This window comes from Coenobita brevimanus, chromosome 98 (genome assembly GCF_032717465.1).
Source record: "Coenobita brevimanus isolate Jiangsu-jjx chromosome 98, ASM3271746v2, whole genome shotgun sequence".
Lineage (NCBI taxonomy): Eukaryota > Metazoa > Arthropoda > Malacostraca > Decapoda > Coenobitidae > Coenobita > Coenobita brevimanus.
The window spans coordinates 39,499,388-39,571,476 of NC_137051.1; the positions used below are offsets into that span (position 1 = coordinate 39,499,388).

At 42.0% G+C, this 72,089-nt stretch overlaps 1 protein-coding gene and 1 non-coding gene across 3 annotated transcripts; one reads left to right on the forward strand and one right to left on the reverse strand.

Annotated features, from left to right (window-relative positions):
• Nucleotides 1–4,086: 4,086 nt before the first annotated feature.
• Nucleotides 4,087–4,205, reverse strand: LOC145414316 (5S ribosomal RNA). Its single transcript, XR_013899854.1, has one exon. It is a non-coding gene; the product is annotated as a 5S ribosomal RNA (ribosomal RNA).
• A 27,084-nt stretch (nucleotides 4,206–31,289) lies between these two features.
• Nucleotides 31,290–59,367, forward strand: LOC145414231 (U6 snRNA-associated Sm-like protein LSm3). Of its 2 annotated transcripts, XM_080283810.1 has the most exons (3): nucleotides 31,290–31,352; nucleotides 48,238–48,439; nucleotides 57,974–59,367. In XM_080283810.1, exons 2-3 carry the CDS (start codon nucleotides 48,245–48,247, stop codon nucleotides 58,091–58,093), a joined length of 315 nt encoding a protein of 104 aa, XP_080139936.1. In that variant the 5' UTR covers nucleotides 31,290–31,352; nucleotides 48,238–48,244; the 3' UTR covers nucleotides 58,094–59,367. The 2 variants fall into 2 exon arrangements, with proteins under 2 accessions (XP_080139936.1, XP_080139935.1); XM_080283809.1 differs by lacking the exons at nucleotides 48,238–48,439; nucleotides 57,974–59,367 and adding an exon at nucleotides 44,276–45,349 and having other exon boundaries at nucleotides 31,315–31,352.
• The last annotated feature ends 12,722 nt before the right edge of the window (nucleotides 59,368–72,089 follow it).

Genomic DNA, 72,089 nt, shown 5'->3' on the forward strand with positions numbered 1-72,089 from the left:
AGGAGGTGATCAGCACTGTGGGGAAAAAAAAAAAAATCTTCATAAGGGGTGATCAGTACTGTGTAGAAAAATTGACCCCTTTAACCCGCTGCATGCCAGTGCCATTTTAAAACAGTATGAGATAATTTCGCGGTCAGTGCCGGTGCCGTTTTAAAACGGTTTAAAATTTAAAAAATTCACTGTGACCGCATTTTTCAAGATTCACGGGTAAAAATTAGCAGGCATGTATGGTAACTGTTCCTCTACCATCCCCCAGGCTGTCAAGGCCATACATTCACTCGCTCCCCCCCCTCACGCTCACTCTGCCTGTGTGCCTCACCCAGCGCTATACATAGTGAAGGCATTTTGTAAATATTTTTACGTAAGGGGGTCTGGTTAGTACTTGGATGGGTGACCGCCTGGGAACACCAGATGCTGTTGGCATCCCTACGTGTCAAGTGGGGTTGGTGGAGGATTAGTGCCCCTCCCTGTAAAACAATTAACTCTAAGCCATTGGCCACCCTGTCTGGGATACATGGCGTCTGGCATTGAATGAATTGAAAAATGTAACTTGTAAATATTTTCTTGTAAGTGTAAGGACTATATAGTGATGTCAAGTTGTAAATACCTTTTTGTAAGTGCCAGAACTGTACATAATGAAGTCAGGTTGTACCTATCTTCAAGTAAGTGTAAGATAATGCATTCACAGTGAGAAAGACAAGCAAATTGAGACAGATGTTGAAGTAGTAAGTAATCAGAAAAAGTGTACTGAACACTGCTATACCTTCCCAGCATAAATACGCGAGTATACCTTACACAGAAAACGGCTTTCTTTCACCTACGTGGTGAGCGCGAGAGAGCGGGTATACCTGTATACGAGTATGCAGGACTCAATAAAACCCATTTCCGAGCTTCAGTGAGCATTTTAATGGTGAAATACATTGTTTCCCCATCAAAATCTATCATTTTAGCCAGTAAAAAAAAAGGTCAAAAAATGGCTGGCATGGAGGCGACCCATAGGGCTAAAAATAGCTGGCACGTGGCGGTTAACATGGAAGAGCCAGAAGCCAGGCTAACACTATCCAAAACATATAAGCGATGAGCCTGAGCCAGCACTCAAAATATGCAGTAATACACTTATACTACTACTACTACTAATAACTATTCCCATTTCTTTCCCATTAAAGGAGAGAGTGAGAGAGGATCCAAAAAGCAAACAATACACAATGAAGAGAGAAGAGCATGTCTAGTGAAATGGGCTGCTCAATTATTCGCTCACCATTCATGTCCCCAAAATCCTGGCTTGCTTTCACAGGCCTAAACATGTGCACATGTTTTTGGGGAGGTTATATTCCATTATATATGCACTTCACAATACCTACCAGACAGTGTTAATCAATTATCAAGTTTACAAATGGGTGTCAAACCCTTAAGATATGATGCTCTATGCTTCAGTGACTTCCATGCTTCACTTTCTTACTCTCGGTTATCACATCCTTCCATTTTCCTACCATACGTTCCATCCACTGGCCAACACACATTCCTAATAATGTGGGGACTAATGAAAACTATACACTACCCCTCCAGTTAGTCTTTGTCCATATAAAGCTATCTTTAAAAAAAAAAAAAAAAAAAAAAAAAAAAAAAAAAAGTCACCAGACTGAAGAGGAAATTAGTCCTGGTAGCATAACAGCCAAGGTCACTACCATCAAAGAGCAAACACAAGTAAAAGGATCTATCTTCACACAGGGGCGTCATCTGGGGGGGGGGGGCAGCGAGGGGTGCTCACCCCCCCCAAGCTTTCTGAGGGGGGCTTCCAAATCAACTACAATTAATGAAAAAAAATATATATACGGTTAACACCACGAATTTAAAAATAATTTGTATTTAGCCTCAATACGTTTTGAGTGAAAAATATCTTTGTGTGTGTGTGTGTGTGTGTGTGTGTGTAATGATCACAATAATTTACTATGTATATTAAAGGATGTCAATGTAAATATGTTCCTAGCCCCCTGTGAAGTTAACTTCAGTATCAAGCTGCCTTTTTTATTGTATTCTGGCTATCATTAAAAGCTTTTATTCATCTTTTGAAGAACATACCTGTAGGTAGGAGTCTTAAGAGTTCATTTAAATCAGTGGGTGGAAAGATCCAGAGGGGAGGTGAGGTACCATGGGGCCGTGAGGAAAAAAGGGACGGTAGGCAGGCGGCAGGGTGGCATCAGAACCAAGTGGGCATTTTTTTTTTTTTTAAAATAGAATCTATACGACAAAATCTAAGTCATAAATACTCGAGTGACGTATGCCTTACAAAAAAAAATAAATAAATAAAAAAATAAAAATAAACATGGAATTATACACGAAAGCATGATTTTATTTTGTTCTGTGGTTCAACATCGGAGTTAAACGTTCGAATGTTTTCTTTATCTTGGTAACGTGGTCTGGACACGATAGGCACCACAAGCCAGCAGCCAGCCAGTCAGACAACAGACACCATGGAGAGTTCATTCTGTAAGGGCTGGTAAAGTACGTATGAACACAGTTCTATCTACCTATCTATTGCCAGACGCCTTAATCCCATAAGGAGTGGCCACAAATCGCCTCCATGTCGCCCTGTCCCCCTCCATTTCACTGCCCTGCTCCCAGCTCACACCCCCCTCTCATATACCTCTCCACTCCATCCCTCCATCTTGTCCTTGGCCTCCCCCCTCCCTCTCCCCCCCCCACGTCACTCACATACACTCTCTTCGTCAGTCTCTCACCCTCGATCCTCTCCACATGGCCAAACCACCTCAGTGTTTTTCTCCTAAAGCTTCCTATCACATCCACATCCACATCCACACCACAATGATCGTTCACTTCCTCATTTGTCAGTCTCTCCATGTGACTCCACATGCTTCTCTCAAATAACTCATTTCCACTGCTCTCACTCTTGACTTCTGTCCCTCCAACAAGGTCCAAGCTTCACTTCCATTTGTTCAAGTTGGTATCACAATACTGTCATGTATAGTCTTTCTCAGGAAACATGAGGGAGAGAATTTTACAAAGCCTTTGCCAAAATCGGAACACGAGTGACCGTGTGAAGGATTAAGAGGTCCCCTCGGGATTCTGGACCTTCCTCCTTCCGTTTTCTTTCCTCTACACACACACACGACGCTTAAATAATAAATCAATGTGTAGCCTCTGTTTATCTATCAGTGCCCAGTTATCGGTCCATATGAGGAGGGATGGAGGATGGGAGTGGCCCGGGTCGGAATGTGGGGAGGGTTAGGGTAAGGAAGCCAATGAAATAGTTATCAAAGATGAAGAAAAATTATTTTATTTTATTGTTTTATTACTATTCTTTATGAAAAAACATTAACTGATTTACAATAGTTTTACTGATCAAAGGATCAACAGTAGCATTTCCTTTACAAATATTCATTATATATATTCTAAAATTTACACTGAAAATACAATCTCTCTCTCTCTATCTATCACTCGATATTCATGTCTCCCTTATCTAAACCTTCTTCTTCACTGGTGGAATCATTTGCCACGTTAATGGCGAATTCTTCGACCATGTGATTGCGCACAATGTCATTTCTGATATATTCCTGTTCTAGCTTTCTCGTATGCTCCATACATTTTTGCCAGTTTTCTTGTGTCACTTTCCTCCACCACACGCATTGTCTGATTATTATTGGAATTCTTTTTTCTTACTTCATCTTTCGCTTGAGCCCGTATAAGTTCTATTGGATTTAAATCGCAGTGGTAGGGCGTAAGTCATAAAACCTTACGTCCTTGGTCTTTTGCGATTGTGTCTATTTCATACTCTTGCCTGTCTTTGTTTCTTTCCACCAGATCTAGCAGCTCTAGCTTGGAGTGTCGTGGGTTGTGTTGAATGTTGTTCTCCCTCAGCAATATTATGTTGTTCCATCAGAATTTTTCGTCCTTTATCTGATTTCTTGAAAGTATATCCATTCTTTCTCAGGAGTCTGTGAAGGCTTGCTCTTCATTCATTCATTGCCAGACGCCATGTATCCCACACGGGGTGGCCAAGGGCTTAGAGTTAATTGTTTTACAGGGAGGGGCACTAATCCTCCACCAACCCCACTTGACACGTAGGGATGCCAACAGCATCTGGTGTTCCCAGGCGGTCACCCATCCAAGTACTAACCAGACCCAACGTTGCTTAACTTCGCTGATCGGACGGGAAGCGGTGTACTCAACGTGGTATTGCTCTTGATCACTTAAAATTAATCTCCTCCGTTACCTTCGCTAAAATTTGATCCAAATTCGGAACTTCACCTCTCTCATAAAATGATGCGACAATTCTGCAAAGATATGCCATATCAAACGCGTCCATGCTGTCCACCACTGGAGATATCCTGGGTCTCTTCAACGGGGGCGAGGAAACGCTGCCTTCTCTTGCTTCCCTTTTGAATCTTTGTATAGAGCTCACAGATATTCCTGTCACTTCCGATGTTTCTCAAGAGCGGTCTCATTTAATGAAGAGTGGATCCTCCGATGGTGCTCGTGCACACGAAGCACCGAAAGCTTTCCCCGCCTGTTGAGTGGCTGCCGACAATCCTCACGCTCCAGGTTTTCAGTCATTATTGAGTCTTGCAACATAAAAGAAAAATTGTAAATGATAAAGAAAACACATCTCACCACATCACAACACAACACAACATGTGACACCACAACACAACACAACGTGCGACACCACAACACAACACAACGTGCGACACCACAACACAACACAACGTGCGACACCACAACACAACACAACATGCGACACCACAACAAAACACAACACAATGTGCGACACAACAACACAACACAACGCAACGTGCGACACCACAAAACAATGTGCGACACCACAACTGAACACAACACAACGTGCGACACCACGACACAACACAACGTGTGACATCACAATACAACACAACACAACGTGTGACACCACACCACAACATAACACAACACAACATGCGACACCACAACACAACACAATACAATGTGCGACACCACAACACAACACAACACAACGTGCGACACCACATCACAACACAACACTACGTGCGACACCACAACACAACACAACACAACGTGCAACATCACAACACAACACCACACCACACCAACACATAACATGAATGCACCAAGCTATATTACTTATAAAGGTATCTATATTTTGATGACATGTATAATAAGTACAGTCATGGACAGAGAAACCTGGACAGGTGAGTTAAGGCAAATGTCCTATTTTCTCTTTTCCCTCAGGTTGTCCGTCACTCTTCGTTCACGACTCCTTTCCCCCATCCCGTTAATCCCATCCCTCCTCTTCCCTAGGCTACTCAGCTATCACTATGAAAAAACATACACACACACACACACACACACACACCTGAAAAGCTCATCTTCATTCTTCATTAACGCAGCTGCTCTCTCTCTCTCTCTCTCAAGGTTCTGTTGGAGTGAATAGTGTCAGTGCAAAGTATGCGTTTACTGTGAAATAAGTATTATATACAAAAAAATAAAACACTGGAACATATTTAAAGAGAACAACTGCTGTAGGCCGGTTGGCCTATGCTGGGCAACTCCTTTTAAGTTTGGGTCTGCATGCTAGAGAGAGAGAGAGAGGTGAGGAGTGACCACTTGTCCCCTGGGAATGACCAGCCCCCCCCCCCTCTCTCTCTCTCAAGGTTCTGTAGTAGTGAATAATAATGTCTATGCAAGGTATAACTTAGCTGTGATATAAGTACTATAAAATAAATAAAACATTGGAATATATTTATAGAGAACAACTACAAGAAGTCCCCTCGAGACGTCAGCATGTGGAACTGTCATTAATTCCCTGTGGGCCAATTAACGTTCACCTTCATACATGTCTACACCCTTCTGCCACAATTTTCGTCATAGATTCCACAATATTTCTCCTCATCTTTACTTTCCAATACAAAGCATACCATTAGTCATGATAATGATTGCACACACACACACACACACACACACACACACACACACACACGAGAGAGAGAGAGAGAGAGAGGGTAGATGGGGGAGGGAGGAGGGAGAAAAGAAAGGACGGAAACAGAGGTTTAGAGAGAGAGAGAGAGAGAGAGAGAGAGAGAGAGATGCTAAATGGGGCAGGGAGGAGGGAGAGAAGAAAGGAGGGAAGCAGGGGTTTAGAGAGAGAGAGAGAGAGAGAGAGAGAGAGGGTAAGTCCGTTGATGAAATGCGAATATGGATATCCAGCTCTGATTGAAGCAAGGGGAAAACGGCAGACAACTCTGTCTTGTCATCTCCCAGGAGTCAGTCAGGAGGTGCTGTGACCTGAGATGCCAACTTACAAATTCTTGATGACAGGCGAATCAAGCTCAAAAAAAAAGTAAAATAAAAGGAATAATATGCTATTAAATCTAAATATACAACGAATAACTGGTCCAATATTTTTCGTTTATTTTTAGCACTTTGTAAAAAAAAAAAAAAAAAAAAAAAAAAAAAAAAAAAGTTGCATCCAAATACAGGAACCACAGTTCATACTGACCTGTGAGCATAGCGGGTCACTTATACCCATTCATTCATTGGCTGTGTGTGTATTTACCTATTTGTATTTACCTATTTGTAGTATACAGGAATTGAGCAATGCTCGTGTTGCCCTGTCTCCATATCCACATTTATCAAATCTACCTTTACACACATGAATGTTTTTCTCATGCACCACCTCTTTGTCTAAGTCGTTCCAAATATTTAAGTATTTACCTAATATACCTAATTGTGATATACACGGAATGTACTATGCTCATGGGTTTCCTTCGCTGTTTCTCAATAAGTCGAATTTAGCTTTAAACTCGTTTAAGTTTTTAGACTGGACGATCTCTTTGTCCAGGCTATTCCATAAGTCTATACTTCTGTAAGGAAAGCTATATTTCTTGATATCCTTCAAGCAGCTTGACTTTTTCAATTTCATTCCGTGTCCTCTTGTTGCTCTCTTATCCCATACAAACAGATCTTCTTTGTCAATTTTACCTACTCCCACCATGGTCCTGAACACCGCAATCATGTCTCCCCTCTTTCTCCTTTCCTCTAACGAAGGCAAATCCAGTTTTTCCAGCCTCTCTCTGTATGACAGGTCTGTCAGACTGGGGACCATTTTGGATGCTGTTCTTTGTATTCTCTCAATCTTGTTTATATCTTTCTTTTTGTGTGGGGACCACACTACCGCTGCATATTCTAACCTGGGGCGGATCATGGCCACTATCAATTTTTTCATCATTTCCTCATCCATATAATGAAATGCTACTCTTATGTTAGTCAAGAGTTTATAAGTCTCTCCAACTATCTTGTTAATGTGCTTTTCTGGTGACAAACTATCTTGGACCAGCACTCCCAAATCTTTCTCTTCTCTCCTTTTTGTGATTAATTCATTACCCAAAAAATAATTCAGTGATGGTCTCCTGGTACTTTTACCCATTTCCAATATTTTACATTTCTTTACATTAAATTTCATTTCCCACGTCCGGCTCCAATTGTGTATCCTATCCAAATCCTCCTGCAGTATTTTACAATCCTCCTCAACCTCTATCTTCCTCAAGATCTTTACATCATCAGCAAACAGACTTGCATAACTGTTCACTCCAACTACCATATCATTTACGTAGATCAGGAACATTACTGGCGCCAACACTGAGCCTTGAGGGACTCCACTTGTTACTTCCCTCCATCCAGACATCTTTTCCTTTATTACTGTCCTCATTTGTCTGTCTCTCAAAAAGTCTCTCATCCATTCCAGAAGTTTCCCCTTTAGTCCTCCTATATATTCTAGTTTCCACATTAGTCTCTTATGAGGTACCTTGTCAAAGGCCTTCTCTAAGTCTAAGTACACACAATCCACCCAACCATCTCTCTCCTGTACCACATCAATCGCTCTTGAGTAAAAGCTCAACAAGTTAGAAACACATGACCTTCCACTTCTGAATCCAAACTGACATTCAGCCAAAATATTCATCTCTTCCAGATATTTTATCCATCTGTCTTTCAGGATTCTCTCACACAATTTTGCGACCATGCTGGTTAGAGACACTGGTCTATAATTCAGGGGTTCTTCCCTGTTTCCTCCCTTGTAAATTGGTACCACATTTGCCCTCTTCCATTCTTTTGGCACTTTCCCCTCTTCCAGTGAGCATACAATTAAGCTGTGAATTTTATCCCCCAGTTGTTCTCTGCATTCCTTCAGTACCCAATTAGAAATTCCATCAGGTCCTGGGGCTTTCCTTACATCTTGAGTTTCCAGTAATTTATACACTTCCTGTACCTCCACTTTTATATCTTTCATCACCGGAACATTTCTAATCACTCCCTCCCCTTCCACAAGCTCCTTTTCTTTAGTGAAAACTGACTGGAAACGTTTGTTCATTATTTCTGCTTGCATTGCCGCATCCTTAAAGACCTCTCCTTCTACTTTCAGAGTGGTGATTCCTTCCTTTTGTTTCAGTTTGCCATTAACAAATCTATAAAACAGTTTGGGTTCATCCTTGCATTAGTCAATTATACCTTTTTCAAAATTCCTTTCTTCTTCTCTACGTATTCTTGTGTATTCATTTCTTGTTCTTTTATATTCTTCCTTTGTTCTGTTGTTACCTCTCTTTCTCCAATTGTTCCACGCCTTATCTCTCTTTTTTTGCTATCATACACCTTCTATTAAACCACTCCTTTTTCCTGTTTTCTTTCCCTCTTACTCTTGGTACAAATTTTTCCACTCCCAAATTATAGAGGTCTAGAAAGATAACCCACTTCCTCTGTATCTCTCTTGTTCCTCTGAATTTTCTCCAATCTGCATTTTCAAAAAAGTTTCTCAATCCTGTAAAATTTGCTTTCCCAAAGTTGTATCTTCCCTGTCTATGAAGCTCATCTCTTGGCTCGACGTTTCCTATTAACATCTGGAACTCAATGACCACGTGATCACTTTTTCCCAAAGGACAGAGATATTCCAAAAACTCTATTACATCAGGTTCTTTGGTGAACAGTAAATCTAACCTTGCTGGTGTGTCCTCACCTTGAAACCGTGTCTCTTCTTTGACCCATAACGTCATCACATTATTCATTATTATATTTAATAACATAGTGCCCCACGAATCCTCGCCGCCTCCCGAGTACCATTCTTCCCAGTTCACCTCTTTACAATTAAAGTCACCCACCAAAATTATATTATTGCTTTTCTCAATTATTTTTTGCAAGTAGTTAGCCATATCTAACAACATCTCATGGTATTCATCATCCTTCCATGCTCTCGTCTTTGGGGGAACATACACTACCGCCATATCTCTCTTAACATTCTCTCCAGTTTCTAATTTCATTTATATCACTTCAGCCCTGCCTTCTCCCATTTCCACAGTATCTACATTTATGTTGTTCTTCACTGCTATCATCACTCCTCCTCCCTATTTTTCTTTTCTGTCTTTTCTCCACAGTTTGTATTTACCATCTCCCAAATGAACATCAATATCTTCTCTTAATTTGGTCTCTACAAAGCACACGACATCAGGTTCATGTTCTCTCAAGAAATCATTAATTTCGATCCTTGTCGATATGAAACCATCAACATTAGTATATATCACCTTCAAATTATTTTTGACATTATTAATACCCTCTTCTCTCCTACTCTCTGTCCATACCACTTCCTCAACTTCTGATCTTTTACAACCATCCCCCTTAGTTTCCTTCACTTCTATTTCCTTAAATACCATTTCCTTACTTTCATATCCAATACTCTCCAAAAAAAAAGTATTACGTTCTTCCTCTGTCCTCTTATCATTTTTTTCCTTTACTTCTTCCTTTAATGATTTTAAAACTTCTCTTTCTTCTTCATTCAGATCTTTTCTTATTATAATATTTTCCATCCCCGCCTCTTTGCTTAATTTCCAGGTCACTTTAAGTATCTCATTTATTACACTTTCTGATGAAAACTTGACTCTCATTGGTCTTATTTCCCCTTCCTTGTAAGGCCCTATCCTCCTTACTTCCTCAGTTTCTTTTACCCACTTGTCTCCTTCGGGGTCAATCTTGCCTAATATTCCTCTCACCTGGTTCGTGTCTCTCTCGAGTCTTACGAACCTAACCTTTTCTTCCTCTTCCCTGTTTCCAAATACTACCACACATCTGTTCCTTTCTACAGTTTCTCTCACTATTTTCTCTTTTTTCTTCAGTATTTTCACTACATTTTCTTCCATTTCTTTCTTGTTCATTTCCCTTTCTTCCTGGATGATCTCTCTTAAGCTGACCACTTCTTTCTGTTCTTCTTCTACGTGTGCCCACTTTGCCTTATGTTCTTCTAATACATTACTCACCTTCTCCGTTTTATTAGTACTCTCTTCTAGTTTCCTCCTTAGTTCAACATTTTCCCGCTTCAAATTCCTAATCTCTTCATTGGCTGTTTCACTGGACTGGATCAGACTCTGTATGGTAGTTTCCGTATTTACTGACACATCCTTTATCACTAGATTCTCTACTTTCTTTTCGAGTTCACTAATCCTCATAATTAATGTTTTAACCAGGTCCATGACATTGGTATTAGCATCAAATCCTTGAAATTCTAGACCCTCATTGTTTATATTTTTGGCCATGTTTGATGTTGGTTAAATACCAAAACAGCTGTTACCGAAAAAAAAACTACAAACATTCATGTACAATCTAGTCAATAAATCTTTACATTTTTGGTAGTCTATTAACTTTCATTATTTTGAATTTAAATCAAGACCTTAGGCGACAGGACAGACAAAATTCCTGAAACTACTTAAGGTTAGCAGTGATGGCTGGGACGTCTGCTCTCTCCGGCTGTGTGTGTGTGTGTGTGTGTGTGTGTGTGTGTGTGTGTGTGTGTGTGTGTGCGCCTCTTGCCCTCAGGCCTTGTCCCTGGCCAGCCTGTATTCCCACAGGGTGTTAAGTCAGGTGCGTTCGGCCTTTGACAGTGACTCTGGAGTAAAATAGACGATATTCTACCCTCGTCTTTCCTGAGACAGACTATAGTAACTTTTTCACTTACATGCTCACTTCCCTATTTCTTATCACTTCTTTCAAGGAACCAGCAACCTTTCTTCCTTGTTGTACCCTTTCAAGCACTTCACCCTCCAAACCTCCATCCTTACTCATCACACTACCCAAGTACTAAAACGCACTCATATTTTCAATTTCCTCCTCATAGAACCTCACTGTAAATTCAGTGACTTCACTTCTCTCAAAGACCATAACATTACTCTTCCCTACATTCACCTTTAGGTTCTGCTTCTTACACACTCTCCCAAACTCATCCATCAAGCCTTGCAGCTCCCCTTCATCTTCACTTAACAACACAGTATCAACTGCAAACAACAGTACAGGGAGTTTCTAGACACTGCCCTCTCTCATTAGGGCTGCTCCAACATCCACTGCCCTTCCTGAATTTTTATTATTACCCTTTCCATATACAAACTGAACAACCATGGATACATGACACATCCCACATTCAATCCAACCTTCAAACAGAAAAATTCACTCAGTTCACTATCCACACACACACTGCAGCCTTATCACCCTCATATATATACTCTTCACGGCATTCAACAATTTCCCATCTACTCCATACATTCTTTGTACTTTTCACAATCCTTGTTTATCCACCCTGTCTTATGCTTTCTCTAAATCCATGAAGGCCACATACAACTTCTTGTCTAGAAACTTTTCCACTAGAGCTAAGAATGAATATCTGAACTACACAACCTCTTCCCTTCCTAAAACCTCCCTGTTCTTCTTCAACTAATTCCTCTATTATTTCCCTAACTCTGTCAATAAGTATCCTACCATATACTTTTCCTATTACACGAAGAAGACAAATGCCCCTATGATTACCACATATATACTTCTTTTTCCCCTTTTCCTTTTTACAAGGGAATAATTATACCTGACTTCCAATCATCCAGGGCTCTACCTTCCTCCCAGGCCAATCTGCACATCTTCCACATCCATTCTACTCCTATCTCTCCCCCATGCTTCAGCATTTCACCTCACACTCCATCAATTCCTGGGGCTTTCCCCATTTTAACTTTCTTTATCGCTTCCACAATTTCCATCCTACTTATTTCTTCCTCTCTTCTCACATCCCTTTCCCAGCCATTCCCCAGCCACTTATACTCGCATTACTTTCATACTCTATGTTCAACAATTTGTTAGAAGTGTTCTCTCCATCTACTCACTTTTTCTCCCTTCTCTACTAGTTATCTACCATTTTGATCTTTCACTCCCCAACACACTTTTTTGGCACCCTGTCTAACTCTCTTTACCTCTTTCCAAAATATTTTCTTACATTCCCTCCACTTTACACTCAAATTCCTTTCAAATTCCTCATCCACTCTCTTCTTACTCTTACTAATCTTTTCACCTCTCTCTTCCTCTCTACATACAACTCTATCTTCCATTTCTCAACTTCTTCCATGCCTCAGTTTCTCAACCACTCATTATATGCTTTCTTCTTTTGTGCCACAGCCTCTCTCACCTCTTCATTCCACCATGCTGTTTCCTGCACCCCCTTTTGTCTTCTCTTCACCCCACACACCACTTCACATGCTGCACAGATTTCTTCTGTGAATATCTTGCACACACCTTCCACATCCCCCATCTGCTCCAATCCATATTTCCCCAATCACTCCTCCACTTTCCTCTTATATTCTGCCTTTTTTTCATCCTCTTGTAACCTTTCCACCCTCTTTGTATGAGCTACTTCCTCCTGTTCTTCCCTTCTTCTACTTCTCCATTTTGTTTGGACACTGATTTTGACCATCATCAAGAAGTGGTCAGTGTCCACTTCCCCAACTTCTATATGCTCTTGCATCTATTATACACCTTCTCATCCTGTCATCCACACATACATAATCAACCACTGCCTTCCGTTCATTCAGTAAATATAAAAATAATACAGTATAATACAAATTTATTTCTTCCCAACAGCTTCCATCATCTGTTAGGATGCAATTAGCTGATTTTTGCACTTGGTTTAGCTTCTCGTTCATAAAAAATATCAGCTGTACCATGGCCAACACCAATACTGGAATGATTTTTATGTACTGTATGTATGTACATACACTGCATAAGAAAACTACAGTACCTAAAAATTAAAACTAAGAAAAATATACATAGTGCTAAACAGTACACACTGCAATAAAACAATAAAAATAATATATATATATATATATATATATATATATATATATATATATATATATATATATATCATACAGTAAACCTTCACCCTAACAAACTCAGTTTCTCATGGATTTAGGATCTAAATGCCCTCCTTGAGGCAATGAACTTACCCAAGTGTTTGAAAGGGAGGTGCGAGCTGTCCTCTACTATGTTTTAAATATAGCATACTATTTTCTAATGATTTATGACTTATGAAAATGGTATATGCAATGTGCATGGTATTGTTTATTCATAATTATTTAGGATATTTTGGCTACAGTGGGAAGTAATGGACAATCGGTTTCAATGGACTGATCTTTCACCAAACCTGTCTCTTACAATGAGGGTTTACTGTACTGTACACACTGCAATAATAATAATATACATTTCACACACAGCTACTTCATGACGAACAGTGAGCATAACAAGGTCTTTCCATATGAGAAAAAAAAATGTTCTGTTTCCTATCATGATTTAGCAATGTGAACTTACACCAGAACATGGTATCTATAGCTTTCATGGACATATTATGGGTGGAATATGAGGCTCTGTGGCACTTCTTCCTTGGCAATTTACTATGCATATTATACCATAACATTCCCTTGTCTATCTATCTCTCTATCTATTGCCAGAAAAACTCAATCCCGTTTGGGGTGGCCACAAACAAATCGCCTCCACGTCATCCTGTCCCCCGCCATTTCACTGCCCTGCTCCCAACTCACACCCCCCTCTCTCATATACCTCTCCACCCCATCCCTCCATCTCATCCTCGGCCTCCCCCTCCCTCTTCCCCCCTCCACCTCACTCACATACACTCTCTTCGTCAGTCTTTCACCCTCCATCCTCTCCACATGGCCCTTGTATGCTACCTAAATCAAATTAGTTTGCATTATAATATACATGAGTATACTTGGTATAATGTGGAGACTGAATCTCTATTATGTGTTTGACAACTCCCAGAGCCACTAAAAATATGAACCTCGTGTTTTGTATAGGCCAAAAAATTAAGGGGTTATACGATAAATGCTGTTGTTTGCTGGATCAAAGGGTGTAGTGCTTAAATACTGCCCTCCCTTACCTCCTGCCTCCTTTTCTCCTCTTCAAATCTCCTATTATGCTGGAGAAGGAAATAAGGAAATTGCATAAGAGTTCCCATGCATAGAATTTCCCTCAACAGACTACAGTAATTTTCCAATTATCTGTTGCAATTCAGTCAAGCCCTATGCCGAACAAAATGAAATGCCGGATATTGCATAGTACCTCCCATCAATTTAACACTTGGTGTGATGCTGGATACTGTGATGCTATCTGTCTTGACTAAAAACTTTCCCATAATTAAAAGATGAAAAGTACACATAAAATACAATAAAATAATGTTATAATATAGTAATACTGTGCTGGTTGGCTACCGATTATGTGCCGGTTGATACACCCGAAAGCCAGATATTGCACAGAACTGCCATTTACATCCCATTTTAGTGCTGGATATTGAATAATTTTGCCAGATATTGCTTTAATAGAGCTGAGTCAGCAGCAGCAGATATTGCATTGGGTCAGATACCGCAATGACAGATAGTTGAGAGTTTAGTGGTTTACTCGATAATTTATCATTGTGACAAGTTTACACAGTTGCAGAAATGCATAATTTTCAATATATTCAATATACAACCTCCATCAGTTTTACAAGCAAGCCATGGCATATGGCCACCCGCCGTATCGTACTTTCTGGTTGGTTCAGCTCCAAAATCAATCCATCGATAAACACTTGTCTATACTAGTTTAATATGACCAAACCTAATACAACTTAACCCACCCTACTAGTAATTCAACCAAACCTAACTAACTGCAACAATCCAAAGATGAATGAATTTCGGGTCCGAATCGACACATTGCCATCTGTAGGATGACAACGCAAACATTAACATGCCTAGCTTGCTCGGTAAATTTTTACAAGTGGACAATACACCCCGCAGGTAGTGCAATATATTTTTCTGGTAGTTTTTGATGCAATTCAAATGTTTTTGACCTTCATTTTTGTCGGAAATGCCTCATTACCCCTCTTTTCCAATCATTAATTTTGATTGCACAAGTAGGTGAAATCAAGCATTTTCCGAAAAAAATGAAGTAAAAAACACCTCAAATCGCATCAAAATCCACCAGAAAAACATACTGCACCACCGGGTAACATAACGGAACAGACGAAACCTAACCAGACATAACGTAACCTCACCAAGTGCACTAACCCTAACAAAACGTAACCAGCATACCTAACCCATCCTAGGAGAATTGTAATGTAACCTCACCCAACACACTAAACCTAACCAAACCTACCCCAACATACCTAACCAATCCTAGGGGAATACGTTACGTAACCTCACCAAACACAGTAAACCTAACCAAACATACCCCAATATACCTAACCTATCCTAGGCGAATGCTTACCCTTGAGATACGATTGTCCAGGACGAGAGTCGTCTGGGAATAACGTCGTGGTTCCAGAACCTTTGAATCCAGTGGTTTATAAACAATATAATTTTTCAAGCCAGAAGGTGAGTGTTGTCCAGAAAAGTTCCTTTGCAGTTAGAAACACAAAAACTACACTGTACACATTTCTTGGTTTTTGCGTATTTTTTGTACCAACCACAGTACGACTGATGTCTGTCTTTTAAAAATTTACAAGGTTTCTGACAGTCTGGGCAATAAACTTTTGAAGATTATACACCGTGTCCTCCTCAGATTTCGAGTGGAAATGCTTTATCACCTGTAAATAATCAATATCACACCAGAGACACACAGCACGTCTTTCTTCTTCAGAGGTCATAGCGAGAAAGATGTGAATATTCCATCCACATTGAATCAAAAAGCGCGATTTAAAATCATTGGCCAAATTCCATCACGTGACCTAAAGTAGGCAATACAAACCTACGAAACACATGCGCAGTCGAAGGGAAGAGAAACAAATGTACGAACGCACGCATTTTTTACCCGGAGTGGCCGAGTGAAAATCCAAGATAGATTTATTTGGGAATTTTAAATTAAATTCATTATCTCTGAAAATATCAATTTCCCATGTTGTTTATCATGGTACTTGAAGCCCTTTCATGTGACTTTAGAAACGGACTCCCATGGGAGTTGTTGTATGCTGTTGATTTGGTGTTGATTGCAGAGAATGAAAGGGAGGTGGAGGAAAGGTTTAGGAAGTGGAGAGATGGTATGGGGCAAAAGTGTTTAAGGGTAAATGCAGATAAAACAAAAGTGTTGATATCCAGGGTTGGTGGCGGTACTGTCAAAGACGAGGGAGAGTGGCCATGTGCAGTTTGCCACAAGGGCGTGGGAAGTAATTCCATCTTGTGCGGTGTGTGTGATAAATGGGTGCATAAGAGATGTAGTGGTATCAGAGGTAGACTGCGAGATAATGCTGATTAAATGTGTATGGCGTGCCGGGGTGAGCAGGTGGAGATTGTCAGACGTGAAAGGATTGAACTTGTTGGTGGATCTCTTGAGTGTGTGGAAGAGTTTTGTTATTTGGGAAATTGGGAGACATGTTGTGTGCTGGAGGTGGGGCTGGAGCTAGCTCTGTGGCTAGGGTGAGAAGTGGTTGGAAGAAGTTCAGGAAGCTCTTGCCTCTCCTGACATTGAGAGGGCTCTCCCTACGTGCTAAGGGGTCTTTGTATGCAGCATGTGTTAGGAGTGTAATGCTGTATGGCAGTGAGACCTGGGCAGTGAAGGAGGAAGATATTTACCAGCTCAGACGTACAGATATGACAATGATTAGGTGGATGTGCAGTGCGTCCCTGCGTCCAAGGCCTGGAGGGGCTGGGTTTACAATGGAAGAGTTGAGAGGTAGGATGGGACTGGAGTGTATTGGTGTTGTGATGAGGAGAGGTAGACTGAGGTGGTTTGGACATGTGGAGAGGATGGGGGGATGATAATTGGGTGAGGAAGGTGAGAAGTGTTAATATTGGGGGTGGGGTTATGTGGGGCAGACCGAGAAAGACATGGGACGAGGTCATTGTGACCTTAGGGTTAAGGGACTGAACAGGGAAATGGATCGTGCAGCGTGGAGAGCCGCCATTAGGTGACCAAGGCCGACACATGCAAGCATGTTGGAGCCTTTAAAAACGAAACGAATGGAGTAATGGGGGTTCTTTGTGATCCTTAGGGACTATACTATACGTTAATGGTGCTAAAATTCCAAAAATGCATATTGTCCACTTGTAAAATAATACCGCTTGCTCTATAGTAGCATGTTATATCGGCAAAATTAGCGCATCAAATGAATTATACAATCTTTAGTAGCCATCCACCCATCCATCATCCAATCCTATGCTGCCCCAAGAGGAGCCTTGAAGCCCAGGGCTAGGCAAGTTGATCCTGACATTTAAGAAGAGACATAAATGTTATTTCTGCAGAACCAGAGGACACTTCCAACATACATCCCAGTCACCTTTGGTACCTCTTACTAACCTTACATTTTGGGCCACATTGTAAGGCCAATGGTAGGCCTCGTAGCTTCTTTTTATGTGACTTATTATCCTTACTGCAAAACAGCATTCTCGTGCATGTTACTTATGTAGTTTTATTATTCAACAATGATTGCACTAGGAACACAGAAGGGGATAATGAGGTGTAATGGGCAGAAAAAACTGATGAGGACTAACTGTTATGATGTCTGCAAAAACCACTTGTAATATGACCCTTTTTTTTTTAACCTAACCTAACCTCCCCTGGCAACTTTTAAAAACCTTATCTTGCAATTTTGACCCAACCAAGACTCGAGTTTTAGCAAATCCGCCATTATAAACGTTGGTGAGGCATAAGGAACATGATAATGGTAAGATAAAAATGTCAAAAGAATGCAACTGTTTACCATCATGAAAACAGAAAAACATGGAAAACACTGGAATAACTGCAACTGAACTGGTAATGTCCTTCTGTTGCTTTAAGTAAAATGTACATATACTGCAGGTGCCATATATGAATTATACAATTATCGGATATGCCATCATAAAACTTATTTTATAAATGGGAGCTCTCCAGCAGTTTATCCAAAAATACTATTATTCTAAATTCATATCTAACCACACAAATTTCAAAATGTTAGGCAATCCCAAATGACTCCAATCAAGATATGAATAACACATACTATACTTAAAACACAACACATTGCATTTTTGGCAAATTATAAGACTTTACGGTAAAACTGAAATGGAATGAAAATGTGCATTCCAGTCAACACTGCAAGGAACTTTTGGCAAGCTCTCTTGCTTCTATGTACTGAAGATAAAGCCACAAGAAAATAAATATATGCAAGACATTTCATCTTATACATGCACCATCACCACCTCACTCCTCATGCATGTCTCATTCCTTCGCCCTTCCCTCCACCTGCACACACTCCTCATACCACCATAACTCTTTAACTACCGTAGGCGCAAAACAGCTAACACAATCTTACCATTATGAATAGTTAGAGTTTTTTCTGCTCAGCCATCATCACTGACCCTACGTCACGAGGAATGCTCTTGTTATGGCGTCTTAAATACGGGTCCTGTAATGCGTTTTAATTGGTTTTATTTCTGAAAGCTACTTATTTTTCAGAATACTTCACCACATTTCAAGAATGTTGTAAAGGATATTAACCTGTCTGCAGTAAATACATTAGAATTATTGCGTAAGCGCTGAAAGTATATGGCTGGTAGCTACTACATAAGCCGTTTTCTAAGTACACAAACGTTTCGCAAATACATGTAACCTTTTATAACATATTAGAATTATATCTATTTACAATAACATAATATCCGTTATTTAATATAACTGCTTTGGCTTAGGTGACAGGTAAAATAATACTTGTCACCACAGAAGAGAAATTCTATAATTACGCTGTTCATAAAAGTGGCTCAGAAAAGTTGATAACCAAGTATCATGGTATTAACTAATTGTGTGGGATAAACAGACAGTCCCTTATTACCCAATCTGTAGTGCAGAAGCCTGAGGCTAGGCTACCATTAAATTATCAGCCAAATTGTGATGGTTTTATATGGGCAAAAAAACTTTAGCCAACTCGGGGATAGAACCTATGCAAGTCATGCCAACTGGGGAATTCTAATCACTGACTTCTGTAACCAGGTCCCTGAAAAAACAACCAGGAGCTTCCATTTTCAGAATACAAGAGATCCTCACAGACCTGCAGCAAAACTATGCATGAACTGATGCAACAGCTGACATGCCAGATCAATTCAAAATTTCAAGCTGAGCAATTTTGTGTTTCCTAAGTCGCTAAAATACCTCCTCATTGCCGAAATTGAAACTCACCTGACGCAAGAGCTGACATGTTGAATCAACTCAAAATTTCAAGCTGAACAACATATTTTGTTATGCTGGATGTTTTTAGGTCGACTTCTCGTCCTAGCAACACTAGCAATTGAGCCGGCGTTCTCTTTCGAGACCGAAGCTAGAACACACTATGAGAGGAACAGGGGATAAAAACTCTGGGCAACAACCTTACACGTACAGGCCTATTATCTTGAATTCTACACACACAGTACAATATGGGCACCCTGAAATTTGTCTGACAAGTACAACACAGTACACTATTCAATCACAAAGGCACTAGGTAGACTAGAGGGCTCCGTCTGGGCGGCCGAAGTCCTGGGCTCTACAGGTGTCGGTCAGGTGAAGCAGGAGTCCCGTCAGGTGTTCCCTCCTGTGAGGGGAGTGGATGGCAGTCGAGGTGCAGCTGAAGGCCATCACCGGAGCCCAACTGCAGAAGGAGAGGGGGCGGTACCATCTCTCCTCAAGTGGGGCTGAAGGCCGCCAGCGGTTTCTGCAGGGGAGGGGGTTTTTGCAGCGGTCGAGCGGCTTAAGGCCGTCTCTGGGTTTGTGCGGCTGAAGGCCGTCACTGGCTTTGTGCAGCTGAAGCCCGTCACTGGTTTGGTGCGGCTGAAGGCCGTCAGTTGAGTGCTGCTTGGGACTGAAGAATCAGCCCCACCCGGAACTTGGCGAGGGCTGGTCCGGTTGGAGGGTAATGTGCTCAGGCTGCAACGTCATCACTGAGTCTGTTCCGGGGAATAAGGGCGCAAGGTAGTCGGGGACATAGGTCTGTACTGTCTGGGCAGAGCACGCGCCCTCAGAGCTCCTCCGTGGTCTCCTCCTGGGAGGGGGGTGTCGTCATGCCTTGGCGGTGTTCTGCTGCTCTATCTAAATATTGCGAGACGCCATAATCTCGTAAGGGGTGGCCATCTGACTTTGAGTTATTTATTTTACGGGGAAGGGCCCTAACCCTCCGCCAATCCACTTGCTGACACGTAGGGAGCACATATGGTTTGGCTATATGGTTACCACCCAGCGTCGCAAATGGTTTCTTGGCCTACAGCTACTACGACGGGTATTTCAGATTTCATTAGAAAATCGCTCAGAGCTCTTCAAGAGCAGATATTCGAACTTTCCTTGAAGGAGAAAAAAAAAATGAAAACTGCCCAACAGTCAGCTTATGCTTTAGCTGAAGCAGCAGCTGACAAGTTAAACTCAAAACTTTCAAGCTGAGCAACTTTGGATTTAATGAGGAAATCGCTCAGAGCTCTGCAAGGGCAGATATTCGAAGTTTCCTTGGGAAGAAAAAAAAAACATGACTTTCTTCATAGGCCTGCAGCAAAACTAGTGCAGCCAATTTTTAAAAGCTCATCAGCTGATGTAGCAATTGATATGTCGGATCAACCCGAAATTTCAAGCTGAACAACTTAATATTTCATAAGGAAGTCGCTAAAATGCCTCCTTATAGCCTTAATAGTCAGTTGATGCGTCAGCTGACCCAACAACTGAAAAGTTAAGTCAACTAAAAATTTCAAGCTGAGCTCTTTGTATTTCATAAGAAGTTCCCTCAGAGTTCTCCAATAGCAGATATTCTAACTTTCCTTGAAGGAGGGAGAGAGGGAACAAAAGATCCCCCATGTGTACCACTTATAAACCTATCAGCTTTGCTGCAGGTAAGTAGGATTCCCCAGGTGTGCCACTTTATACCTGTCAGCTTCACTGCAGGTAAAAAATAAAAATAGACGGTGCACCATATCGCACCCTTGGGTGAAGTAAGAGACAATTACTTGTGCAATATTATCTTCTAATGTTACTGATGCAAACCATGTCAGTATTAGTAAAGAAATAAATAGCATGCAAAAGAATGCAAAGGTGAAATATGGAAAACAAATGGCTATGGAAGAGGTGTTATAAAGCCTTCTGTGCCACTTGGAGTACTATCAGAGAAACCTGGTGGAATGTATAGCCTAATCCGTCCGTCCTACCTAGGCAGATGTGTTCGTCCTTTGCTTCCTATATCTACTCTGCCCCCCCCCCCTCTCCTCCAGGGTTTCACGGCACGACGCAGGTCATTCAGTCGACGAACGAGCTTATTTGTCCTCTTTGTTTGCCTCTTCACTTCCTCCAACTTAGCCAACTTCTTTTATAACCTGAAAGCACTCAGCACATACCTCTACCAATGCTAAAAAAAAAAGATCGGATCCGGATCTGTATCCGCCCAAAAACTTAATCAAATTCTGTCTTGGTCCATGGCCCGCCCTTTCGCAAAATTTCATCGAAATTCGTTCATAACTCTTTCAGTCATCCTGCTAAGAGAGAGAAAACAAACCAACGCAGGGTAAAACATAACCTCCTTGGCGGAGGTAACAAGAATTAAAAGAATAAAATTCTTACGCATATCTGGTTCTTCCTGCGTATAAAATTTCATGTTATGGAAGACAAAGATTGTTAACTTATTAGCAAATCTCAACATAGGATTGGGTGGGGTGGGTAGGGAGGGGCAGGGCAGGGGCAGGGCAGGGGCAGTATACGGCAGGGTAGGGCACAGCAGGCCAGGGCAGGAGAGGACAGGAAGGACAAAACAATATAGGAAAAAGGAACAGCTGAAATAGAGGGGCTCTTAGAGGGGGTACTTTATGACCTAGCAGGGGTGTGGGGGTTGGGGGTGGTTAATGAGTAGGGGTACTATTGGAGGGGGTAGGGGGTTGGGGGGGTTAGGGCCTAGCCTGGCAGTAGCGGTATACCCAGACAGGTGGCTGGGGGGGGGTACTGGCAACCCTGAAATTTGTCTGACAAACCAAATTTTCGAATATGCCCAGACTTTCATGAAATTTTATAGATGTTTATATATTTTTAAATCCTTGCCACGTCCTTGTCTGGGTGGTAAAGGGGTTGGGGGTTGGACAGGTAACTGTGGAGTGGACAGGTAACTGTGGCGTGGACAGGTAACTGTGGCGTGGACAGGTAACTGTGGAGTGGACAGGTAACTCTGGAGCAGACAGGTAACTCTGGAGTGGACTGTTAACTGTGGAGTGGACAGGTAACTGTGGAGTGGGGAGGAAACTGGAGTGGACAGGTAACTGTGGAGTGGGCAGGAAACTGGAGTGGACAGGTAACTGTGGAGTGGACAGCTAACTGGCATAAACACCAAAAAACAAGAACTCACACAGTTCATCAAACAACATAACATACACAATGCCATCTTACACGAAACAAAACTAAACAGAACACAAAAAACACCTACATTTCACAATTTCACCACCATTCGACAAGACCAGGCCGATGGTGGTGGAGGTGGACTCATCACTCTGGTACACAAATCCATTAACTTCTCAGATACCAGTGCACGCACAAAGTCACTTCTCCCCCCACATGACACCACAACAGAAATACAGTCAATTAAAATATGCACTGGTAACAAATCACACATAACAGTCGCCAACACATACATTCCCCTCCAATCGTCGCCCACAGTACCACACAATTACTCTCCACAAATACACCACATCACTAACATACCCAACATCATCTTGGGTGGTGATTTCAACGCCAAGGCGTCGGCCTGGCATGTAAACAATCCTGACACAGACAGAGGGCTGGTAACACAATCCCAAACAGATGATCTTTTCATACTGAATAATCTACATCAACATACCCATATCCCACACCAAGCCCTCTTCCTCCCATCATTCCCAGACATCACCTTCTGTTCCCCAAACCTCGTCCCCACGACATCCTGGAGAGTGGTCAAAACCATTGGATCTTATCACCTCCCAATCATCATCACTACCAAAACCAAAATCACCCCAGCTGGCCACAGACACACATACACTAATTATAAGAGAGCCAACTGGGAGGCCTTCACAAATGAAACAGAACAACATTTCGAAACATTAAACAGTACACCCATCACAAACATCAACACCGCTGTGCACACTTTCGATAAAATTATACAAAACGCAGACAAAAGACACATCCCTAGAGGCAACAGAAAGAGACACAACCCCAACTTCACACCAGAAATTAAAAGCCTCAGACAACGGGACACACTACGACACTCCCCAACACCCCATACACAAGACACCGTAAACAAATACAAGAACTCAACACTCAAATAAACAATAAAATATCAGAACAGCAAACACTAAACTGGAAAAATTATCTCCTAACACTTGACCACAAAATAAACATCAGCAAACTCTACTAAACACTAAACAGCATTACACTTTCCAACAGCAACACTACAGAATCACATGCTGCCATCACAACAATAGACACCATACCTTCAAACAAACAACAAGCAAACATTCTCATCAATCACTTTTCACATGTCAGCCATCTAAACCCCCATCACAACGACCGACGTATCATCCGATGTAAGAGACAGTTCCCCACAGACCCAGACTACGCACCATTCACTTACAACCAGACGAAGCACATCATCAGCAACCTTCAGCACTCATCTGCCTGTGGACCAGACAACATAAGCAACATTCACCTTAAACATCTTAGACCACAAGGCATACAAGAACTCACCAACATATCAATCTACAGCTACTCACACAACATAATACTCAACATCTGGAGGCATGGCATTATCATCACTATCCCTAAACCCAACAAAGACCCCCACGTTACCTTCCTCACACTCCTCTGCACCCCCTTTAAAGTCACTGAACGACTGGTACTACAACTAGTTACATCTCACACACCCCCAGCCCCATCACAACATGGCTTTAGGCCGCTGCACTCCACAAACACCCTTCTTACAGACCTTACACAGAGAGTTTTAGATGGCATGAATTCAGCTAGGCCACCACACAGAACACTCCTAGTCACACTAGCCATTAGCAAAGCTTTTGATGCCACTCCCCGCCACAACCTTGCAAACAAAATACACAACACAAACATGCACAATAACACAAAAAGATGGCTGGCAAACTACTTAGCAGGCAGATATGCACATGTAACATTTGCCGGTCAGTCTTCGAACATCAGAAACTTCATAAATGGCGTCCCCCAATGATCTGTTCTGTCCCCTACACTCTTTAACCTATACATGCACGACATACCCACACCCCACACATCACAGATACACACAGCTTCCTATGCAGATGATGTAACACTCACGTGTACACACCAAAACGCAAACACAGCTGCACACATCCTCCAACTTACCTCAACACACTGCATGAATGGTTCACCACAAACAGGCTAAAAATAGCCCCAGCCAAATCTACAGTGACCCTTCTCACAAACTGGACAGCAGAACACAGTCACATCCCACACCTCACCATAAACAACACTCCCCTAACACACACACACACACACACAAAATCCTTGGTGTAACATACATCAATGTCTTTTAAACAACACATCACAAACATTAAAAATAAAGTAATACCGAGACTCAGTGCCCTGAGGTCACTTGCCCACACAACATTTGGACACAACAAAGAAACCACCACCACAGTATACAAACAAAATATACGTTCAGTGATGGACTATGCATGCCCTGCTTGGGTTTCTAACCTCATTAAAACACATTACAACACTCTACAGACCATACAGAACAAGGCCCTAAAAATAATCACAGGCTGCACAGCTACAACACCCACAGACCACCTACATCAAGAAACCAGTCCTCAAAGTCAAGGATCACCTAGACATGAGAGGCATCCAAATTCTCGCTGCAGCCTCCACAAACCCACAACATCCACTACACTACATGGCAACACACCCATACACACCAAGGAACATCAAAACAACACCCAGCACACGATATTATACACAAATACTTTCATCTCTCCTCCTTCGCACGCCTCAGACCTGCTTCCAGAAGCATATCCATGCCCGAATCACTCGCCGCTCCATTCAGTCACTTAAAGACAACACATAGCTGCATGCACGGCCTCCTGATATCCACCCCTCCGAATCCCATCTCCCCCGTGAGGACAGGGTCCACCTGGCCAGGATGAGATGTGGGCATCATCCAACCCTAGCTCTTAAGTTATCAGAAGAGGCTGGATGACTCCGTCGCTGATGCATGTCCAGAATGCAACACAGCACTCCATACTGTTAAGCACATTATGGAAGACTGCATTGCACACAATCACCTACGCCAACAACACAACATACACTCCTTGAGAGCTCTATGGGAAAGCCCGGTCTCGACCATGACCTTCCTTAGGTACTCTGGGCTGTTCGGCCAGACTGCCTAAGGAACAACAACTACTACTACTACTGGGAAGTGGACAGGTGACTGGTGAGTGGACAGGTAACTAGGGAGTGGACAGGTGTAAATTGCATATGAAATACTGAGCAAGAATTGTTACATCCTACTGTAAGTGGCAGTTTCGTAACATATCTTTCTTAGCAATTTATTCTGAACACTACACTATATCCCCTTGTACACTACACTATATTCCCTTGTACACTATGATAAATAATAATAATAAAAAGATGATAATGTAAAGGTGGACATTTCGTACAATTTCTTGCTCAGTGATATATTCTTGACATTACAATATGCTATTTTCCTGTAAACAAGCAATAAAATTATAGAAAAAAAACATGAGAAGGTTTAGCCTGGAAATAAATATGGGGAAAAAATGCCCTCCCTCCCATACACAGGCACACTCACAATCTTAGCAATTTAAGTCGCTTTCTAAGTGAGTCAAAATATGCTGCAACACTTTTTCGAAATTGATTTATTCAGGTTTATTACACAAAGATGTATTCGTTTACTGATGCAGAATAAAGTAGGTCGACATTTCAACGCTGTAAACTATGTGCAAAAGGAAGTTAGATGTAACGTGCAGAATCGATAGGTAAGGAAAACTTGCTAGGAAAGCTCATTCTGAAAACCTGTATAAATGTACTGCCTGATCTCAGAAATGCAGAATGAGATTGTCTACATTTGTCATCAGCAATTAAATTCCTTTCCAGGTATTACTGTAATTCTGTAACAATAAAAATTACTGTGTCATAAACTTGGTTTATGTATGATACGTATTTTGCTGGGCAAACCGTAACGCCGCACGGACCAAGTTGGTCAAAATTATCCCTACCCCCCCCATTACATACTCCTTGGGCCATCGCTGGGCTGGTGAAACTACTAATAGATCTGGGTCTTATCTATCAAGACCAGTAAATTCTGGTCCTGGAACCTGGAAGTGAGGCAGGTAGTACAGGGGTGCCAGCAGCAGCTTCTGGACTATTGTATATGAGGTGTCTCTCCTTTCATATTCTCCCATTTGACCCAGTATCTCCCTGGATGACAAATGGACCACTGTATTTTGCTGTGTGTGTGTGTGTGTGTGTGTGTGTGTGTGTGTGTGTGTGTGTGTGTGTAATTCACCGGGTCGGTCAGGATCACTTGATGGTCGTGATCGTCAGCATTTTACCCTCCCGGAAGGGAGCTGAGAGCTCATATAGTCCGATCTAAGGGCAAGGCTGTGACCTTCACACACCCACACACCCGTCCCCTTGCTCAAGGGGGACAGTAACCACCCACTTCGTCAGTGAAACTTTTCGCAACCTGTGTGTGTGTGTGCAGTATGTGTTCTTACTTGATGTGTGTGTGTCTGTGTGTGTTCCTAGATCCATAAATGCAAAAAATATAGTCCTCACAAATCTTCTCCACTGTTTCATCGCAAATATTTGATCCACAAACCCTCTACCACTCGTAAAGCCAATCTTCACCTCTCACCAGGCCTTCTGATATATTCTTTGGTTTATGATAATTCTTCCACTTATATCTTTCCTACAACACTCAAGGACTTTGTGCCACGATAATGGCACATATGGTACATGATATTTCACTATGACCATGCAGGTTACGAAAGTTATGTTATCTCCAAAGATGGGTAAAAACCGAAGTCGTAGATATATGACGTTTGCAATAAATAAGGAAGAGTGGAGTCTCAAGTCTAATGTATGCAGATGATGGAGTGTTGCTTGTAAATAGCAGACAAAAGGGCTTGCCAGACTGGTGCAGAGTTTTGTGTCTGAGCGTCGTGCCTTAATGGTAAATACGGATAAGAGCAATGATAATTGCTGAGACAAGGTGACTTCCAGTGTAATGTACCTATGAATGGAGAAACACGTGGACTAGTGAGAGTTTAAGTACCTGAGTGCAACGACACAGGAGAGGAAAATGTGCAAAGGAAATGCAACATGGAGTGTCACAAGAAAGGCAAGCGACGGGAACTTTGCAGGCTTTGGTAAGAAACTGAAGTCTGAGCGTGGTGGTTGCAAGAGGCTTGCAGGAAGGTGGTTTAGTGCCTATATTTACTTACGAGTGTGAAACTATGCTGTGCCATGAAAATAAAAAGGCAAGAGAAGCGCAAACTGGGTTGTTAGAGAATATGTTTAGCGCGGAGAATAAGGAATTGTGTGATTCGTGAAGGATGTGGAGTAAGGAAGTCTGTGGACACCTGCGTCGAAGGGTGTGCATAAATAACATGGCTATGTGGAGAGAATGTGTGTGACTGTAGTGTTGGTATGGATATAGCTGAGTGAGTTTGAAGGTGGGAGGAGGGGTGTTAAGACAAGGAAAAAGTGGACAGAAATGGTAAACGAGTATATGAGAATGCGAGGTGTGGTGATTGATAAAGCTTAGGAACTAAAGTGGATCCAGACGGTGGATGAATAATGTATGGTGAAGTATAAGCCCTATTTTTCCAGGTAAGGTTCGTCGGATTCCAGTTGATAGGGGGTACGAAGCGCGGAAGTGGAGCCCTCCGAAGGTTTCAATGGGGAATGAATGAGAGTGCGGCCCATTCAGCTGGCTGGACCTTTGGTTACTTTCTACCATTTTTTCGTTTCTTTAACTAGACCCAACCTCTTCCAGTCCTTAAGTGGTGGTGGTGATGATGATGATGATGTATTACTACACCGACAGTAGGCTATGCTGAGTCAGTCCAAATGTGTTGGAATCGCACAACTGAAGTGTGGGGAAAAAAGTTTGGAAGTTTCCTGTTTAGCTAATAATTTCGTCTCAAACTGTTCTCTACACTTGTGACACACACAAATTGCTGTTTAAGCATTACCTACCCTTGCTTTGACAACACGTGTCTCACTGTTTTTTAGTGTACCCCTCGAATCCATCTACACATCGGCTGTTCTTATAACCTTTGAGATCATCGGCAATGTATGGGTTCGATGAAAAGACCACTGACGATGCCTGAGCAAGTTATTCTAGTTAGCACATTCCGGTCACTGAACAACTCATCCCATCTTCCCTGCAGAAATTTTGTGCTGCATGTTGCTTTGTCTTCTTGTTGCATGAGCAGCTCACTGATTCTTTTAAATGTTCTAGTAACTTGAGACAAAAAAAAAAAAAAAAAAAAAAAATGAATTTTAGTTGGAGACTTCATGGGCTGGTACTTCTATAGTTAGCATCGGTGACTGCGAAACTGCCGATCTGTTTGGCTGGGACAAGGGGCAGCTGGCGTCACTCAACTTGTCCATGCACCCCCCCCCCCCTTTTTTTTAATATGCAAGAAGGAACCAAGGGCCACGAGCCCGCAATAACTTCCTTCCAATAGAAAAACAAAATACAAGAGAGCCAAATTCAAGATCCGATCATTTCGAGATGCTTGGACAAACTGCGTTTGGAAGACTCGAGATCATAGGACGCAGGAAATACAGACAGAGGGAGACAGTTCCAGAGTTGACCTGTTACATAAATGAAGGGCTGGGAGTAACGGTTAACCCCTGCATTAGAGAGTTGGACAGAAAAGGGATGAGAGTTTGTTGCTAGGTGGGTGCTACGTGCCCGTCGCAGAGATGGAGGAATCCAAGCAGACAGTTCAGAGAAGCAGTGACCATTGAAGTAGCGACAGAAAAGAGATAAAGATGCAACAGTGCGGCGAAGAGACAGAGGTTGAAGAGAGTCAGTAAGAGGAGGAAACTTAATGAGGCGAAGTGCCTTTGACTCCACCCTATTAAGAAGAGCTGTATGTGGGGAACCTCCCCACACATGAGAGTTGTACTCTACACAGGGGCGGATAAAACCCGTGTATGCAGGAGTAAAGAAGGAACGGAGTCGGCTTAGCACACCTAATCTCTTGGAAGCAGATTTTACAAGATGTAATATGATCTTTCCAAGATAAGTCCCGAGTAAATGAAACCCCAAGTATGTTCAAGGATGATGCAGGATTAAGCTGAATATTATAAAACATTAGTGGGTACAACTGTGGAAGATTTTGTCGGGTTGATAGGTGAGTCTTTGATGCATTAAGAACAAGATTATTTTTACCCCAATCAGAGATAGGAGCAAGTCAGACATTAGGTGTGCCATGTATAGCCTCATCCCTTGTTTGTTGAAGTAACTGTTGGATGCGCGTTGCGGGAACCGAATGGAAAAGTGAAGGGTGGAGTCATCAGCATATAAGTGGATAGGGTTAGATGTACAGCTTAGAAAGTCATTGATAAATAAATGGAAGAGAGTTGGTGATAGGACAGAGTCCTGAGGAACCCCACTGTTGATAGATCTTGGAGAAGAACGATGGCCGTCTTCAACAGTAGCTACAGAGCGACCAGAAAGGAAGCTATAGATGAAGGCACAGATAGGATAGAAACCGTAAAAGGGTAGTTTGGAAATTAAAGATCTATGCCAGACTCGATCAAAAGCCTCTGAGATGTCAAATGCAATGGCAAAGCTTTCGCTAAAGTCCCGAAAGGAGGATGGCCAGGAGTCTGAAAGGTAGGTGAGAAGATCGCCAGTGGAGCGTCTGGCTGAACCATACTGACGATCAGAAAGAAGGTTGTGATAGGAAAGATGCTTTAAAATTTTTCTATCAAGAACTGACTTGAAAACTTTTGAGATACAGGATGTTAAAGCAATTGGACGATAGTCAGAGGGTTGGGAATGGTCACCCTTCTTTGAGACTGGTTGAATGAGTGCAAACTTCCAGCCAGAAGGAAAGGTACAAGTTGATAGACAAAGGCGAAAGAGTTTGCCAAGGCAGGGTGTAACTGTAAACACAGAAGCACAGTTCTTGAGAACAACAGGAGGGACTCCATCAGGCCCATATGCCTTGTTAGTATTGAGGCCTGTGATGGCAGAAAATACATCAGCTGAAGAAATTTTAATGTCAGCAATGAGGACGTCAGAGAAGCAAGTCTAAGCGAAGAGATCTGTTTTATCAGTACAAGAAATAGCTACAGAACCAGTAGGCAAAATGAGTACCTAGCCTAGGGTAACACCTAGGGAAGATGTAACTCTGGTAACAGATGATGCAGTTGCTTTTCATTCCATAATACTGAGCGAATAGCCCGCCACAAGATCAAAAGCCTAAAAATGAGCCCAGCATCCTAAGTGCCTCATGGCATCTACACCCACCTTTATCTTTACTTTGGTATTCCTCCAAAATGGTAGTGCATTCGGAACAGTTGATGACATCAATTCTCGAATTTCTCGGTATTCTCACTTGTAGGGACACTGCACCCACGGGCAAACGAGGCACCCGGCAGAGCAAGCTCTCCTTCCGCAACAAACTGAGCATGAGAGAAATAAGATGGCCGGTTGAAATTTTGAATGTGCCGATTTCTTTTTTGTATAATCAGAACTTACATGGGAATCAAGAATATTCACATTAGTAGACTTTGAGCGAAATCGTGCACTGTGAGGAGCTGAAAATCATTTACTACAAAGTCAACCAAGCACCATGAATAAAGAATGAAATACCAAATAAATGAAAAACTTTATAATCAGCATACTCATCAATGATAAATAATATTATATCGGTTCCTACTGTAATATAAACATTTATACTAACTTCCCCTTCCCAAGCCAGCAACTCTTCACGCGGTAAATCTTCGGAGTATATTTTCTGATCATCATTATCAACAACTCAGTAAGTGTACATTGCAGCTATATATGCTGAACCTCTGTATTCTATTGTCTGATCTTCCAAACCTCAGATATAGCATATAAAGTACTCGGTATACACTGCAATGACCCATACTTGCTGGCCTGGTGTCATATTTTGCGTAAGGGCAACTTTGCAAATATATAGGCTGAATATAATGTAATGAGCTGTTTGGTCTATATGTGGTATTTATGGAGGAGCATGTTAATAATGTGTTGTGCCCTTGAAATTCACAACAATCTTTTTTAGGCTAGACTCCAAGTGTGCACAGACCAAGCATAACAGCACTAGAGCTTACCGTAAAAGCAGCAGTTTTCCTTTTTTTTTTTTTTTTTTTTTTTTTTTTTTTTTACCCTTGGGCTCTTGACTTCCATGGTGAAACCAAGGCTAATTAATCATATTTTGTAGGATTAAGGTGAGGTTTGTTTATGTCTTTACCTATGGTAATGGGTGCAGCCTTTCCTTATTTTCTGTTGAAATTAGTGTCACAGGTTACTTGTTATTATTCCTGGCTCACCACAGCTACTGGGCATTTTTATGAACTTCACCACAGAAAGCTATAAATGGGGATTTAGAATGCATATTCCTCTGATGTTTAACAATAGCCAGCAATATTTAATGTCCGCAAGTTGTTAAATTTGAAGCTGGCTGTCAAATTAGGCTTGGTTTGGTTAAATCATAAAGCTTCCCATTGCTGGGACACGGGATACACTGATGCGGCCAGTTGGAGAGACCGTCAATAAGCATTGCTCTAGGCGACCTGACTGATTCCGTAGCTTCCCAAAAATAGATATATTTTGTCTTTTTTTCCAGTCACTTCTTGCAGTCACAATTCAATAGTTAACTCTCTGTGTTGAATTACTTACCTTGAGATTGTGAGTTTGTTATGATATAGTTGGAATTGCCAGCCTGTTTGGTTAAGAATTACTATTTTTTTCTTCTGTGTTAAAGTTGCTGCTAATGCATATTATCAAAGATATAATTAATGTCAGTGATTAGAAAATAAAGGGAAGCCTATAGTGCAGGGCTATTCAACTACCATATGGTACTCTAGGAGTAGGGCCACATTATGAAACTCAGATTAACAAAAGGGCCATACATTATTTTACCTCTGCTTTTTCCCATTATCTAAACACTTATACACAGAAAGAACAAGAAATTCATATATTATTTGCATTTATGTTTTCTACTAAGTCCATAAATAAAAAGAAAAATGCAAAACTTTCTGTTTTCTGCTTGTTTATTTTTTTATTTTCATTCTTCTGAGTTGGTCAAAGAACCAAACAAAAACTGCTCAAAGGCCTAATTTGGCCCGAAGGCCGCCAGTTGAATAGCCTTGCTGTAGTGTGTAGGACACAATTTTGAGTGTAAACAAGCACTAACCTACTAACCCAACTCAAATATAACCAGGTCTAATCTGAACCTAACCTGAGCAAAAAACTAACGTAAACCCAAAATAAAGTGGAGTAAACATTGCTTCATTTTTTTTTTTTCCCCTAATATATCTTGGTCATTACTTATACCTAATGGACACTTATGGAGAGTTGTTGCCATTGATAACACCATAGATACACACCCAAAACTCCCGTATGACTTGAATGCCTGTAAGAAAATTGAAGAATCTAACCTTGGTACCGGGTGTCATAGTTATTTCTGCAGGATTTGAGTGTCAGGTGACCTACAGTAGCCTGTGCTGTGATAAAACATACTCCTTTTCATTAATCTTGCAGCACCTGTGTATAGAAGCCTTCATTGATCTTGCTCATTTCAGATTATCAAGTACCAGTACCGTAAAATTTCATGTGTGGACATCACACTCAGTTTTTATTTTAGATACTGAAATGCATTGATGATATGTTTTATGTGATTTGAATTATTTTTCTTTACTTTCATTTCTGTGAAAATCTGTGACAGCACCCTGTCCTGAAGATCAATATTTATTTGTTTTCATTGCAAATGGTGTCCCAGCACTGAGACCATCATTGTGATTTTTCAAAAATATTTCAGCACAGTAATGGTCCCTGAGAAAATGCAAGGTTAGGTTAGGATATTATTGATCTGCATTTTCGTGGTTTAATGTTACAATATATGGCTTTATCCCCTACACTCCTAAAAATTTTCCCACGAGTAAAAGATGAAAGCGAAGCATAAAATACAATACAGTATTGACACAGTACCATACAGTAATACTGTACAGTACCATCCAAGTTAACCTGGAAGCATGGGGAAGTTACCTTCTCGGGTACTTATTTTTCCTGGACATCTGATACTGTATACTGTACTCTTATGCATAGGCTATATCATTGTGGTTTATACAATCCCACTCATATCCAGGGCCACACAGACAATTCCATTTGAACTATAACTTCCTCTTAAACACACCCTATAGATGTAACACACATGATTGCAGTGTCTTGCAGTATTGCACAGTGCACACAGTAAGTTCATTTTGTTAAACATTATTTGTTATTTTATTCATGAAATATGGAAAAATAAACTAAAGTAAGCAACGTTGGGTCTGGTTAGTACTTGGATGGGTGACCGCCTGGGAACACCAGATGCTGTTGGCATCCCTACGTGTCAAGTGGGGTTGGTGGAGGATTAGTGCCCCTCCCTGTAAAACAATTAACTCTAAGCCATTGGCCACCCCGTCTGGGATACATGGCGTCTGGCAATGAATGAATGAATGAATCCCCTACACCGCGGGCTTGTTTACCAATGACTTGCATGTCCCGCGGGGTTATTTGGGCTCCGACAGACTCTCAAAAAATTTTTGCCAAAAATCAGTTATTAGTCCTAGAATAATAAAATTATATATGCTTATTGCACATACCTTCAGCTTTCTCCTGGAATGATTGTTGAGCCTTCGTCAGTTTCCGTAGGACTTGTGGAGACCTCTGAAGTAGGGTAACTAAGTCTCCACTTTACACTTCCCGACAACCCGTTATATGATTACCACAGCCAGATACAAACACTATAAACACTATTCTACCATTTTCAAGTAGTTTGGGATCCATACTAAAAAAAAAAAAACACCGTGAAAGCAATGGAAATTACGAGCGCGTCTGATCGCCGCACTTGTGCTAGTTTGCTCTAGGCACTCTGTCATTTATTATTCATAAAACCCCTCACACTTTTTATTTCTATTACTATATCACACTTATATATATCTGGAGTCTTTCTCCATAAGTTTCCTTCAGTCGTATTATTTTATTGTCACTGAAGTCATTCAATTTTTCAGTCAGTAAAATACGTAGAGAGCCACGGATTCACTCACTGTTATAACATAAATTATTTGTACTCATATTCTTATATTACTAATTACTTACATTACTATTTACATTTTCTATTCTATTTTCAATATTTACCCTTCTATTTTACTTACAATATGTTATTCACTGTCACTTTCAGTAAGATAAAACTATAATACACTGTTCAGTGATATGAACTGAACATCCATTGCTTTCACCTGCTCTTTACACATTATTTACACATTATTTCCAAATAATTCTGCTTCCACACTTGCACTGTTAGAACTGCTTCTGGCTGTGATAATCGAAGAAGCAGGTTACACAGAGGGGAACCTGGCATTCAGCGCACTGCCAAGAGGTGCATTTATGCTCAGGTGTGCGGCGTGTGGTATGCGCACATACCTGACACCTGCGAATCGCAGCCTTCCTTTTCCCTGTGGCAGGCATTAGCTCAAGTCTGTGCCGATCCATATACGCCCTCTGCTCAAGTCGGTCGGGAAGTGTAACTGGATGGCGCCTTGGAGTTGCTGCTTGCACCCTACCATATTTTTCCAGCAGCTGCTGGACACAAGTCCTGGCGAACAACCTCAGGGAGAAAGACTTGGGTGGCTTTACCTTCATCTTGTACAGGATGAAGGCGTTCAGCATCGTCATATCTATGAGATGCAGAAAAACTTTCCTGTACCACCTAGTATTCTTCCTGAGGCAGTCGATCTCACCAATCATCATGTCGGACTTGTCCACCAGCCGCATGTTGATATTATAGTCCAACACAGCATCAGGTTTCATCACAGGTTCGCCTGTCCTACGGTCGACCTTCCCACTGTCTCTCATCTCCCCCTTATATACGGTGGTGAGCATGTGCACGACTCTCTTGTCATGCCACCGTATTGCCAGCATCTTCTCAGACTTGCATAGGTGCACGTCTCCTCGCTGCGAGTTTCCCGCCTCTGGGAATTTGGGGAAGTTGGCACGATTACTTTTCACAGTGCCGCAGGAGCCAATGCCGTGCTCAGAAAGGTATTTGGCAAGTTTCGGTGCTGTATAGTAGTTGTCTGTATACAGTACAGTACATGATTCCCACCAAAATACTTTTCTAGGAGCACTTTCACTACACAGCCTGAGAAGCCAAGGGGGTGAGTTTTATCGAGATCGACAGTGCTGGCTGAATATATGATGAAGTCAAGGATGTACCCCGTCTTACAGTCGCACAGTACAAAGAACTTAATTCCAAAGCGATGGCGTTTGCTTGGAATGTACTGAACAAACCGAAGACGTCCTCTGAACAAAACCAAGGATTCATCAATGACAACCTTCTGAAATGGGTGGAAGAATGACATGAACTTATCCTTCATTCTGTTCAGAATCTCCCGGATCTTCCAGAGTGGGTCGGTTTGGGAAGGTACATCATTATCGGCAAAGTGCAGGTTTCCCATGATGTTCCGGAAGCGATCTCTGGCCATGTACTTGTTGAAGGTCGGTGAGGGTAGTAAGGGGTCCATGGACCAGTATTCTTCCAACTCATGCTTCTTGGAGTGTGGCATAAGAAGCATGAGGGCAAAGAACACATACAGCTCCTGCACTCCCAGCATGGTCCACTGTTGCATCTTGGCTGCACCTGTACCACTAGCAGCACGTTGTGATTCGAACCTGTTGGTCTCATCACATATGTGCTGCATGACTTCGTCATCTAGGAAGGCCAAAAGGTAGTCGACACACTCAGCATTTTCGTCCATAGTGAAGGCAGGCTGAACTCCTGACGAGCTCTCATCGAAAACCAGGTTTTCGGGGACAAAATCTGACCCTTCCGTCCACGCGAAGGCGTCCAGGATTCCCTGGCGTGGCGGTGGAGGGCTGGTGGTGGTGGTGGTGGTGGAGGTTGGCTGAGAGGGAGGCTTATCTCTGCCAAGGTCACTCTCACTGACCCTAGGTTGCCGTACAGCACTAGCAGCCCTTACCCTACTAGCTACACTACTTTTCACTCTCTTAGATCTACCTCTACCTCTACAGCCAGCCTTCACTGTTGATGCTGGTGGTGACTCCGACGACGAAGACTCCGGAGATAACTCAGCTGACAATGATGACGAGATGAGTAAAGCGGGGCTTGGGGAACGGGGAGGTGAATGCACTCGTGACTCATGGTGGGCTGGGTCACGTGGGGGCATTGTTCTGGGGCTAACACGCCGCCTTTTCACTCACTTCCCAAATTCTTGTCCTTCCTGCACTAAAGGCTCCTTTCCCTTGGAGCTAGACACTAATTCACTGGTAGGAGCACTTGTTGTCGCTGTTTCTGGCGCGATAACTTCACCCGGCTCATCACACGATTCACCGGAATCGTCAAAATCACTGTCCATTATTATCATGGACAATTCAGCAAGTTCTCGTGCCACTGCAGAGTCACTGAGGCCTTTCCTGCTTGCCTCAACACTTTTCTTTGGCGTAGAGGTCACGGGGCCCTTTGCAATGGGCGCAGAAGCGGCAGGAATGGCGGGGCGCGAGTGCGACATGTTGTCTCTGCAGTGGAGGACAAGGAACTAAATGCCGCGGCTTATCTGAGAAGGGAAGGGTTGACAGTGACACTTTAGGCTGACTGCTGCTAACTTACAGGCTAATTTTTTATAGGTAGAAAATCTCGGCAATAAATAAAGAAATAGGTAGTTCCAGGTGAATGTAAATGTCAATTAGGAATCTCCCTTCCTTTCTGATATATATTTTTATTACAGACATCGATTACAAGGCATAAATCAAAGGGGAAATTACCGTGGTAATGTAGCGAATGAATGCACGTGAGGTTTTGTCAGGTGATAATTAGCCAATTTCTGGAGTATAACACTATCACTTACCTGTTTTTTTTTTTTTGGTATATATTATTGGGTAAAAATATAGGGCATAGGGCTTATTTCAATGGATGAAATCTGTGGAAAAAGAAGGGGGAAATTTCCGTAGCGCAGCGCGGCGTGGGAGGTGAGAGGAGAGGGTAATGGAGGGCAGGTAGGGAGGGGAGTCACGAAGGGGGTAAATTATCTGAGAAGGGAAGGGTTGACAATGACACTTTAGGCTTACTGCTGCTAACTTACAGGCTAATTTTTTATAGGTAGAAAATCTCGGCAATAAATAAAGAAATAGGTTGTTCCAGGTGAATGTAAATGTCAATTAGGAATCTCCCTTCCTTTCTGATATATATTTTTATTACAGACATCGATTACAAGGCATAAATCAAAGGGGAAATTACCGTGGTAATGTAGCGAATGAATGCACGTGAGGTTTTGTCAGGTGATAATTAGCCAATTTCTGGAGTATAACACTATCACTTACCTGTTTTTTTTTTGGTATATATTATTGGGTAAAAATATAGGGCATAGGGCTTATTTCAATGGATGAAATCTGTGGAAAAAGAAGGGGGAAATTTCCGTAGCGCAGCGCGGCGTGGGAGGTGAGAGGAGAGGGTAATGGAGGGCAGGTAGGGAGGGGAGTCACGAAGGGGGTGAATTATCTGAGAAGGGAAGGGTTGACAATGACACTTTAGGCTGACTGCTGCTAACTTACAGGCTAATTTTTTATAGGTAGAAAATCTCGGCAATAAATAAAGAAATAGGTTGTTCCAGGTGAATGTAAATGTCAATTAGGAATCTCCCTTCCTTTCTGATATATATTTTGATTACAAGGCATAAATCAAAGGGGAAATTACCGTGGTAATGTAGCGAATGAATGCACGTGAGGTTTTGTCAGGTGATAATTAGCCAATTTCCGGAGTATAACACTATCACTTACCTGTTTTCTTTTGGTATATATTATTGGGTAAAAATATAGGGCATAGGGCTTATTTCAATGGATGAAATCTGTGGAAAGAGAAGTGGGAAATTCCGTAGCGCAGCGCAGCGTGGGAGGTGAGAGGAGAGGGTAATGGAGGGCAGGTAGGGAGGGGAGTCACGAAGGGGGTAAAATAGCTAAAATGTCAACAATGGATGGGAGTACAGATGAGATTTGGAGTGCTGACTAGTGTTGGACATTGGCAGTACTGATAGATGATACAAGCCACCACTTGAGAGCCCGGGATAATTCAAAATAACACAGAATCACAAAAGTGACGCCCCGCTGTATGATCCATTGTAGCCGAGCGTCACGAAAGTGACGCCCCGCGGTTAAGGGGTTAATACAGGTAGCTAATAATTTGTCACAAAATTCCGAGAAATAAGGCAAAAACTGGTCAAACATCAAAGACCTGCATACCTAAATTAATTTTCTCCTTAATTAATCCAATCTGAATTTAAGCTCTTTGAATTTGCCAAGGTTTTTACAGTAAAAATAAATAAATAAATTTTGGAAACTTCTGTACAGCAGAATTATGTTCCCAAACAGCTGCCATGCTTTGGAGGTATGGAAGGGATGGGGGGGACCTAGTGACCTGAAAATTGGCTATGACTACCATATATTATCCACAAACTTTGATGTTTGGGGAGAAGGTGGGATGTAGAGTTTAAAAAATTGTAAGACACTGTTGTTAGCTTGGACAACAAAAGGTTACTTGGATGTGGTTTCCACAGGCAGTGATGTTTGAATAGGGGCCTAGAACCTTGAAAATTGGTACCAGTAGACCTCACCATTATCATAGAACTGTTCTGTGTACAGTACCAGTATAAGATGATAAAATAGGTGGGCTGATTGCTGAGTTACATCATCCATTCACTGTGATGCATGGGGAGGATGTACGGTATATTACATGAACCCCTTTGAAAATTGATTGGATTTCCATTTGCCTTAGTTCTATTGTGCAGGTGAGTTGTTGTTGTTGTTGACGAGCCCCACTCTCTCTGGCCATGCAGATCCATCAACTGCAGGTAAGTAACCACCCCTGCAGGGCTGTCCCATGCAGTGAACCAATGTTTCCTTGCAGCTGACAGTGCCTCATTACAATGAGGTGCAGGGAAAAGTGTGGAGGCTTGCTTCCTGAATGGATGTTGCATTTGCATCTATGCAGTGAACAGGGGCACCATAGTAGGCTCTGCATCACCCTGTAATTTGGTTATATGGTTGCCTCCCGGCACTGTAAATGGTTTCTAGTGTTACGGGAAACCATTAGGCTTGTCACTCAGTGCAGAGTCACCTGAAGTGGAAGGAATAGTGAAAAGTGAGAGGAAGGAAGGGGAGAAGTACCATGAGCAAAGGGCAGGTACAGAGAATTAGAGAGAGGAAGGAAGAAGTAGGCAGCACTACACCCATTGAATGGATGATGGTTGCCACCACCTACCCATGTGTGGGTCAGCAAAGTTGTAAAACAAAAGTGACCCAGTTACCGAGACATGGCACCCATAAATTGTGATGTGTCTTGGGAGGTGGGGAGAAGGGAAATTGTGATGTCTTGGGGGGGGGGGTGTAGGGGAGGAAAATCTGTCTTGGGGGAGAGGGCAATGGAGGAGAGAGGTCCTAGAAGCTTGGATATTGGTACCAGTAGGTGAGACCTTTACTATAGGCCTGTTTGTGTAAATACTGTAGCTACCAAATCTGATGGCCAAGCTCCATTACTGAGATCAGCATCTACAAGGTGTGATTAATTGGAGGAAGGAGAACATTGAGCCTTGAAAATCAGTAGGCTTCATCTTTCCCACAGGCCTATTTTGTATGAAAGTTTGGAGAAGAAAGAAAAAAATTTAAGTAGCATGGTCAGTGTGGTAGGACATCCATAAGCTTTGGTAAGGAGAAGAGGATTTAATGGCATGGTATGCCACCAAAACCGTAGTATCCGTCTGTACACTAGAGGATACTCTGTACAGTAAGAATTTTCTCCTTTAAAATAAGCATACCACAGTCACTGATTTTCAGTACACTTGGCAACCCTAGTGTCAAAATCATGTGATTGTTGAGACTCAGCTGTATTTTAACTTGTTTTCCAAATTCATCATTTTTTCAATATATATATTTTTCTTGTCTTTATAAGCATCTCTGCCTGTTTTAACTCTGCCAGTTAATTCCCTCTTTCTTCATCAGGACTCCTTTCTTGCATACAACCCAACAACATCTTCCTTTTTTCCTTTTTTTTTTCTGTTGCTTTTTCAACCTTTGCATCCCAACAGGCAATCCATTACTACTCAGCACCTTTTCTTTCAAGGCAGCACCCTTGCAATACCATACAGCAGAAATTCCAAACCAAACACTCCTTTTGTATGTTCTACAAAGTGTCCAGATCTGTTTGTTACCAATATATCAAACCTCACTCCTCCACTACCATATCTGTTGTTCATATACGTCTGCAGCACTTGCACTGTATACTGTGCAAGCTTTCATTCTCAGTCGCTTTCAGTGAATGGCTGAGTGAATATTGAAACTGTTATTGTTGGCAGGTTTAGTACAGTACCTCCATCTATTAAAGTGTAAGTTAGAAGGTGCTCTCCCTCTCTCAATAATGAAAAAGGTAAGGAAGGAGTAGTATATGAATATGTTAATTATGCCCATGTGAATTCATGCAATAAATACTGATTGAATTAAACAAGAGATATGGGAAGGTTGTACTGTATCTCCCACTGCCATTTTTCATCTTGCAGTATCCTTTTATCTGTAAATCCTTTGTAAATTTAATATATACAGTGTTTGCCTATGTGTTATACCAGTTTCAGTATGTCATAGAGTGACATCACAGACCATCTCCTGAAATTATTATTATTTTTATGATGATCACACTATATCATTAGCTATTTAATAATTTGAGTGGGGCAGGGTGGCTCAGTGGTAGAGCGTTGGGCTCGGGACCAGGGGGTCATGAGTTTGAGCTTTGCCCGGTAGCTGCCATGCCAGGAGGGGTAGCACCCTCCTGTAACCTAGCAGGGCTATATGATTTAATAAGATCTAGCCCGGGGGAACCATTCTATCTATCTATCTATCTATTGCCAGATGCCTCAATCCTGTTTGGGGTGGCCACAAACAAATCACCTCCAAGTCGCCCTGTCCCCTGCCATTTCACTGCCCTGCTCCCAACTTACACCCCCCTCTCTCATATACTTCTCCACCCCATCCCTCCATCTCATCCTCGGCCTCCCCCTCCCTCTTCCCCCCTCCACCTCACTCACATACACTCTCTTCGTCAGTCTTTCACCCTCCATCCTCTCCACATGGCCAAACCACCTCAGTGTGTTCCTCATAAAGCTTCCTATCACATCCACATCCACACCACAACGCTCCTTTATATCCTCACTCGTCAGCCTGTCTCTCCATGTGACTCCACAGGCTCCTCTTAAATAACTCATTTCCACTGCTCTCACTCTTGACTTATGTCCTTCCAACAACGTCCAAGCTTCACTTCCGTACGTTAGAGTTGGTATCACAATATTGTCATGTAGTAACTTTTTCACTTCCATGCTCACTTCCCTGTTTCTTATCACTGCTATCAAAGAACCAACAACCTTTCTTCCCTGCTGTACCCTTTCAAGCACTTCACCCTCCAAACCTCCATCCTTACTCATCACACTACCCAAGTACTTAAACGTACTCACATTATCCAATTCCTCACCATCCAACTTCGCTGTACATTCACTGACTTCACCTCTCTCAAAGACCATCACTTTACTCTTCCCTACATTCATCTTTAGATTCCGTTTCTTACACACTCTCCCAAACTCATCCACCAAGCCTTGCAGCTTCCCTTCGTCTTCACTCAAAAACACAGTATCATCTGCAAACAACAGTACAGGGAGTTTCCAAACACTATCCTCTCTCACCAGGGCCACTCCAACATCCACTACCCTACCTTGTACCTCTTTTACTACCCCATCCATGTACAGATTGAACAACCATGGAGACATGACACATCCCTGTTTCAACCCAACTTTCAAAGAGAAAAATTCACTTAGTTCACCATCCACACGCACTGCAGCCTTCGCACCATTGTACATACTCTTCACAGCATTCAACAACTTCCCATCTACTCCATATATTCTTAACACTTTCCACAATCCTTGTCTATCCACCCTGTCATATGCTTTCTCCAAATCCATGAAAGCCACATACAACTTCTTTCCCTTCTCTAGAAACTTTTCCACTAAAGATCTACGAATGAATATCTGATCTACACAACCTCTTCCCTTCCTAAAGCCTCCCTGTTCTTCTCCAACTAATTTCTCTGTTCTTTCTCTAACTCTGTCAATAAGTATCCTACCATACACTTTTCCTATTATACTAAGAAGACAAATGCCCCTATGATTACCACACACTTCTTTGTCCCCTTTTCCTTTGTACAAGGGAATAATTATACCTGACTTCCAATCCTCCGGGACTCTACCTTCCTCCCAGGCCAATCTGCACATCTTCCACATCCATTCTACTACTATCCCTCCCCCATGCTTCAGCATTTCACTACACACTCCATCAATTCCTGGGGCTTTCCCCAATTTACCTTTCTTCATTGCTTCCACAACTTCTATCCTACTGATTTCTTCCTGTCTTCTCACCTCCCTCCTTCTTCCAGCCATTCCCCAGCCACTTATACTCGCATTACTTCCATCCTCCACGTTCAACAATTCCTTAAAGTGTTCTCTCCATCTGCTCACTTTTTCTCCCTTCTCCACTAGTAATCTACCATTTTTATCTTTCACTCCCCTGCTAACTTCACTTCCACCCTGTCTTACTCTTTTCACCTCTTTCCAGAACATTTTCTTACAGTCCCTCCACTTTACACTCAAATTCCTTCCAAATTCCTCATCCACTCTCTTCTTACTCTCTCTTACTAATTTTTTCACCTCTCTTTCTACATATAACTCTCTTCCGCCTGTCAACTTCTTCCACGCCCCTATTTCTCATCCATTCATTGTATGCTTTCTTCTTTTGTGCCACAGCCTGTCTCACCTCTTCAGTCCACCACGCTGTTCCTTGCACCCCCCTCCGTCTTCTCTTCCTTCCACACACCACCTCACATGCTGCACATATTTCTTCTGTAAATATTCTACACACACCTTCCACGTCTCCCATCTGCTCCAATTCATATTTGCCCAATCGTTCCTCCACTTCTCTCTTATACTCTGCCTTTTTCTCATCCTCTTGTAACCTTTCCACTCTCCTTGCAACTACTCCTTCCTCTCGTCTTTCCCTTCTTCTATTCCTCCATCTTACTTGAATCCTAATTCTGGCCACCACCAAGTAGTGGTCAGAAAGTCCACTCCCCCAACCTCAGTAAGCTCTTGCATCCATTACACATCTTCGCATCCTTTCATCCACACACACATAATCAATCATTGCCTTCCTTTCATGCAGTTCACCACCCACCCTTCTCATCACTTGTCATGTATACCTGTGGATCATTTTATGCCTGAAGAGGGTATTGGCTATCACCAACCCCCTCCCGGCACAAATGTCCACTAACGCACTGCCATTCTCATCTTTCTCAGCAGGCACACCCCACTCACCAACTATTCCATCCACCTTCACATTCCCAACTTTACCATTCATATCACCTTATGTAATAATTTGTTTGCTCTGAAAAATGTAGAGTTCAACAAACAATATATAAGTGGATTCATAATGAATGAGGTCCCACTGTAATAGCTGTGTAGGTGGATGCTATTTCTGCTTCTTAACATTACCATATAAGGTGAAGACACGTACATACAGGAAGGAAATGTTTAAGGTTAACTTAGTTAAAATAGCTAGTAACTTCTTGAATTACTACCACAGGTTGGAAGCAGAAATGGCATCCCCTTCCAAGTCTCCAGGTGCCAAGAGTTCTGTGAAGGATGGGCGCTCAAGTAGTTCCCCCACAGACCTTGTACTTCCCACCCAGCGGGTCAAAATGATTATGAAGAGCTGTCCCGATGTTGAGACAGTGACGCAAGAGACACTACATCTTGTCACAAAATCAACAGAACTCTTTATTGAATATTTAGTGGAGGAAACTTTAAGAAATTCAAAAGACAGGACAAAACTTGACTATGAGGGTTTGTCAGTGGCCATACATACCCAAGACCATCTTGAATTTCTTAGAGAAGCTATTCCAAAGAAAATTACTTGGGCTGAAGCTCGGAAGCTTATTACAGAAAGTGATAACAAATTTGAAGGTTTTCATTAGCACTAGACATGATATTATATTGATAATTAGATTTAATTAGATAGTAGTGTGACAGATTAAGATTTTATGCTGATAATGCTATATAACAATAGTTAAGTTAATCTTTTCAAGAGCCAAAATATTAGGAGAGACATGAGTATGAAATTCCAATTAACTGCAAGCAGTCTTTCTAAAATCATAATAATATTCGTGTTTTCCTGACTGAAAAGGACAAAATTACTTCTTAACAGACATGTAAACTTGAGTGTGATGGCTTATCTGATATAGCCTAAATATTTCTTAGCAAAGTGTATCTTGCTAATCCTTGAAATTACTGTATATAGGTTATGACATTACGTAGGTGGTAAGTTGTGAATCGGTATTTGTGTATTGTTTTATCTTTGCTATGCTTTCTCGTGTCATTTGTCAATGACTGCAAACAGACCCACACACACTTTCTTAGTACAGTACCCTATAATCAGTCATTCACACTTGACGTTAAAGTAATTCGATACTGTACCAGCATCATTTAACAGATGCCAGTAATATTGTTGTCATTGCATATGATTACTGTATAGTGTTGTCTGTTGATGCATTATAGACTTGGTACCGGTATATTACTTTGTAATTTTCACTGAAAATGTTTATTGTATAACAGGTTAGATCTAAAAACCATATCTAATTATTTTGTGTGCGAGTAGCATCAGCATATTACATTTTGTAGTTTAACTTGTAATTGCTTTCCTAGAAAGTGAAAATTAATTGTACTGTAATATTTACACATTTTTAATAAAATAATCCTTTTATATATTATGTTTTACTTTATATGATGTAAGAAAACTTGAAGAGGGTATTAATGAACTTGCTGGTGAGCCCCTTCAGTGTGTGGATGAGTTTTGTTGTTTGAGAGACATGTTATGTGCTGGAGGTGGGGCAGGAGCTAGCTCTGTGGGGCTGTGGCTAGAATGAGGAGTGGTTGGAAGAAGTACAGGGAGATGTTGCCTCTCCTGACACTGAGAAGGTTCTCCCTCTGTGCTAAGGGATCTTTGTATGCAGCATGTGTTAGGAGTGTAACGCTGTATGATAGTGAGACCTGAGCAGTAAAGGAAGAGGATATTCGCAGGCTCAAATGTACAGAAATGGCATTGATCAGGTGGATGTTCAGTGCATCCTTGAGTGCAAGGCCTGGGGGGGCTAGGTTTATGATGGAAGAGCTGAGAGGTAGGATGTGACGAGTGTTTTGGTGTTGTGATGAGGAGAGGTAGATTGAGAAGGTTTGGGCATATGGAGAGGATGGGGGATGATAACTGGGTGCAAAGTTAGAAGTGTTAATGTTGGGGGTAGGGTAGCGAGAGTTAGACTGAAAAAGACCTGAGACGAGGTCATTGAGTGTGACCTCAAGTTTAAGGGACTAAACAGGGAAGCTGCCAGAGATCGAGCAGCATAGACAGTCACCATTAGGTGACCAAGGCCAACTCATGCAAGCATGTTGGAGCCTTCAAAAATGAAAACGAATACTGTACACTACTATAGCTCTAAAAGCAATCACCGAAGAGGGCTCTGATGGTATCTGAAATGAGCAGTACAATTTGTGATGCCCCAAGAATATTAATATGCTGTTATCTGAATACTGTAGTTATGTGATATGATATCAGTACTGACTGAAAAATGTCACAAGCATGTGATCAGTTTCTTCCTTATGAAAGCAGGTTCACCAGGATGGGGTGAAATTGTTCCATCCGCTTCATTTATAAAGGCTCCAGCATGCTAACATGCATTGGCCTTGCGCACCAAGTGGCGGTTCTCTGTGCTGCTCAATCTCTGGCATCCTCCCTGTTTAGTCCCTTATCCCAGAGTTTACACTCAATGACCTTGTCCCAGGTCTTTGTTCGGTTTGGCTCACAACCCTACCCCCAATGTTAACATTTCTCACTTTCTGCACCCAATAGTCATCCCCCATCCTCTCCACGTGCCCAAACCATCTCAATCTACCTCTCCTCATCGCAACACCAATACACTCCAGTCCCGTCCTACCTTTTAACTCTTCCATTATAAACCTTGCCTCCCAAGGCCTCACATTCAGGGACACTGAACATCCACCTAATCACTGTCATTTCTGTAAGTCTGAGCCTGCAATTATCCTCTTCCTTTACCGCTCAGGTATCACTACCATACAGCATTACACTCCTAACACATGCTGCATGCAAAGATCCCTTAGTACAGAAAGACCCTCTCAGTGTCAGGAGAGGCAACAGTTCCTCGAACATCTTCCAACCTCTCCTCACTCTAGCCACGATGCTAGCTCCAGCCCCATCTCCAGCACACAGCATGTCTCCCAAGTAAAAAAAAAAAAACACTTCCACACACTTGTGAGACTTGACAGCAAGATCAGTTTTTTCATTCCTGACAATGTCCACATGCCCGCCCTGATACACAGCACACATGAAATCAGCATTATCTCAGTCTACCTCTAATACCACTACATCTCTTATGCACCAACTTATCACAAACATTGCACAAGATGGAATTACTTCCCTCGCCATGGCGGCAAACCCTACATGGCCACTCTCTCTCTTCGTTGAGAGTACCACCACGAACCCTATATGCCATCACCTTTGTTTTATCAGCATTTACTTTCCACTTCCTAAATCTTTCTTCCGCCTACCTTTCATTATTTGCAATCAACACCAAATCATCGGCATACATCTCCCACGGGAGTCCATTTCTGAACTCGCATGAGAGGGCTTCAAGCACCATGATAAACAACAAGGGGCTCAGCAGTGACCCCTGATGCACACTAACATTCACTGAAAACTCATCACTCAAATCTCCATTCACTCTTAGTATTGGCTATTATGAGGTACAATGTATCATCAATGTTTTATGGATATTAGTATGATTAATCTTACGTTTGGGTTTCATTTATTAGTCTCCACTACTGTCGTGGAATTTCAAGTACATGTTTGCACCAATCATCACACACACTCATTCTGTGGTACTCTTTCTGTGATATGGGACAGAGAGCATAGTATTTACATCCCAGTTTTTGTCAGTAATGTTTTCTTTATGATGTGTTGACTGAATTCAGGCAACCTGGCTCTCTGAATAACTAGTAACTTGAATGGATGAGAAATTATCCAAGTCAAAATGATTGTGAAGATACTGAATGGGCCTTAATGCCTTGCAGGGACTAGTGGGCTAATTGTTGCCAATTAGGCTCTGCAGGTAAGTAATGGTCTATTTCAGCTGTTGTTCTTCCAATGACTACTTTGGATGATAGTTGTGCTAGTTAAGGGTTATGCTGGCTTGGCACAGTTACTGTGGTTGACAAACAAGTCTTGATTTCTCATAATAACAGTTATAACCCAGTTTTGATAAATAATTAAGAATTGTGCATGTTTATACAAGATATTCTTATAGCATAATTATTTTTTCATTAATTATGTTTGCTGATAGTGCACAGAACCCCAGTCACACTGTGGGCAGCCCAACAACAACAACTGATAGTACACAAGTTACAGGTACAAAAATTGCTTTGTTGTACAGTATATTTAGTGTTTTGTTTTTTTAACTGATTATCATGTGGCAATAGGGTAGCCATGGCAGAAGATGGAGAGCCTACCATCGGGACAATGGCCGTGGAGGAGCCCCTAGACCTCATCCGGCTATCCCTGGATGAACGCATTTATGTCAAGATGCGCAATGAACGTGAGCTGCGTGGCCGCCTCCATGCTTATGACCAGCACCTTAATATGATACTTGGTGATGTTGAAGAGACAGTTACTTCTGTTGAGGTGAGATGATGACCCAGCATAACAACTACAGTACAGTATGGGTGTATGTAGAATGGTGTCTCATATATTTTTCAGACTTCTAATATACTGTATAACTATTGGAGGAATTCCTTCAATTTTATTTATTTATTTATTTTGTTTACCATTTTTTGTTTATATTGGTAAGAAAAGGGATCTGTATTTCGTTTTTGTTGATTTGGAAAAGGCCTTTGACAGAGTCCCTGGAGAGGTGGTGAAGTGGGCAATGAGAAAGCTTGGCTTGGAGGAGTGGCTGGTTAGGGTGTTTATGGCTATGTATGTGGGTGCTCGCACCCAAGTAAGAGTGAATGGAGATTTGAGTGATGAGTTTTCCGTGAATATTGGTGTGCATCATGGGTCAGTTCTGAGTCCCATGTTGTTTATCATGGTACTTGGAGCCCTCTCATGTGACTCAGAAACGGACTGCTGTGGGAGATGTTGTATGCTGATGACTTGGTGTTGATTGCAGAGAACGAAAGGGAGGTGGAGGAAAGGTTTAGGAAGTGGAGCGATGGTATGGGGCACAAGGGCTCAAGGGTAAATGCAGATAAAACAAAAGTGATGACATCTAGGGTTGGTGGCGGTACTGTCAAAGACAAGGGAGAGTGGCCATGTGCAGTTTGCCACAAGGGCATGGGAAGTAATTCCATCATGTGCCGTGTTTGTGATAAATGGGTGCACAAGAGATGTAGTGGTATCAGAGGTAGCCTGTGAGATAATGCTGATTTTAATGTGTGCAGCGTGTTGGGGAGAGCAGATGGAGATTGTCAGGCGTGAAAGGATTGAACTTGCTGGTGAATCTCTTGAGTGTGTGGAAGAGCTTTGTTATTTGGGAGACATGTTGTGTGCTGGCGGTGGGGCTGGAGCTAGCTCTATGGCTAGGGTGACAAGTGGTTGGAAGAAATTCAGGGAGCTCTTGCCTCTCCTGACATTGAGAGGACTCTCCCTACGTGCTAAGGGGTCTTTGTATGCAGCATGTGTTAGGAGTGTAATGCTGTATGGTAGTGAGACCTGGGCAGTAAAAGAGGAGAATATTCACAGGCTCAGATGTACAGAAATGACAATAATTAGGTGGATGTGTAGTGTGTCCCTGCGTGCAAGGTCTGGGGGGCTGGGTTTACGATGGAAGAGTTGAGAGGTAGGATGGGACTGGACTGTATTGGTGTTGTGATAAGGAGAGGTAGATTGAGATGGTTTGTGCATGTGGAGAGGATGTTGGATGATAATTGGGTGAGGAAGGTGAAAAGTGTTAATAATGAGGGTTGGGTTATGAGGGGTAGACCGAGAAAGACCTGGGATGAGGTCATTAAGTGTGACCTTAGGGTTAAGGGACTGAACAGGGAGGCTGCAATAGATCGTGCAGCATGGAGAGCCGCCATTAGGTGACCAAGGCTGACGTGTGCAAGCATGTTGGAGCCTTTAAAAACGAAACAAAACAAAATGATGCTAGTTTACTAGCATCGTATTCAAAATGGCTTGCATTCTGCAGTATCCAAGGCAAGGCGTTTGACCCAACATCCATGTACGTTCCATATTGGTTACAAGGTTACTTCTCTGTCTATCTATCTATTGCCAGATGCCTCAATCCCGTTTGGGGTGGCCACAAACAAATCGCCTCCACATCACCCTGTCCCCTGCCATTTCACTGCCCTTCTCCCAACTTACCCCCCCCCCTCTCTCATATACTTCTCCACCCCACCCTCCATCTCATCCTCGGCCTCCCACTCCCTCCTCCCCCTTCCACCTTACTCACATACACTCTCTTTGTCAGTCTTTCACCCTCCATCCTCTCCACATGGCCAAACCACCTCAATGTATTCCTCATAACGCTTCCTGTCACATCCACATCCACACCACAACGCTCCTTTATATCCTCATTCGTCAGCCTGTCTCTCCATGTGACTCCACAGGCTCCACTTAAATAACTCATTTCCACTGCTCTCACTCTTGACTTGTGTCCTTCCAACAACGTCCAAGCTTCACTTCCATACGTTAGAGTTGGTATCACAATACTGTCATGTAGTAACTTTTTCACTTCCATGCTCACTTCCATGTGTCTTATCACTGCTTTCAAAGAACCAGCAACCTTTCTTCCCTGCTGCACCCTTTCAAGCACTTCACCCTCCAAACCTCCATCCTTACTCATCACATTGCCCAATTACTTAAACATACTCACATTTTCCATTTCCTCACCATCCAGCCTCGCTGTACATTCACTGACTTCACCTCTCTCAAAGACCATCACTTTACTCTTCCCTGCATTCACCTTTAGATTCCGCTTCTTACACACTCTCCCAAACTCATCCACCAAGCCTTGCAGTTCCCCTTCGTCTTCACTCAACAACACAGTATCATCTGCAAGCAACAGTACAGGGAGTTTCCAAACACTATCCTCTCTCACCAGGGCCACTCCAACATCCACTACCCTACCTTGTACCTCTTTTATTACCCCATCCATGTACAGATTGAACAACCATGGAGACATGACACATCTCTGTTTCAACCCAATCTTCAAAGAAAAAAATTCACATAGTTCACCATCCACATGCACTGCAGCCTTAGCACCATCATACATACTCTTCACAGCATTCAACAACTTCCCATCTACTCCATATATTCTTAATACTTTCCACAATCCTTGTCTATCCACCCTGTCATATGCTTTCTCCAAATCCATGAAAGCTGCATACAACTTCTTTCCCTTCTCTAGAAACTTTTCCACTAAAGATCTACGAATGAATATCTGATTTACACAACCTCTTCCCTTCCTAAAGCCTCCCTGTTCTTCTCCAACTACTTCCTCTGTTCTTTCTCTAGCTCTGTCAATAAGTATTCTTCCATACACTTTTCATATTATACTAAGAAGACAAATGCCCCTATGATTACCACACACTTCTTTTTCCCCTTTTCCTTTGTACAAGGGAATAATTATACCTGACTTCCAATCCTCCAGGACTCTACCTTCCTCCCAGGCCAATCTGCACATCTTCCACATCCATTCTACTACTATCTCTCCCCCATGCTTCAGCATTTCACCACACACTCCATCAATTCCTGGGGCTTTCCCCAGTTTAACTTTCTTCATTGCTTCCACAACTTCTGTCCTACTGATTTCTTCCTGTCCTCTCACCTCCCTCCTTCTCGCAGCCATTCCCCAGCCACTTATACTCGCATTACTTCCATCCTCTATGTTCAACAATTCCTTAAAGTGTTCTCTCCATCTGCTCACTTTTTCTCCCTTCTCCACTAGTAATCTACCATTTTTATCTTTCACTCCCCTGCTAACCTCACTTCCACCGTCTTACCCTCTTCACCTCTTTCCAGAACATTTTCTTACAGTCCCTCCACTTTACACTCAAATTCCTTCCAAATTCCTCATCCATTCTCTTCTTACTCTCTCTTACTAATCTTTTCACCTCTCTCTTTCTTTCTGCATATAACTCTCTCTTCCGCCTGTCAACTTCTTCCACGCCCCTATTTCTCATCCATTCATTGTATGCTTTCTTCTTTTGTACCACAGCCTGTCTCACCTCTTCAGTCCACCACGCTGTTCCTTGCAACCCCCTCCGTCTTCTCTTCCTCCCACACACCGCATCACATGCTGCACATATTTCTTCTGTAAATATCCTGCACATACCTTCCACGTCCCCCATCTGCTCCAATTCATATTTGCCCAATCGTTCCTCCACTTCTCTCTTATACTCTGCCATTTTCTCATCCTCTTGTAACCTTTCCACTCTCCTTGCAACTACTCCTTCCTCTCGTCTTTCCCTTCTTCTGTTCCTCCATCTTACTTGGATCCTAATTCTGGCCACCACCAAGTAGTGGTCAGAAAGTCCACTCCCCCAACCTCTATAAGCTCTTGCATCCATTACACATCTTCGCATCCTTTCATCCACACACATATAATCAATCATTGCCTTCCTTTCATTCAGTTCACCACCCACCCTTATCATCACTTGCCATGTATACCTGTGGATCGTTTTATGCCTGAAGAGAGTATTGGCTATCACCAACCCCCTCCCAGCACAAATGTCCACTAACGCACTGCCAGGTTACTTACAACCTGTATTAAAGAAGGTTGCATACTACCTGTATCAAAGATCATTTTAGTGGTAAGCATCCTTCTTGCAACTTTAGTAATGTAAATACCATAGTGCCTTCAATAAATATGAGCTTCTGTACTTTCTGTTAATCATAGTAGTTCTGCATTGCTCATAGTGCAGCTCAACCCGTTCCATGCCGGAGACTTTGTCGGCTTTTGCGTCTCCTAGTTCTTAGGGTGTGGGAGGCTGACTGACCCCCAATGCTGGCCATTTTCAACTTTTTATTTTTCCATGAATAGACCTGAAAAGTGGTTTAAATAAGGCCAGTGATAGTAAAAGTTCTTACCTCGGTTGCTTTCCACCTGAAATGTGTTTTTTGTCCTGCATGCCCAGCTTTGCATCAGATGACTTCTTTCAAATACCGTTTGCAGCTGACGTGGATAGATAGTCCATTTTAGTGTGGAGTGGGTGGATGCATGGAGTACCTGTAGTATGGAAGTGTAACGTGGTCTACATAATGCAGCCACAGTCGGAACTATGATGATGTGAAGTTGTGGTTCCGCGCTAATTTTACATATTTTCAATTTTTTTTTTTTTTTTTTTTTTTTTTTTTTTTTTTTTTTTTTAATTGGCATAAGGCACTGTAACCACTTGCATAAGGCAATATAAACACTCATGCCACACAGTCACATTAGTGATGGTAAATCACGTTTCCCATGTTATTTTCCTTACAGTACTTGATTTCATGATTTATTTCTATTTACTGACATTTACTTACATTATGTTCATAATGTACATTATTTACACACACACACAGACACACACACTTTCCCTATTCTTCTGTTCAATAATTTTCTAATTTTTGGTCCTCCATGAAGCTGGGTTCCATACACAGGCCAACATCGCAGTCTTTGCACGTGTACCTTGTGCCCTTTTTCATGTTCTGAGGCTGTCTTGTGGTGGTGGCACACACTTTACATCACCGCTGACGGTTTTTTCTGGTTTCTGTGCTAGGTATACTAGGGCAGACTCAAATACATTCACACAAATGTGCGCAAAACCGTGTCCATATATACGGATTCGGCATTTTGTGCCAGTATAGGTTTGTCTGTATATATACAGACTCAGCAATTTGTGCCAGTATTGGTTTGTCTATAAATACCGTATACGGATGGGGCACAGACCGGGTTAAGCAACTCACAAGGTTGTACATCACAACTCTGTCAAAGCACACAAGTTGATTCATATCCTTATCACCACCTTAACCCTCCTTGCATTCTCTTTTTGAAACACCTTTAGGAAGAGAGTATTCAGCCACTTAAAATACCATGCAAACATTAAAAGTGATGACATGAGGAATTCTCCCAGCCTCATAGCACTGAGGAGTGAGTCTGTTACTGCTTATCTCAAATTGCTGTGCCTCATGTGGCATGATGATTATCCTCTGAAGCTGTCAGTGGCCATTTCCCTCTTTGGAAAAGAACTTTCAGGTTATAGAGCTTTTGGACACCCCTAAACATACCCACATCTCTCTGGTGTGGCTAGCAGCATAAGTATTTACTTGTTCTATGTTTCTTTGCTTTCAAAATCCACTTAAATTGCCCCAGTTGCAGCATAAAACTACCCAGTTTATTAATGCAAGTGTCTGGTCATTTTGTACCAGTATGACTTTTTTTTTTTTTAGTTCACCATAATAAAACTTACATTTTACAAAGCCAGGGGTAGCAGATGGTGTCTCTTATTCATATCCCTCTGTATGCCTATATCCCCTTTTTATAGAATATATAACTATTTTATTTTGTTCCTTGATACCCTTTAGGTAGTTAGCGTATTTTATCAGATCTTTCGAGCAACCATACTTTGTATTTCATCATAATGTGCAAGTTGGTGGCATAATTTATTGCAGGGTCAGATTTTGGGCTTATTTCCTGCTCATTTCCATCTTTTATTTTACTTAACAGGATTTACTGTTGTGCTTAACCAATATTGAGCAGTCTGGGATGTCCAGTATGTAAAACAGTTCACAGGTAAACAGCAAGTCAGAATGTTATTCTTTTCCTAATCTCATTAATATTCAGGATGCTAACATTACTCCATCAATGTAAATATAACCCATATGTATTTTCTATAGGGTGACAGAGGCTATCACTGTTGCTAGAGGGATCATTTTTAGCCAGTATAATTTTTTGCCAGCAGACTTGCAACCTTTGGCTGAGTAGAAGTGCCCCATACTCTTGTACAGTAGTGAAGCTTGGATGTCTTTCTTCTTCTTTATTCGACTTTTTTAATATATACATGGATAACATAAATCAAATGCATACCTGGTATGCTTCAGCTTTCATCGTCACCTCACCTTAAAGCCTCATCCCCTCCCCTCACCACATGGGTTCCAGTATTCTATTACATTTCAAGCCATGCAGTAAGGTTTTACACCCCTGAACACTTACTACTGTGATGCCATACCTACATCTGAACTAATTGTGTGTATGAACTCATCAATATGTTTTACCCCCTCCCCAACACCTCATCCCACCTGCGCACTCATTCACATACATCGCTTTGACCATCCTGTTTACATCCATTCTCACCACATGGTTATAACATCTACTATAAGTACAAACTCTTCAACTCAGTCGTCAACAGGCTTTCTTTCCCCCCATCTTTCAGAACCGCATTATTTCTTCTATTTAAGCTACACATACCACTACTGTAGTTGCTCTTGAGTGATTGTTTTCATGTTATACCAGAGCAGATGGGAGACGTGGAAGGTGTGTGTAAGATATTTACAGAAGAAATATGTGCAGCATGTGATGTGGTGTGTGGAAGGAAGAGAAGGCGGAGGGGGGTGCAAGGAACAGCGTGGTGGACTGAAGAGGTGAAAAAGGCTGTGGCACAAAAGAAGAAAGCATACAATGAATGGGTGAGAAATAGGGGCGTGGAAGAAGTTGAGAGGCGGAAGAGAGAGTTATATGTGGAAAGGAAGAGAGAGGTGAAAAGATTAGTAAGAGAGAGTAAGAAGAGAGTGGATGAGGAATTTGGAAAGAATTTGAGTGTAAAGTGGAGGGACTGTAAGAAAATGTTCTGGAGAGAAGTGAAAAGAGTAAGACAGGGTGGAAGTGAAGTTAGCAGGGGAGTGAAAGATAAAAATGGTAGATTACTAGTGGAGAAGGGAGAAAAAGTGAGCAGATGGAGAGAACACTTTAAGGAATTGTTGAACGTAGAGGATGGAAGTAATGCGAGTATAAGTGGCTGGGGAATGGCTGGGAGAAGGAGGGAGGTGAGAAGACAGGAAGAAATCAGTAGGATAGAAGTTGTGGAAGCAATGAAGAAAGTTAAATCAGGGAAAGCCCCAGGAATTGATGGAGTGTGTGGTGAAATGCTGAAGCATGGGGGAGAGATAGTAGTAGAATGGATGTGGAAGATGTGCAGATTGGCCTGGGAGGAAGGTAGAGTCCCGGAGGATTGGAAGTCAGGTATAATTATTCCCTTGTACAAAGGAAAAGGGGAAAAAGAAGTGTGTGGTAATCATAGGGGCATTTGTCTTCTTAGTATAATAGGAAAAGTGTATGGTAGGATACTTATAGACAGAGTTAGAGAAAGAACAGAGAAATTAGTTGGAGAAGAACAGGGAGGCTTTAGGAAGGGAAGAGGTTGTGTAGATCAGATATTCATTCTTAGATCTTTAGTGGAAAAGTTTCTAGAGAAGGGAAAGAAGTTGTATGCGGCTTTCATGGATTTGGAGAAAGCATATGACAGGGTGGATAGACAAGGATTGTGGAAGGTGTTAAGAATATATGGAGTAGATGGGAAGTTGTTGAATGCTGTGAAGAGTATGTACGATGGTGCGAAGGCTGCAGTGCGTGTGGATGGTGAACTAAGTGAATTTTTCTCTTTGAAAGTTGGTTTGAAACAGGGATGTGTCATGTCTCCATGGTTGTTCAATCTGTACATGGATGGGGTAATAAAAGAGGTACAAGGTAGGGTAGTGGATGTTGGAGTGGCCCTGGTGAGAGAGGATAGTGTTTGGAAACTCCCTGTACTGTTGTTTGCAGATGATACTGTGTTGTTGAGTGAAGACGAAGGGGAGCTGCAAGGCTTGGTGGATGAGTTTGAGAGAGTGTGTAAGAAACGGAACCTAAAGGTGAATGTAGGGAAGAGTAAAGTGATGGTCTTTGAGAGAGGTGAAGTTAGTGAATGTACAGCGAGGTTAGATGGTGAGGAATTGGAAAATGTGAGTACGTTTAAGTATTTGGGTAGTGTGATGAGTAAGGATGGAGGTTTGGAGGGTGAAGTGCTTGAAAGGGTACAGCAGGGAAGAAAGGTTGCTGGTTCCTTGAAAGCAGTGATAAGAAACAGGGAAGTGAGCATGGAAGTGAAAAAGTTACTACATGACAGTACAGTATTGTGATACCAACTCTAACGTACGGAAGTGAAGCTTGGACATTGTTGGAAGGACACAAGTCAAGAGTGAGAGCAGTGGAAATGAGTTATTTAAGAGGAGCCTGTGGAGTCACGTGGAGAGACAGGCTGACGAATGAGGATATAAAGGAGCGTTGTGGTGTGGATGTGGATGTGATAGGAAGCGTTATGAGGAACACACTGAGGTGGTTTGGCCATGTGGAGAGGATGGAGGGTGAGAGACTGACGAAGAGAGTGTATGTGAGTGAGGTGGAGGGGGGAAGAGGGAGGGGGAGGCCGAGGATGAGATGGAGGGATGGGGTGGAGAGGTATATGAGAGAGGGGGGTGTGAGTTGGGAGCAGGGCAGTGAAATGGCGGGGGACAGGGCGACTTGGAGGCGATTTGTTTGTGGCCACCCCAAACGGGATTGAGGCGTCTGGCAATAGATAGATAGATAGACCAGAGTCTCACACCTATACATTAATATGAACAATAAAACATCTTAATGAAATTCTCTTGCAGCCTCCACGGTTAGATCTCTGTTTTATATAAAGGCCTTCATAGCACCAACAACTTTCCATCTCTTTACAACTTTACTTTCCTCTTCCATTCACATTTGCAGCACTTCTTCTGTTGCTGCACCTCACTTCTTGTTTAGGTGGAAATAAGAGGTGTTGATGAGTAAGTCAGTAGGCAGCTAAGAGGTAGACCAAGGTCTCTGTCCCATGACAAAAGCATTGCAGTCAGTACCAGGTATGTACTAATAGGAAATAAGACAGAAAATAAAAATTGTATGCCTCAGTCACATTTATACACATGAGCTAGTGATTTTTGTTGCCACTGATGGGTCAGTGCAGAAAGAAATTTCATCTTAAGTAGACCAAGAATTTTCAGTTAGTTATACTTTTGTGTATCATATTTGTGCTGCACATCATGCAGCAATCCATTCTTTTGGTCAGAGAATAAATTTTTTTATTGATTTACTTTTTATCTACAGTTCAACACCTGTGTGTTGTACTCTGTGTATCCTTTTGTAACCCATCTTTGCTTCATGTACATTTCTCCTAACAGGTTGATGATGAGACTTTTGAAGAGGTCTACAAAACAACAAGACGGAATATTCCAATGTTATTTGTAAGAGGCGATGGCGTTATCTTGGTGGCGCCTCCCATGAGGGGCGGTGGCATGTAGTATTGTTCTTGGGTTTTGGACTATCTTAGAAACTATATATCTTGCGGGATTATATAAAACAGTTCCTTGAGTGAACTTACTGCTTTGTAATGTGTGTGAAGTAGATAACTGGACATATGTTTCTTTGGTACCTTTGTTGTCGTATTGTGTAAAATCTGGTGGTGTTACTTGTGCTTCATCAGATGCTGCCAGTGACAATGTGGTGAGTGCCAGAAATAAATTCCAGAAAGCATTAATCTATAAAGATAGATTGATCATTCTTTTGGCAAAGTATAGCTTTGAACTTTTCTTTTTTTCCTGGTGTGGTGCATAGCAGGTTGTAGCCATCAGCTCCTTTTATGACCAACTTATCTGTATTTCTTAGTTTTTTATTTCTCTGAATATTACTGTATATTCATGTAGGTTGGTTGTTGACATTTTTTTTTTTCCAAACAGCACTTTATCCAATGTACATTATCAGCTTTATACCCTAAGTGGTATATCTAATGTATATATTCTTGCTACCACCAAACAGTTTTACCTAAGGACCTCTGTTTGTGGTGTTCACAGAAACTGTATCCAGTCCCTCCATTTCACACAGTCTCTTCACAAAGTAAAATTCTGACAATAACAGGAATTAAGAAAAAAAAAAAAAAATACATCCTCAGAGTGAGAAGGCTTGTCAGATTTGTTCATGGATAAGGTGACGTGAAATACAGTACTGGTACTGTACTATACACATCATTTTAAAGCTTGATAATGTGATGCTAGTTATTCAGCTGGATTTTTGACATTATTATAACAACATACTGTTTTGAAATAAGTAAAAATTCCATGATAAAGATTGTGTAAGCTTAACATGCCCTAAATATTTTTGTAATGGAGTTTGTTCCTGTGTCTGCCCAAGGTTCAGAAAAACTGTGTAGGCTGATATAATTGTGAGAAATGCAAGATGTGTGAGTGATGAACATTAAATAATGGTGGTAGTGAAGATTTTCTTGGAAGGAAGGTTTGCTGTGATAACACTGTCAGAATGAAAGTGAGAGGGAGTGACATGGATGTTAAATTCCTCCCTGCTCTTTAAACTAACCCAGGTGCAGATTCACCATCTTTTCAGACTGTATACGGACTCACAATTGCAACGAGATAAGATGAAAACTTGACCAGAAGACATTACTTTCTCCTCCTTCCATTTCCTATTAAATCCTTAATCTTGGGGAAAGAACTGACAGTGACACACCCCCACATATGGAAAATGAACTGTTAACAGTATAATGTCAAACCTTACTGAATAATAAAATGACAAAACAGAATGACCATGTACTGACCTTCCAGATGCTTGTCTGGCACTGTGTGCAAATAAAACTAGTAGTTTTTAGCTGGAGGTAGAATTTTGGTGAAACTCTAGGCCTCAGATATGCACTTGACACCACCCAGTCTCTGTTTTTGCCCTTGGAATTTGAAGATATATTGTAACATTAATTTTATATAATTATTAGTTTTCAAATGAAGGTAAAATGATTAGTAAAATAATAAAAAGAAAGGGAAATGGGGGTAAAAGTCACAGGAAGGGAGAGGGGGAACAAGTGAGTGTGAAACTGGAAGACAACTCTCAACAGGTAGTAGGCACTGTATGGTGAGCTGCAAAACAGTCATGCTGTATCAGTAGAGTTCCTTGAGGCATTCCAAGTATGCTGGAAAAATGCAGCACACTTATGTAAGAGTATGGCCTGCCACCACTAAACTGGAAGTAGAGACCCAGCCTTTCTACATGTCATAGGAACTGAAAGATCACTCTTAGACACTGTAAAAGGTGTGTCATGTTTCCTTTGTTGATTCTCACTAAATGAATATTATATCTTGGTTTTGCCTTGCATTTTCCACACTCACTGGTAGGTTATGGTTGATGATGTACCTTAATCCATGTGCAGACCTGTCAGTCACAGGTAAGCAACTGTTTCTGTGGAGCCATCCTACAGGCACAGTGGAGTACTTACAGTGTACAGATCTGACACCCAGTTGTGGTAAACAGAGACTCACTGGGGTCCTTCCCATGGTGAGGTGCAGGGAAATATGAGAAGGCTTGGCTCCCAGGTGGATACTGCAGCTGCTTCACTCAGGGTACCACATATAGGCTCCTCGTCAGTGCCTCCAGGTCATGGTAGCACTAGTATTGATCAGCTTATTTTAAACTGTCCACTGCATTCCCAGGGACGGCATATATAGCATATGGCATCCTTTTACCTCTCCTTTTAGGGTCCCATGCACTGACATGGGCTGATCATCAGCTCGCTCCCAGGTCCCCCAGATGGTTACTTCTGGAAGACATGTGTTCAGCATTATTGTCCTTTCACCTTAACCTGGACCAGATTTTTGTCCCTTTGAATCTCTTTCGCAAAGCTCAGTGGTAGAAATAGATAATGCAAAGGCTCTAGGTATTTTCCAGAGCACTTCTTTGTGGCTAGCATCATATTCTATTGTTAATCTGTTGCTACAGTTCTGCATTCAAGATGGCAGTTCTAGGCCAAGTCTGAATAAAGCATATAGCCACAGCATGCGTTATGTTGCTACACCTAAACCACCTCATATGTGATTTGGGGGACTGGTAAAAACTGCATGTTTGTGGTATTTGCTACGATGAATTGACTCTATTTGGAAATTAATCTGGAACCAAACCCCTCCAGAATTTGACCCTAATACCCCATCCAAAGTCACTTCATACCTAGCTGTTTCATTATATGAATGGATTCAGCAATTTTTTGACTGTATTTTTGTTTACATTCATATTAAGAGATTGTTAAGCATGCTAGCATGTGTAGGTCCTTTTTTCTTGATGGGAGCTCTCCATATATCGTAATCTTGTAATTTCCCTCCTAAATCTATCAGAGAGGTTTTCACACAGGATCTTATCCCATGTCTTCCTTGTATTCTCTGGTCATTCTTCCTTCCACATTCATACTGGTCAACCAGTACCCCTACCCCTTAATCTCAGCATGTCTAAACAATCTCAGTATACCAATCTGCATCACTTTTCTTATATTTTTTACGGCAAATCTGTGCCACATAGTATTCTCAGTTATCATTCAGTGAGACCCCGCTCATTCATCTCTATATTCATATTTCTTTATTTCTGCGTGTATGGACAAGTCTGAGAGGAGCGAGAGAATGCTGTTGATTGGAGACATGAATGGCAAAGTTGGGAATGTATGAGTGGATGGAGTGGTTGGTCAGTGGGGTGTGCCAGCTGATGTTGATGGGAATGGAAGTGCTTTGGTGGACATCTGTGCTTGTAAGGGGCTGGCAATAGCCAACACTTACTTTCGGCATAAAATGATTCACCGGTATACATGGAGAGTAATGAGGAGGATGGATGGTGAACTTGTTGAACGAAAGGCAATGATAGACTATGTGTGTGTGGATGAGCAAATGAGAAGACAAGTGTTGGATGCAAGAGTGTGGAGAGGGTGGGGGAATGGAGTCTCGGACCATCACTTAGTGATGGCCAAGGTAGAGCTGCAAAGAAAGTGGTTGAGGAGACGAAGGGGAAGACAGGAGGAAGCAACTCCTGTGAGAAGAGTGGAGAAATTGCAAGACAGTGAGAAAATGACAGAGTATAAGAGCATAGTGGAAGAAAGACTGGGAAGGTATGAGCTAGAGCAGATGGAAGGGGTGGAAGACGTATGTAAGATATTCACGGAAGAGATAGGCGCAGCGTGTGAGTTGGTTTGTGGAGTGAGGAGATGCAAGGGTGTGCAAGGGACAGCATGGTGGAATGATGAGGTGAAACGAGCTGTGGAAAAGAAGAAGGCATATAGTGAATGGTTACCGAGTAGAGGTAGGGGAGAAGATGAGAGAGAGAAGAGAGAGGTATATGTGAGCAGGAGAAGGGAGGTTAAGAGACTGGTGAAGGAGAGTAAAAAGAAAGTGGATGAAGAGTTTGGGAGGAATCTGAGTGTGAAATGGAGGGAAAGTAAGAAATTGTTTTGGAAGGAGGTAAAGAAAGTAAGGCAGTGTGAAAGGGGAAATAGTAGGGGAGTGAAAGATAGGAATAATAGATTGTTGGTGGAGAAGAGAGAGAAACTGAGGAGATGGAAGGAGCACTTTGAGGATTTGTTGAATGTGGAGAGTGAGAACAGTGCGAGTATAAGTGGTTGGGGAATGGCTGGGAGAAGAAGAGATGAGAGGAAGGAGGAAGAGATCAGTAGGGCGGAAGTAGTGGAAGCGATGAAGAATATTAAGTTGGGAAAGGCCCCAGGAATTGATGGAGTGTGTGGTGAAATGCTTAGGTATGGGGGTGAGATTGTTGTGGAGTGGATATGGAAGTTGTGTAGATTGGCTTGGGAAGAGGGAAGGGTTCCAGAGGACTGGAAATCAGGTATAATTGTTCCTTTATACAAAGGAAAAGGGGAGAGAGAAGTATGTGGTAACCATAGGGGTATTTGCCTACTTAGTGTGCCTGGTAAAATATATCGTAGAATACTCATTGATAGGGTTAGGCATATGACAGAGGAGCTAGTTGGAGAAGAACAAGGGGGATTTAGGAAGGGAAAAGGGTGTGTAGATTAGATATTTGTTCTAAGATGTTTAGTGAAGAAGTATCTAAAGAAGGGAAGGAAAGTGTATGCTGCCTTCATGGACTTGGAGAAAGCTTATGACAGAATAGATAGGCAAGGTATGTGGAAGGTATTAAGAATATATGGAGTGGAGGGGAAATTGTTGAGTGCTGTGAAGAGTATGTACGAGGGAGCTAGGGCTACGGTGCGAATGGATGGTGAGCTGAGTGAGTTCCTTGATCTCAATGTGGGACTGAAACAGGGTTGTGTGATGTCTCCATGGCTGTTTAATATATACATGGATGGGGTTGTAAAGGAGGTGCAGGGTAGGGCAGTGGATGTGGGGGTGGCTCTAATGAATGAGGGTGAGATTTGGAAGCTTCCGATGTTGCTGTTTGCTGATGATACAGTGCTGTTGAGTGAAGATGAATGGGAGTTGCAAGGTTTGGTGAATGACTTTGGGACAGTGTGTAGGAGGAGGAATCTGAAAGTTAATGTAAACAAAAGTAAAGTTACGGTGTTTGAGAGGAATGAAGTCACAGAGTGTGCAGTGAGGTTGGATGGTGAGGATATGGAGATTGTGAGTGCATTCAAGTACTTGGGTAGTGTGATGAGTAAGGATGGAACTTTGGGGGATGAAGTGTGTGAAAGGGTACAGCAGGGAAGGAAGGTTGTTGGTACACTGAGAGCAGTGATGAGAAATAGGGAGGTGAGTATGGAAGTTAAGAAGTCACTGCATGATAGTATTGTGATCCCTACCCTGACGTATGGAAGCGAGGCATGGACCTTGCAAGAGGGGAACGAGTCAAGAGTGAGAGCAGTGGAAATGAGTTACTTGAGAGGAGCATGTGGAGTGACGTGGAGGGACAGGTTGACGAATGAAGAAGTGAAGGAACGCTGTGGGGTGGATGTGGATGTGGTTGAGAAGATTAGGGGAAATACACTGAGGTGGTTTGGACATGTGGAGAGAATGGAGAATGAAAGACTGACTAAGAGGGTGTATGTGGGTGAGGTGGGGGGAGGGAGAGGGAAAGGTAGACCGAGGATGAGGTGGAGGGATGGAGTTGAGAGGTATATGAGGGAGGGGGGGATGAGTTGGGGGAAGGGTAGTCGGATGGTGGGTGACAGAGCGACTTGGAGGCGTTTTGTCTGCGGCCACCCTTTGTGGGATTAGGGCGTCGGGCTATAGATAGATAGATAGATAGATTAACTGCTGTGTCAGGTCAAGACTCACTTTACGCAGCATAATACTTCTTACACATCTTGTTGGGGAAACCCTTGACACAAAAGGAGAGCCATTTCATTGTCAAGAGAGGTAGCACACCTTTTAAACTTCTCGTATCCACTTATTCTGGCAATGGTACTAGCCTTTTCTCCTCCTCCTGAATTCAGCACCTAAACTTAGCTTGTCCCCAATGAAACAGAAGTCCTCTACACTTTCCAAGTGGCTGTTTCTCTAGCTGATCACATGAAAATTGGAAGTTTCTACTACTGGATAGTAGGCAGTGACAGTTTTCTGTATTGAAAATATTCCTGGGGGTGGTGACCAAGAAACAAGGTTACATGCATAAGAAGAAAATAAGGTGCAACTTAGGAGAGTGCTTTTTTTTTTTTTTTTTTTTTTTTTTTTTTTTTAAATAGCTCAAAGTCTGTCCCCGTAAGTACCCAGTGTGTCTGGGATTGCATTGCCTCTTGTCTTGCATGTGGTCCTTGAAAAGAGTCCTGTGTCATGTCTCTCTAAGGTTCATAGTGGAGGGTGTGTGTGGCACAGGTACATCATTAAGTTTGAGGTTAGGGGTATACCTCTGCTTCTGTTTGCTAATAGTGATAAGTGTGGTGGTGGATTTGGTTGGAGGGATTGTCAGCCTGTTACCCTTGGCCCATGTTGGAAGTGTGCTGAGGTACTCTTGCTGCAGTGTTACAGGCTGAGTTTGCAATGTAATGTGTGAACATTTTGGTAATGTCATCTGCCTGAGGTAATAATAGCAGCAGTATATGTAACTCCAGGTTCATATGAAATGTGAATCCAGTGAACTGCAGGCAAATGCTGCCCTCATCCTGCAGTCCACCATCCTCCTTTTGGGGAACAGGGACAGAACTTGAGGGATGTTCGCATAAATTGGTTGTGGAAACACCTAGTTATATCTGTGCCACCACTTAAAAGCATCCCCCTTCAGCATCTAAGCATCTACTTATGAGCTAAAGTGTGTGGGAATGTCATGCATGTATATGTTGAAAAATGTAGGTGAAAGAATGGAGCTCTATGGAATTCTGTTAGAGAAGTTTTGTGTTCATGGTAACTTGCTCTGGGAGGTGGTGGCTGAACTGGTAGAGAGGCGACCTGCGGTTCCAATGGGCCCAGGATCGAATCTTGGCTGGGACAGGGAACAGCTTAAGGATTTGAATTTTATTAAAAAACAAACAAACAAACAAAAATGTGCTGATCTACAAGAAGACCCGCCGACATGTCGTAAAAATAACCCTGCTAATACCAGTCCACCAGTCCTGAATGAGACATCTCTAGCATGTACTCAATATGGACAGTGTGTTAGTGCTGAAGCGATGACATGTGGAGGTGAGGAGGACTACTGGGCCTTGGGACAGGCCCTGAAGCCTTCGCCTAGTTGGACATTTATATATATATATATATATATATATATATATAAAACATGTGCTTTTCTACCAAATAAATACATTAATTGGCAAGCCAGCCTGTTCAACATGTCTGTGCTGTAGATGTGTGATAAGTTTGCATTAGGGATGGCATCAAAGTCATTACTAATGTTTACTGTAAGAAGTGTACATCGTGTGTGTCTTGTCTGATACCATGACTTTTCTTGTGTGTGAGGTTGGTTAGTAAGGTGTGTGTGGAGTGTAGTACACTAAAGCTGTGTTGTGAGGGAGCAAGGGGAACATGAGATGTGACTTTGTGAAGAACTGGGTATTCAGTTATCTTGGATGGTGTGCTTGTAGTGTTATGGGTCTGTAAGAAGGAGGGTTTGTTGGGTCCTTGTTTGGTTTAAATACAATGATGACTGCTCTTTGTTTCCAAATGTTGGGAATGCTACAATATGCGTATGGGTAGTTGCTGATATTTGTGAGGGCCTGGGTGCCGATGCCGATGCCATCCAAACCTGTGCTTGAGGAGTTCTTTGTTTTTTTGATAATGTTGGGGGGGGGGGGTTCTGGGGAGAAAGGGGGGTTATGGTGTGGCAGAGTGGAAAGGACTGCCTATGCAGAAAAGTTGTTTTTTCTTACTTGGTGCATGTTGGTGTACGGCAATTTATGTCTGTGTATGCAATCCATGAGTTTTTTTTTTTTTTTTTTTTTTTATGCGAGGAAGAAGGAACCAAAGGCCATGAGCCCGCAGTAACAGTTCCCTCCAAGAGAAAAACAAAATACAATAGAGAGCCAAATTCAAGATCCGATCATTTTGAGATGCCTGGACACACTGCGTTTGAAAGACTGGAGATCATAGGCAGGAGGAAATACAGACAGAGGGAGACAGTTCCAGAGCTGACCTGTTGCATGAATGAAAGACTGGGAGTAACGGTTAACTCTTGCATTAGAGAGTTGGACAGAAAAGGGATGAGAGTTTGCTGCCAGACGGGTGCTACGCGCCCGTCGTAGAGGTGGAGGAATGCAAGCAGACAGTTCAGAGGAGCAGTGACCATTAAAGTAGCGATAGAAAAGAGATAAAGATGCAACAGTGCGGCGAAGAGACAGAGGTTGAAGGGAGTCAGCAAGAGGAGGAGAGTTAATGAGACGAAAAGCCTTTGACTCCACCCTATTGAGAAGAGCTGTATGTGGGGAGCCTCCCCACACATGAGAGTTGTACTCCACACAGGGGCGGATAAAACCCCTGTATAGAGTCAACAATTGTGCAGGGGTAAAGAAAGAGCGGAGTCGGCTTAGCACACCCAATCTCTTGGAAGCAGATTTTACAAGAGATGTAATATGATCTTTCCAAGATAAGTCCCGAGTAAATGAAACCCCAAGCATGTTCAAGGATGATGCAGGATTAATCTGAATATTATTAAACATTAGTGGGTATACCTGTGGAAGATTTTGTCGGGTTGATAGGTGTAAGAACTGAGTCTTAGAAGCATTAAAGACAACCATATTATTTTTACCCCAGTCAGAGATATGAGCCAAGTCAGACATTAGGTGTGCCATAGCCTCATCCCTTGTTTCTTGAAGTAACTGTTGAGATGGGCGTTGCGGGAACCGAATGGAAAGGTGAAGGGTGGAGTCATCAGCGTATGAGTGGATAGGGTTAGATGTACAGCTTAGAAGATCATTGATGAATAAAAGGAAGAGAGTTGGTGATAGGACAGAGCCCTGAGGAACACCACTGTTGATAGATCTAGGAGAAGAACGATGGCCGTCTACGACAGCAGCTATAGAACGACCAGAAAGGAAGCTAGCGATGAAGGTACAGATAGAAGGATAGAAACCGTAGGAGGGCAGTTTGGAAATTAAAGATTTGTGCCAGACTCGATCGAAAGCCTTTGAGATGTCAAGTGCAATGGCAAAGCTTTCGCCAAAGTCCCGAAAGGAGGATGACCAGGAGTCTGAAAGGTAGGTGAGAAGATCGCCAGTGGAGCGTCCCTGACGGAACCCATACTGACGATCGGAAAGAAGGTTGCTTCCACAGATCAGCAGAAGTGAGATATGGTGTACCAAAAAGGTCAACATCATTCTCTAACATGGCAAGGACACAAAGACATTAAGTAGATAGAATGGCAAAGAAGCTTTTGAAAGTGACAGTGAAGGCAGGATTGGAAGAGGAAGACTATATGATGTGAAGGAAGCCAAGCCTAAGAGTAAGGGAAGATGAATGTAAATACTGTACTACCAAGGCAGGAGACTGTTGTGACCATCTCCAAGTACAGTAAGAGGTTCATCAGCAAAAACATGGTGTTGCATTGCAAGTGTAATGCTGAAGTTTCACCCAAAAATGGATAAGAAATATTTCATATACAATACTGCTATGAAATACTCCATCAGTCATCCAGACCTCCATGCCCACCTTAGGGCAGGGTGAGGAGTAGCAATGTCCAGACAGTCCACATTTGCCCAATCCAATGGGCCACGCTTTCATTCACTCACCAATCAAGCCCCCAAAATCTTGGCTCTATCTGATATGCCAAAAACATTCATCACACTCTGTAGCTTCACATACACATATCCAACAGAGTCAATCCAGATGCTGTCACATTAAAAAGGGGTGCCAAATCCCTGATCATGCACTTCTCCTCACACTATTCATCCAGCCAGCTCGATTTCTTGTCAGTCCCCTAGCCTCACCGACTTCCAAATCTCTCTTCCTCACACACTCATCCACCATATCTCTCCACCTTCTTCTCAGCCTGTCTCGTTTCCTCCCTCCTTCAAATTCGCTCACATATGCCTTTTACACCACTCTCTTGTTATCTATTCTCTCCACATGACCATACCATCTCAGTAAACTCTCTTTGATTCTGGTGTCCACAGACTTCCTCACTCCACATCTTTCACGAACTGCACTATTTTGTATCATATCCACTCTCTGTACTCCACATACATTCCTTAGCAGTCCCATCTCCACTTGACTTTTCATGCCACACCATAGTCTCACATCTATATGTTAATGTTGGCACTAACACTCCTTTATGCAAGCCCCATGCAGCTGCAACACTCAAGACTGTTTATTATCAAAGCCTTCATTGCACCAGCTACTTTCCTTCCTTGTGTCACTCTACTTTCCATTTCTTTTGCACATTTTCATTTTTTTTCCTATCACTACCAAGGTATGTCAACTTTCTCACCAATTCCAGTCTATCTCCATTCACTGTAACATCACACTGGGAGTCACCTTCACTCTCAACAATCATCACTTTACTCTTTCCTACAATTACTTTTAATGCATGACACTTACAGACATCAGCAAAACTCTACACTAGTCTACCAAGTTCTTGTCCAGTATTTGCAAGTAGTACTGTGTCATCAGCATATAAGAAATTTGAGATATTCCATCCATCACCATTCATTACCAATGCCATCCCCCTCTCCATTACTCATCCATATATATATATATATATATATATATATATATATATATATATACTGAACAACAATGGGGACATCACACAACCCTGACGCACACCCACACCGATCGTGAACCATTCACTTAGATGCCCATTAACCCTTCCACATGCTTCACAACCATCATAAAAACTCTTGACAGCACCTAGCAGCTTACCATCTACATCATATGTGCACAAAACCTTCCACAGTCCTTCTCTGTCTACTTTGTCATATGCTTTTTCCAGGTCCGTGAATACCATAAACATCTTATAGTCCTTCTCACAAGCCTTCTCCACTATCTGTCTCACTGCAAATATTTGATCCACACATCCTCTGCCACTCCTAAAGCCACCCTGTTCATCATTCACTAGGACTTCTGATATCACTCTTACTTTCTCAATAATAATTCTTCCATATACCTTCCCTACAACACTAAATAAACTTATGCCAAGATAATTCTTGCATTCACATCGCTCACCTTTATTTTTGTACAGGGGTACAATCACAGCCTTTTTCCACTATGCAGGCACAGTTTCACTCATCCATGCCTTCTTACATATCTCCAGACAAGCACTTCATCCTGTTCTCTCCACTATACTTAATCATCCCTGCATACACCTCATCAATCTCAGCTGCTTTCCCATTTTTCAGCCACTTCACAGCACTCTTCACCTGTTCAAGTGTCACATTTCCTGGCACTGCATTATTTCTCTGCACACCACCAAAACCAATCAAGTTTACAGTAGCTCTGCCCTCTCTATTCCCATTCATCAGGCTTCAGAATATTCTTTCCATCTGGCCCTTACCTCATCACCACGGGTTAATGGTCTACCTCCTGCATCCTTCAAACCTTCACATTTCTTTCCATTTTCACTTCTACATTGCTGCACCTCTTTCCAGAATAACTTCCTATTTTCAGAGTACAGTAGTTTGCATTCATTTTTCTTCCTAGATCATCATTTACCTCCTTCTTTTTCCTCTTGGCTAGTCTCTTTACGTGCTTTATTCTCTCACTATATTCAGTTCTTATTTCAACTGATCCCCTGTCCTGTAACCACTCTAGCCACTTCTTCCTCTTTTTCTCCACTGCTCTCTTAACCTCATCATCCCACCATGCCGCACCTTTCTTCTTTGTTGTTACTCTTGCCACACCACACACCGTTTTAGCATTTCCAACTAAGCAATCCCTATATGAATTTCACAGGCTGTCCAGATCCACTTCATTCCAATTCACTGATTCTAACTCCTCCCAAACTTTGGACCTGTATTCATTTGCCATTTCTTTGATCCTCAGCTTCTCGACTTTCAGTCTTTCTCCCTGAATGCTCCTCACTCTCCTGGTCCACCTCACTCCTCTCAGCTTGACTTGCATACCATAATCATATGTCTGACAGGAAAGAAATACTCCATATAATATATATAAATTTATAAAAATTTCTTTACAACATAAATCTTAATACAGATTGTTCAACAATAAATATTAATCACAATTACAGGCTACAGGCACCATACAAATTCTAATTCATGGTGTATTCAGGTCACAGTCAAATCCTGATACATGATTATGTATTTAAAAAAAAAAAAAACTTTTTTAAATTACTGTACCTTCTCATATTCTTCATCTGAATAAGAATAATAATACAAAAAGACCAGTAAAACCCAGTGAATCCAGACTAACTAGGGGGAACACCTGTCTATATTAATAAATTTTCCAGATTAGGAGGGTTCCAGAGGAAACTCACATGGGTGCTCTGGCCAAGGGACTGAAGAAGCATTATTGTGTAAATATATGCTTGAACTCTACAATACAGTACAGGTATTGTACATTACTTTTTCCCCTCAGCCTATGATTTTACTGTACTTCACAAAAACACCAAAGAAAGTCTTCATCATCGTCATCATCATCTAATTCTGTGTTGCTCCATGAGGAGTGTAGGAGACCGGGGTTGGGCAAGTTGGTCCTGACACTTGAGAGTAACCAACTTTCCTCACCAGTGAGTGGCATTACGTGAGCAATAAACCTCAACCACGTCTTGGGCATAAACCTGCACAGGCTCAATCTGACTGGAGCGCCTTAATTACCCACGAAACCACAAGGTGCCATAATTTGGTTATATGGTTACCACCCAGCATTGTAAATGAATTCCTGGTGTACACGAAACCATTTGGCTTGTCACTCAGGGTTGAGTTCACTCGCAGACAGAAGGAAAAGAAAGAATGAAGGAAAGAAAGACAGAAAGGAAGGAAGGAAGAGAGGAAAGGAAAGACAGAAGAGGAAGAGAGGTAAGGGCAGTCACCTGAGAGTAGCATTACATCGAGTGAGAGGAAGGTGAGCGTCCCCACCTACCACCAGAAAGTCTCAACTAATTATTATAAAGTTTACTATACAGACACTGCAGAAGCTGCCAAAACAGCAACTATGTACAAGCCACAAATGTGAGATGAAACACAGCATCTTTATCTCATCTGTGCTGTGTACATAATTGCTTTACTGATAACTTCTTCACTATTTTGTAAATTTAATCAGAACTAAAAATTTCTGTGGTGTTTTTTTATGTATTACAGCAACATCATACAAAGAGAAAAGAAAGTACTGTAATCCACAGAACTGTACTGAAGATCGATTTTTTTTTTTTTTTTTTCATTAAATATTTCAGTCCCATCCAACTTAGAGCACATATGTGTGCACCCCTGAGTACTGTATATTCACATGTCTCATGGACTGTTAGTGTCACTTATGTACATGAATACCATACCAATATTCAATTCACTTTACAGTACTGTGTTGTAGATTTGTTATTTCAAATTGTTACATTGTAAGTGGAAACATGTGGGTGGACTAGACTGCTGAATGCTTACCAGCTTACTCTGGTACTGTGTGGAGTGGTTGGCTAGTCCATATTAAGCAGTTTTCAGATAAAATGAGTCTAGATTTGGTGGGTTTTACTGTATTTACTGGCATCTAAGGGCTTAGTGCCTATAAAGCAATTACGGTACAGAAATGGCAATCATTAAGTGGATGTGCAGTGCATCCTTGAATGCGAGGCCTGGGGGTGCTAGGTTTGCGATGGAAGAGCTGAGAGGTAGGATGGGAGTGGAGTATACTGGTGTTGTAAAGAGAAGAGGTAGATTGAGATAGTCTGGGCATGTACTGAGGATGGGGGATGATCTGAGTGCAGAGAGTGAGAAGTGTTAAAGTTCGGGGTAGGGCAGTGAGAGGTAGATTGAAAAAAAAAAAAAAAAAAAAAAAAAAAAAAAAGAGAGAGAGAGAGAGAGAGAGAGAGAGAGAGAGAGAGAGAGAGAGTGGCCTCAGAGATTAGGGACTAAATTGGGAAGCTGTCAGAGGATGAGCAGCATGGAGTGCCGCCACTAGGTGACGAAAGCCAACAGATGCA

Coding starts and splice junctions, on each gene's coding strand:
- LOC145414231 (XM_080283809.1), top strand. CDS start 44,289: ATGGCATCCCCTTCCAAGTCTCCAGGTGCCAAGAGTTCTGTGAAGGAT.